The 69,852-nt window shown below is 55.6% G+C and overlaps 1 protein-coding gene across 2 annotated transcripts; it reads right to left on the reverse strand.

Annotated features, from left to right (window-relative positions):
* Positions 1-26,195: 26,195 nt before the first annotated feature.
* Positions 26,196-53,595, reverse strand: ENDOU (endonuclease, poly(U) specific). 2 transcript variants are annotated; one of them, XM_006134639.4, is made up of 11 exons: positions 53,442-53,595; positions 45,054-45,256; positions 37,024-37,071; positions 36,036-36,170; positions 35,534-35,578; positions 31,622-31,793; positions 30,978-31,177; positions 29,362-29,475; positions 28,367-28,473; positions 27,753-27,895; positions 26,196-27,104 (listed from the first exon to the last, which is right to left on the reverse strand). In XM_006134639.4, the coding sequence occupies exons 2-11, from the start codon at positions 45,109-45,111 to the stop codon at positions 26,990-26,992; spliced, it is 1,137 nt and encodes a 378-aa protein (XP_006134701.2). In that variant the 5' UTR covers positions 45,112-45,256; positions 53,442-53,595; the 3' UTR covers positions 26,196-26,989. The 2 variants fall into 2 exon arrangements, with proteins under 2 accessions (XP_006134701.2, XP_075758202.1); XM_075902087.1 differs by lacking the exon at positions 53,442-53,595 and having other exon boundaries at positions 45,054-45,491.
* Between the last annotated feature and the right edge of the window lie 16,257 nt (positions 53,596-69,852).

A 69,852-nucleotide genomic window follows, 5' to 3' on the forward strand; every position in this document is an offset into this window, starting at 1 on the left:
GCTGTGGGTGACCTCCACTGTCTGCTGTCTGTAGCACGGCCCAGCAGCGCAGGGGATGAGTCATTATGCAAGGGGGCTCCAAACCTGTCCAACCAGTTATCTCCCAGGGAGTGGAACAATGGGAAGAAGGCGGAGTGGAGCCCTGGCTGGGAGGCAGGGCTGGAAGAGAGTGGTAGTTTCAGTCTGGGAAGCAGGGGAGAAGGAGCTAGGGAGGGGGCTGGGATTGTAGGGCCCAGCCACCCCCCATCTCAAGGGGGAGCACTGAGGCCTCCTAGCCCCAGTTCCTGTAACCAGATTACATCTGTGCTGTGCTGTATCCTGGAGAAGCAATAAACTCCCTCTGTTCTACTGGCTGGTGGAGTCTGTTCGTGCCACTACGGGGGTGCAGGAGATGGGGAAACTTGTCACAATACCCGTTGTGAGATGTTCCGCCTTGGTGCTTGCGCCGACACCACTGTCAGGGAGCAGTTCCCTGCAGCCGGCGGCCCCTCGGCAGACATGCGGGGCCAGGGTGCGCGGTGCCAGAGGCGACAGTTCCCCCACTACCACTCAGACAGGGCCTGGGGAGCCTGGGGCCCCACAGGCAGCCGGTGAGTACCCAACCCCTCTTCCTTGGGCAGGTGCTCCCTGAAGAGCCAAGGGAGGCAGGGACAGGGATGGGTCAATACTCCCTCCAGCTGGGGCTGCTCTCGCTGGGGCTGCTTGGTGGAGAGGGATGCCCGCTCACTGACACGCCTGGAGCACAAGAGCAGGAGAAAAGGGAATGGGAAGCTCCACTTCCGTCACCTGGCTCCATGCTGGGGGGCCGCGGCACAGCAGGGCGCCCGCCGAAGCTGCCTGGGGCTGCATGGAGGCAAGAAGCGTGGGAGTAAGTTACGAGGGCTGGGGTGTGAATGTCGGTGCCTCCACCTTTGTTTTCCTAAAGTCCGCTAAGTACTGAAGGGAAATGGTCAGAGCCGCCGCCAGCAAGGGCAGGGCCACACTCAGCACCCACCAAGAGCTGTGTGCTGAGAGGAGGCCCAGGCCTGGCCCAGGCAGGAGGATCAGTGTCCCTGCTGGCCGGGGCGCTATGAGCACACTGGGAGACCTGCCTGCAGCCCACTACGTGGTGCAGGCAGTTCCTGGCTACACTGCAGCTTGGGCCTGGACCCAAAGGGTATGTCTACACTACAAAGTTAATTCAAATGAACAGCCGTTAGTTCGAATTAACTTTCATAGGCGCTACACATGCAAACCGCTAGTTCAAACTTAATTCAAACTAGCGGAGCGCTTAATTCGAACTAGGTAAACCTCATCCTACGAGGACTAACGCCTAGTTTAAATTAAGCAGTTTGAATTAAGGGCTGTGTAGCCACTTAATTCGAACTAGCTGGAGGCTAGTCCTTCCCAGCTTGCCCTGGTGGCCACTCTGGGCCAAACCAGGGAAACTCGTCTGCCCCCCTCCCGGCCCTGGAGCCCTTAAAGGTGCACGGTCTGGCTACAGTGCTTGTGCCAGGTGCAAGCCTACCAGCACCCAGCCAGCAGACCCTGCACCTGGCATGGCATGAGCCAGCCACCTGCTGCCCTCCTCCTCTTCCCAGGACCAGGCTGGCAGCTCCCAGGAGCGTGCCCGGGGCCGCAAGAAGCAGGCGCCCACCTGGTCTAGTGTGGAGATCATAGACCTCATCCAGGTTTGGGGGGAGGCCTCCAACGTCCACGACCTCCGCACTAGACACAGGAAAGTGGCCGTCTAGGGCAGCATAGCTGCCAGCCTGGCCACCAAAGGCCACATGCAAACCCAGGAGCAGGTTTGGATGAAAATCAAGGTGGTCCAATGAGACCCCCAACCCTCAGCCCTGAGCTTAGAACATAAGAACGGCCGTACTGGGTCAGACCAAAGGTCCATCTAGCCCAGTAGCCTGCCTGCTGACAGCAGACGGCACCAGCTACCCCAGAGGGGATGGACCGAAGACAATGACCAAGCCATTTGTCTCATGCTATCCATCTCCAGCCTTCCACAAACAGAGGCCAGGATCACCATTTCTACCCCCTGGCTAATAGCACTCCATGGACCCAACCTCCATGACTTTATCTAACTTCTCTTTAAACTCTGTTCTAGTTCTAGCCTTCACAGCCTCCTGTGGCAAAGAGTTCCACAGGTTGACTATATGCTTTGTGAAGAAGAACTTTCTGTTATTAGTTTGAAGCCTGCTACCCATTAACTTCATTTGGTGCCCTCTAATCCTTCTATTATGGGAACTAATGAAGAACTTTTCTTTATGCACCCTCTCCACCCCACTCATGCTTTTATAGACCTCTATCATATCCCCCCTCAGTCTCCTCTTTTCTAAGCTGAAAAGTCCCAGTCTCTTTAGCCTCTCTTCATATGGGACCTGTTCCAAACCCCTAATCATTTTAGTTGCCCTTTTCTGAACCCTTTCCAAGGCCAAAACATCTCTTTTGAGGTGAGGAGACCACATCTGTACACAGTACTGAAGATATGGCGTACCATAGTTTTATACTTCCCCTCCTTCTTCCTCCCCTGGCTTCCCCCTTCCCGCTCCCTCCTCCCAGGTTTCCACCTCCCCTCTCCCACCCTCTCTTCCCCTCCTTTTCCCAGTCTCCCCAGAGGTTAATCCCCCCCCCCCCAGTTTTGTTCAATAAAGAGAGTTTCTATTTTTGAACACACGTGTCCTTTATTTTTTACATCAGGAAGGGGGGGCTAGGGAGAGGTAAGTGGAAGGAGGTGAGGGAGGAATGGGGCACGAGCCCCCGATGGGGAGGACTGGGGTGACTTTGCGGGCTCCTCAGGGTGGAAGCTCTTCTGCAGGGCCTCCTGGATCCTGACAGCCCCCCGATTGACCCCCCCCCCCCCCCCCCGGATGGCAGCCTGCGGCAAGTGCAGCCGGGCTGATGGCCGAGTGCTGTGATGTGCTGAGTGAGGGCACTCAGGGCACTCCAAGCCAGGACTGCTTTGCTGTCCCTCATCGAGGTAGACAAGCAAGCGGGGAACCCTGAGAACTGTCTGTCCGGGGTGGGGGTCGGGTCCCTTTAAGCACAACCCTTGGCTAGCCTGAGGCAGCAGCTCCACACTCTAAGTCCTAATTCCAGTCAGCCTTAACTTCGGTTCAGGGTCCACTCAATGTGGACATGCTAGTTCGAATTAGCAAAATGCTAATTCAAACTAGTTTTTAGGTCTAGATGCACTAATTCGAATTAGCTTAGTTCGAATTAACTAATTCGAATTAAGTTAATTCGAATTAATGCTGTAGTGTAGACATATCCAAAGGGTTTCTCTGGATTAGAGCAGGCCCAGGCACCACAAGGGGGCGCAATCTTCTACCAAGGGAGTGGGATGGGATGGGATGGGATGGAAAAGCTGTTCCATACACAGGGATGGGTATGCCACTGCCCTGCCTATAGGGGCCACACCCCATCCCTGTGCAGTGCCCTGCGTATAGGGGCAATGCCTCATCCCTGCGCCCCTGCCCTGTAGGGGCAACACCCCTTCCCCGTGCTCATTGTCAGTTCCCTGCCCGATGCCAGAGCCCTGTCTGCATGAGGAACGTGCACCAGGGTCCCCCAGGCCATTAGAAAACCATCTAGTGAACCACAGCAAGCCCCTCGTGTCTCTGAATTGGGAGGCTGCTCGTGGAGCACCGTTGCCCTCTGTGCACCAGGGTTTCAGTGCATCTGCCCTCAGGCTTGGCACCAGTCGCAGAAGGTGCCAGGGCAGGGCAGGTTTGCCCAGCCTAGAGTAGAGCCCCTGGCTGATCTCAGGGGGATGCTGCTTTGCCCTTGGTCAGGCTGACTGCCCAGTGGGGTCCAGCGAGGGAACGGTTCCCTGCATGGGGGGTGACCCCCAAAGCTGAGACAAAGCCCTGCCTGCTGCTCCCTTGCGGCCCCTTCCTTTGCAAAGGCCCCGCCAGGGAGCCCAGGCCAGGCTGGGCCAACCTCACCCCGAGGCTCAGCTGCAGACTCATTAACAAACAAAACAAACCAAGCCAAGCAAGGAGCCGCTGGGAGGGAGGGGCCGGCATGTCCCTCGGAAATTCCCCGGTTCCGCTGCGCTCAGGTGGGGTCTGAGGCTTCGGCAGCTCCTCGGAGATCTCGCGCTCCCCCTGTCAGACGCAGATCAGGGGGCCTCGTACGGTCCCTTGGCTGGCAACAGATGGCTGGGAATCAGCTTGCTGACACCTGCCCCTCCTCTCGCCCCTCCCAGTGCCCTTGCACACGCCCTTCCCTTTATTCTGCACTCAGCGTGCTTTATTCCCCAGCACTTTCTGCCAAGCGGGCGCCTGGATCACTGCTCCCCTCGGGACGGCCGGAGCCTGGGAGCCAGGTGCAGAGGGAGGCGATGGCTGTGCAAAGCCGGGGCCTTGCTCTTCCCTAGGCCCAATGGCCTTTCCCAGGCCCGGCACAGACGAGCCAGGCAGTTAAAGGAGTTAGTCTCCTCAGTGCGACGCTGCTGACATCCAGAGCCAGTGGCACATCAGTGTAACATTGGAGGGTTGCTCTCGATTGACAGGAGGGTGAGAGCAGAGCCTGGCTCCCGGCCTTCTCCTGGGTGGCTGAGTTGCATTCACAGGCCGGTCAGCCGACACACAGAGCCACGCAGGGGCTGCCCTGAGATTCAGATAGCAAGGCCTCCGCAGTGAGCCTGCCTGCAGGGAACTTCGCCTCAGACCAGAGCTTTGCCCAAGAGTCAGGGTCTTTGTACGGCACAAGCTCAACCTACCTGTGCAGCAGGGAACCTGGATTCCCAGCAGCACCACCAAGAGCAGAAGCTGCCTCAGAGACATGGCTGTGGACTTGCTGGAACTGGAGCTCAGGAGTCCTAGTGTTCCCTTTCATTTTTTCCATCCAAGTGCAGAATAAATTTGTTCGTGCACCCAGGCATGGATGGATGTGCACCACCAGAGGAAACACATTCTGACAGCTGTGGGCGCTCTGCTATTCACCTGGGCGGCATTTGAATCTCCTGGGTGGCTGCCCAAGTGCTCAGCCTACAGGAACTCAGTTCGGGTATGTCTACACTACAAAGTTAATTCGAACTAACGGACGTTAGTTCGAATTAACTTTGATAGGCGCTACACAAGCGCTCCGCTAGTTCGAACTTAATTCGAACTAGCGGAGCGCTTAGTTTGAACTAGGAAAACCTCATTCTACGAGGACTAAGCCTAGTTCGAACTTACTAGTTCGAATTAAGGGGTGTGTAGCCCCTTAATTCGATCTAGTGGGAGGCTAGCCCTCCCCAGCTTTCCCTGGTGGCCACTCTGGGCACCACCAGGGAAACTCGTATGCCCCCCTCCCGGCCCCGGACCCCTTAAAGGGGCACGGGCTGGCTACTATGCCTGTGCCAGGTGCAAGCCTGACAGCACCCAGCCAGCAGACCCTGCACCTGGCATGGCTCGAGCCAGCCACCCGATGCCCCCCAGCTCTCCCCCTCTTCCCGGGACTAGGCTGGCAGCTCCTGGGAACTTGCCCGGGACCGCAAGAGGCGGGCACCCGCCTGGTCTAGTGCGGACATCGTGGACCTCATCCACGATCTCCACACTAGGCACAGGAAAGTGGCCATCTAGGGCAGGAGAGCTGCCAGCCTGGCCACCCAGGAGCAGGTGTGCATGAAAATCAAGGTGGTCCACTGAGACCCCCGACCCTGAGCCCTGAGCTTACAATGGCCGTCCTGGGTCAGACCAAAGGTCCATCTAGCCCAGTAGCCTGTCTGCCGACAGTGGCCAACCCTAGGGACTCTGGAGGGGACGGACCGAAGACAGTGACCAAGCCATTTGTCTCGTGCCATCCATCTCCAGCCTTCCACAAACTTTGGGCATGGGCACCACTCCTACCCCCTGGCTAATAGCACTCCATGGACCCAACCTCCATGACTTGATCTCACTTCCCTTTAAATTCTGTTCTAGTTCTAGCCTTCACAGCCTCCTGCAGCAAGGAGTTCCACAGGTTGACTCTTTGCTTTGTGAAGAACAGCTTTCTGTTACTAGTTTGTAGCCTGCTACCCATTCCTTTCCTTTGGTGTCCTCTAGTCCTTCTATTACGGGAACTAATGAAGAACTTTTCTGTATGCACCCTCTCCACCCCACTCATGCTTTTATAGACCTCTATCATATCCCCCCTCCATCTCCTCTTTTCTAAGCTGAAAAGTCCCAGTCTGTTTAGCCTCTCTTCATATGGGACCTGTTCCAAACCCCTCATCATTGTAGTTGTCCTTCCCTCTCCCACCCTCTCTCTTCCCCTCTCCCACCTCCTTTTCCCAGTCTCCCCCAGTTTTGTTCAATAAAGAGAGATTCTATTTTTGAACACAATTGTCCTTTATTTTGTACATCAGGAAGAGGGGCTAGGGAAGGGTAAGTGGAAGGAGGTGAGGGAAGAATGGGGTACGAGCCCCCGATGGGGAGGACTGGGCTGGCTCTGCGGGCTTCTGGGGGTGGAAGCTTTCCTGCAGCCCCCCAATTGCCCCCTCTCCCCAGATGGCAGCCTGCGGCAAGTGCAGCCGGGCTGATGGCCGAGTGGTGTGATGTGCCCACTGTGGGTACTCCGGGCAATCCAAGCCAGGACTGCTTTGCAAGTGGGGAACCCCTGAGAACTGTCTGTCCGGGGTGGGGGTCGGGTCCCTTTAAGCACAGCCCTCGGCTAGCCTGAGACAGCAGCTCCACGCTCTAAGTCCTCATCTGATGCCCTGCCGGCACTGCTTCCGGCCATCCTTAACCCCGGTTCAGGGTCCACTTGTGTGGACATGCTAGTTCGAATTAGCAAAACGCTAATTCGAACTAGTTTTTTAGTCTGGATGCGTTAGTTCGAATTAGCTTAGTTCGAATTAACTAATTCAAACTAAGGGTATGTCTACACTACAGCGCTAATTCGAACTAACTTAGTTCGAATTAGTTAATTTGAACTAAGCTAATTCGAACTAGCGCGTCCACACTGATTGGACGCAGGGGGGCATTTAAGGGCAGCTGAAACAGGTTCTGGCAGGGCATCAGGTCAGTAGTTGCTTTGTGTGGCTGCTGTCTGAGGCTATCTGAGGCTCGTGCTTAAAGGGACCCCCCTGGACAGCCGGTTCTCAGCTTTTCCTGCTTGCTTGCCAACCTCTCCGAGGGACAGCAAAGCGTTTGTCTCTGTGCCCGTCTGTGTCGGTGCTTCCCTTCGGGGGGGCCACCGCAGGTGGCAACATGGAGCCACGGCTCGCCCTGCACCTTCTGGTGCACTTTCTGGACTTGCTGCTGCAAGCCTGCCAGCAATGGATCGAGGCTGCCTGGCACCTCCTGGTGCACGTCAACCCCCTGACTCTCCGCCTGGCCGCCCTGGGGGCCGTGGAGGAGCCGCGGCGGCGCCCCGGCACCGGCGTGCCCCGCCACGTCTGGCGTCTGGACACCAGCACCGACTGGTGGGACCGCATCGTCCTGGAGCGCTGGGACGACCGACAGTGGACCCAGAACTTCAGGATGAGGAGGGACACGTTCCTGGAGCTGTGCGAGTGGCTCGCCCCTGCCCTGCGCAGAAGGGACACTCGCATGAGGCCCGCCATCCCCCTCCAGAAGCGGGTGGCCATCGCCCTCTGGAAGCTCTCCACGCCGGACAGCTACCGATCCGTCGGGAACCAGTTCAGCGTGGGGAGATCCACCGTCGGAGCGGTGCTCATGCAGGTACGGCACTCGTCGGCCACTGAGCCGGGGGGGGGGGGGGGTTCCGAGGAGGGGATGGGCTGCCCCAGGGACAAAGGGGGGGCGGGAGGAGGCGAAAGCGCCACGCACCGGAGGGGTCGGGCTGTCCCGGCCGTACTACATGCCGCCAGGGGGGTTGCTACCGGGAGTGGGGCGCGGGGCACTGCCAGGGCACGAACGCTCCCAGACACCCGGGCGCCCCACTGATTGGCGCTTTGCTGTGTCTCTCGCCGCAGGTTGTCAAGGCCATCAACCGGGTGCTGCTCTGCAGGGTGGTCCGTCTCGCCGACCCGGACGCCGTCATCCGGGGATTCGGCGCCCTCGGCTTCCCCAACTGCAGTGGGGCCATCGACTGGACGCACATCCCCGTCCGTGCCCCGGAACACCAGGCGTCCCGTTACGTGAACCGCAAGGGTACTTCTCCGTGATCCTGCAGGCCGTGTGTGACCACCGGGGCCAGTTCACGGACATTAATGTGGGCTGGTCCGGCAAAGCACACGACACCCGGGTGTACCGCAACTCCTCTGTGTGCCAGCGGCTGCAGGACGGGACCTTCTTCCCCGACTGCCACATCAGGGTTGGGGACGTGGACATGCCCGTGTGCCTGGTGGGGGATGCCGCCTACCCACTGCAGCCGTGGCTGATGAAGCCCTACACGGGGCACCTCAATCCCTCCCGCCAGGCCTTCAATGCCAGGCTGACCAGGGCCCGCATCGTGGTGGAGGGGCTTGGGCGACTGAAAGCCCGCTTTCGATGCCTCCTCACCCGTCTGGACCTGGCCAAGCACAACATCCCTCCCATGGTGGCGGCATGTTGTGTGCTGCACAATTTGTGTGTGCGAAAGGGGGAGTCTTTCCTGCCAGCCTGGATGGCTGAGGCTGACCGCATGGCTGGACACTATGGTCAGCCCCGCACCGCCGCCATCCGGGAAGCCCAGCGGGGGGCCGTCCGGATCCGGGAAGCCCTGCGGGAGAGCTTCCTGGTGGAGGGGGAGGACTGACCTCTCCCTGCATGCCCCACTGGGGCCTTCTTCCACCCTACCCCCTTCCCCTTTCCCCTCCCTACCTACTGTAAAATAAAGACACCTGTTTTTGAAACAAAAACGTCTGTTTATTTCACATAACTGGGGTGGGGGAAGGGAGGAATGAGGGTGGGAGAGGGGAGGGGGAAACCTGGGACGAGGGAGCTGGAAGGGGAGGGAAGGGAGGAAGGGAAAGGAAAGCTCAGGGGTGGAAGTCCGGCTGCCTCTCCCGTCTCGCCACACTGCGGGTCCGGGGGCGTCGGTGGGGAATGGTTGTGGGGGGGGGCAGGAGGGACGGGGGGTGTGGAGGAAGCAGGTTCCCCACTTATGCAAATGAAGCCCGGGAAATTCAAGTGCGGTATGCCTACATTACCCCGCTAGTTCGAACTAGCGGGGTAGTGTAGACATACCCTTAGGGTAGTTTGTTAGTTCGAGCTAGGTAGGCAAATGAGGGCAACCGGAGTTGCAAGTGAAGCCCAGGATTTAAATATCCCAGGCTTCATTTGCATGTTCCTGGGCGCCGCCATTTTTTAATCCCTTTTAGTACGAACTAACTGCCCGTGGCTAGACGCGGCAGTTAAACGTTAATTCGAACTAACTCCTTAAACGAGTAAAAGTTAATTCGAACTAAGGAGTTAGTTCAAATTAACGTTTAACTGCCGCGCGTAGCCATGGGCAGTTAGTTCAGACTAAGGGGGATTTAAAAATGGCGGCGCCCGGGAACATTCAAATGAAGCCGGGATATTTAAATCCCGGGCTTCATTTGTAACTCCGGTTGCCCTCATTTGCCTACCTAGCTCGAACTAACGAGCTAGTGTAGACATACCCTTAGAATGCTGGGCCATTTCATCTGGCCTCTTGTTTCCAGCTGCAACCAGAGGAAGGTGAAACAAAACTAACACCCACTTTCCCCCCAAACCACCTGAATATATTGGAGGCAAAATTCCTTCCTGATCCTTGCTGGCAGCTGGCTTCAACCCTGAAGCATGCAACTGGCGTATAGTCATTGTAGAGCAACAAGACTTCTGAGCATGGGGAGGGCACTGGAGCACTGCCTGTTCTCTCTATGGCCCAGGCGGGCAGGGAAGGAAGAGGGGATTCGTGGATTCGGAAGGGATTACCAGGCCATCTAGCCTGATGTTCCAGCACACACACGTTGTAGAATTTTCTCAGATGCTGAGTAAGGTAGAGCTGCCATATCCTCCAGGAAAGCCTTTCTCTTAAGTAAAATGTGTACATCCTTTGCTTCTCCACAGCGCCTGCCCTGCCGTGTCCCTCATCACTGTGAGGCACTTTGGGGAAAGAGAGGAGCAGGGCAGGGGTGCAGGAGCAGGAGGGTGACCTGCAGACCTGTGCAGCCAGGCTACCAGTGACTCACGATGAAATTGGCATCTTTCCTCTATGCTGGATACAGGGGAGAAAGTCACTTGAATTTCTTACAGGTACTGTCCTATCACAACCCAGCTCATGTCGGGGGCGGTGTGTGTGTGTGTGTGTGTGTGTGTGTGTGTGTGTGTGAGGAAGTTGTGGTACAACTGTACCTATAAGAAATGTAAGTGTGGGGTGGAGTTCAGGGTATCTCAGGGCAGAGGGTTGGGGTATGTGGGGGTGCAGGAGTCAGGTCTGGGAGTGTGGGGGGAGGCTCAGGGCAGGGAGTGTGGGAGTGCAGGAGTCAGGGCAGGTGGCTGGGTTGTGGAGGGGTGCAGGAGTCAAGGCAGGGGTGGGGACATGCAGGAGTCAGGACAGGAGGTTGTAGGGGGCTCAGGGCAGGGCATTGGGGCGGGAGGGGGCTCAGGGCAAGGGTTTGGGAGGTGTGGGGGAAGCTCCGGGACAGAAGCTTCCCCCACACTGCCCAGCTGCTGGAGCCTCCTCTTACCCTAACGTGTGGCCCCTCCACATGCCGCACACCAGCGTCTCCATCAGGTCACTCCTGTGCTCCGTCAGGAAGAGGCGCCGCCCTCCAGCCAACCCAGGCACGGGAAGAGGTCCTGGCCTCTAAGGTAGTTGCCTTGGTCTTCAGCTTGGGGAATGGCATCAGGCTCCCTCTGCTGCTTACAAGCCTGCAACACCTTTGCACTGTACTTCAGCCTCCCCAGGCTGAAGTTCTAGGCCAGGCGGGTCAGCAGCTCCGCCCATGGGGGCCATGAACACCACGCTGCAGAGCTCAGCCGGCGGCACTCTCTCCCAAGTCTCTCGGGGAGGCAGAGGGGACACGCAGTGGCTCAGCAGCTCCTCGATGGCCAGGCTCAGAGCCGCTGGGGAGGCAGCAGTGCCTGGTCCCACAAGGCCCTGGCAGGGACTCATCACTATGGAGATGGTGCTAGGCCACCTCAGCAGGACCCAGGACTGATGGAGCAGGTGCAAACAGGATGGGGTCCATCCAGCCCACGCTGGCTGACCCCCATCCTGCTGGGAGCCCTTGGCCAGAGCCTGTCTGGATGGGGACTGCAGCCTCCCCCAGCTGCCCAAGCACTGGAGCGGGTGCCGGGGTGTGCTGTGGCTCACAGCCCGAAGTGCTGGCAGCATCCAGAGTCCCACCCCAGCAGGCCAGCCTGTTACCAGAGCGCTGCACCGGGGCGCACCGGCTCACTGTCACCTTTGGCTGGATGCAACCTCGTTTTAAACAGGACTGTGACAAAGGGGAGCTGCAGCCTGGCGAGCTGCACCAAAGTTCTCAGTGCTTGTCCATGTGGGGGAGAAACGACTGGTGCAGCCTTAGCAGGAACGTTAACTTTATTCTGGAATAATTACTCCATGGATCATTTTTCTGGAGCAAAGTAACTGTCGTTCCAGAACAGTGCCCTCCCGGGGGAGGTACAGAGCCCTGGCTACAGGGGAATTATTCCGCTCCATCTCCCTGCCGAGACAAGCCCTCAGAGAGAAACCATCTGTTGCTTCAAGGAACTTTTTCTTTGAGCCTTTGGGACAGTTCAGACAACTGATACCTGCCACTTTCTTCCTCTTCATTTGTGAGTCTGCAGCCACAACTGCCTGCCAGGCTTTGTGTCTTCAACATGTGCTGGGGGTGGTGTGCCTCAGTTTCTCCTGCAGTAAAACAGAGGTACTGACACTGACCTCCTTTGAGAAGCACTTTGAGAGCCAGGGATGAAAAGATCCATTATGGGGGCCTGGGGTGGGGCGACAGCAGGAGATGCCACCCTCCTACTCTCCACGCGGGCGGTGGGTGCTGGAGTGGCCTGGCAGCTGCTCCACTCCATCCTGGGATAGAGAATAAGCCAGAGAACATCTTATTGCCTCTGTATCAATCCATGGGATGCCCACATCTTGAAAACGGCATACAGATTTGGTTGCCTCATCTAAAAAAAGATATACTGGCATTGGAAAGGCTCAGAAAAGGGCAACAAAAATGATTTGGGATTTCAAATGGGTTCCATATAAAAACAGATTGAAAAAACTGGGACTTTTCATCTTAGAAAAGAGGAAACTAAGGGGGGATATGATAGAGGTCTATAAAATCATGACTGGGGTGGAAAAAATGAATAAGGAAAAGTTATTTACTTGTTTCCATAACACAAAAACTAGGACTCACCAAGCAGAATTGATAGGTAGCAGGTTTACAACAAACAAAAGGAACAGTCAATCTGTGGAACTCCTCGCCAAAGGATGTTGTGAAGACCAGGACTTTAACAGGGTTCAAAAAAGAGCTAGATACATTCATGGAGGTTAGGTCCATCAATGGCCATTAGCCAGGATGGGAGGGATGGTGTCCTTAGCCCCTCTGTTTGTCAGATGCTGGAAATGGATGACAGGGGATGAGTCACTTGGGGTACGTCTACACTACAGCGCTAGTTCGAACTAACTTAGTTCGAATTAGTTAATTCGAACTAAGCTAGTTCGAACTAACGCATCTAGAACTAAAAACTAGTTCGAACTAGCGTTTTGCTAGTTCGAACTAGTAAGTCCACATTGAGTGGACTCTGAACAGGGCTTAATGATGGCCGGAAGCAGTGCCGGCAGGGCATAAAAGGAGGACTTAGAGCATGGAGATGCTGTCTCAGGCTAGCCGAGGGCTGCGCTTAAAGGGTCCCGACCCCCACCCCGGACACACAGTTCTAAGGGGTGCCCCGCTTGCAAAGAAGTTCTGGCTTGGAGTGCCCTGAGTGCCCACACTGGGCACATCACACCACTCGGCCATCAGCCCGGCTGCACTTGCCGCAGGCTGCCATCTGGGGAGAGGGAGTAATTGGGGGGCTGCAGGAGAGCTTCCACCCCCAGAAGCCCGCAGAGCCAGCCCAGTCCTCCCCATCGGGGGCTCGTACCCCATTCCTCCCTCACCTCCTTCCACTTGCCCTTCCCTAGCCCCCCTTCTTATTGATGTACAAAATAAAGATAACGTTTCTTCCAACATTGACTCTGTCTTTATTGAACAAAACTGGGGGAGACTGGGAAAAGGAGGTGGGAGAGGGGAAGAGAAAGGCTGGGAGAGGGGAGGGCAACTAACATGATCAGGGGTTGGGAACAGGTCCCAGATGAAGAGAGGCTACAGAGACTGGGACTGTTCAGCTTAGAAAAGAGGAGACGGAGGGGGGACAGGATAGAGGTCTCTAAAAGCAGGGGTTGGGTGGAGAGGGTGCATTCAGAAAAGTTCTTCCTGAGTTCCCCTAAAGAAGGACTAGAGGACACCAAAGGAAAGGAATGGGTAGCAGGCTTGAAACTAGTAAGAGAAAGTTGTTGTTCTTGACAAAGCAAATAGTTAACCTGTGGAACTCCTTGCTGCAGGAGGCTGTGAAGGCTAGAACTAGAACAGAGTTGAAAGGGAAGTGAGATAAAGTGATGGAGGTTGGGTCCATGGAGTCCTATTAGCCAGAGGGTAGGAGTGGTGTCCCTGCCCAAAGTTTGTGGAAGGCTGGAGAGGGATGGCACGAGACAAATGGCTTGGTCATTGTCTTCGGTCCATCCCCTCCAGGGTCCCTAGGGTTGGCCGCTGTTGGCAGACAGGCTACTGGGCTAGATGGACCTTTGGTCTGACCCAGTACGGCCATTGTAAGCTCAGGGCTCAGTGTCGGGGGTCTCAGTGGACCCCCTTGATTTTCATGCACACCTGGTCCTGGGTGGCCAGGCTGGCAGCTCTCCTGCCCTAGACGGCCACTTTCCTGTGCCTAGTGCGGAGATCGTGGACGAGGTCCACGATGTCCGCACTAGCCCAGGAAGGTGCCCGCCTCTTGCGGTCCAGGGCAAGCTCCCGGGAGCCGCCAGCCTGGTCCCGGCAAGAGGGGGTGGGCTGGGGGGCATCGGGTGGGTGGCTCTGTGCCGTGCCAGGTGCAGGGTCTGCTAGCTGGGTGCTGGCAGGCTTGCACCTGGCACGGGCACCGTAGCCAGCCCGTGCCCCTTTAAGGGGTCCGGGGCCGGGAGGGGGGCATAGAGTTTCCCTGGTGTTGGCCAGAGTGGCCACCAGGGAAACCTGGGGAGGGCTAGCCTCCCACTAGTTCGAACTAAAGGGCTACACAGCCCTTAGTTCGAACTGGCTAGTTCGAACTAGGCGTTAGTCCTCGTAAAATGAGGTTTACCTAGTTCGAACTAAGCGCTCCGCTAGTTCGATTCAAATTCGAACTAGCGGAGCGCTAGTGTAGCGCATAGGAAAGTTAGTTCGAACTAACGTCCGTTAGTTCGAACTAACTTTCTAGTGTAGACATACCCGTTATGATTCCCTGTTCTGCTCATTGCCTCTGGGCTCCACTGTTGGAGGACAGGACTCTGGGCTAGATGAACCTTTGGTCTGACCCAGAATGGCCATTCTTATGTTCTCCCTGCCCACCGAGTGCAGTTTCTCAGCAGTGGTGGGAAACACAGGACCCCACCCGAGGGTGCTCTAGTTCCACTACCCATGGAGAAGTGAGACACAGCAGGCCAGGAAGGCCGCATGACAGGGTGGAGTGGAGCAGACGCCTGGGCTGTTCTGGCTCCTGCCACCCACATGGTGAGTGGGGGGAGGTGAACCTGCTGCCTTGGCACTAGGTCCCAATAATTCCATGGGGCAGGGGAAGATGAAAGGCTGGGGTGGAGCAGGGGTAGGGTTTGGGGGAGGGGTGGAGCAGAGGAAAGGGGAGGGAGGAGCCTGAAGTGGGTAATTGTCAGAAGGGCCGACTGGTCATCTGGACTGACCTCCAGTGTCACGTCGGCTAGAGACCCGCCCCCGTCCCTAGAACCGAGTTCCCAGCAACAGTCAAGCCAGACTGAGCAATTCTCAGGGCTGCTCACCCCGTTTCACCACAGGAAAAGATCTAGCCATGGCCAGGCTCCTGCAACTGCACTGCCTGTGCCCACTCCGTGGCCAGCGCCTCCGTGGCATCCCGGTCCCTGGGCCAAGACGCAGCTTGGCTAGGAAGCTCCCGGGCAGCGATGCGAGAGCGGAGCTGTGACAGATGGCAGGGCTGCAGCAGTTTCTGGGGAGGGCGGGGCTGCAGCACCATCTGGCACAGTCACAGGTGACTCCCCCACACGATCCCCACACGCAGCAGTGGGGAGGAGGAAATGCCACAGCCTGATTTATAGATTGGCACGCACCCTTTGGGGACCCAGAGGTGGCAATTTGGGGGATCCACATCAACAGGGCCATGTGGAGGGGGACATGAGGCACAAGGTGAACCCTGCTGTCCTGTCCAGGACTGGTGGGCTTAGTAGAACAGCCCCGCTAGCAACTTGCACCCCTTTTACGAGACCCCGACTGTTATATCGGTACAAGTCTTGTGTGCAAGCAAGCCCTAAAGCATTCAGGGGCTGCCATTAGTCTAGAGGTCAGGGGAACTTCAGCTCCTAAATCACTGGAGCTTTTGAACATTTTATACTTATTTCCTCTGGTCCCCATCTGTAACTGCCTTGCCCTGCCTTTTGGGAGGCCAGGGGAGGCCAAGAGATAGATAGATAGATAGATAGATAGATAGATAGATAGATAGATAGATAGATAGATGTACAGTAGAATTTCGAGTTACGAACACCTGAGGGATGAGCACTTCTGGATCCAAGTGAGGTGTGTGGCTGCCTGGTAAGTCTGTAACTCATGTTCGTAACTCTGAGGTTCTCCTGCAGATTGTTTCCTGACATTCAGTGCCCTGTGTTGCCAGCCATTGGCTGCACACTGACATCAATACCCCAGCGTGGGGTAGAGCAGCTTCCTGGTTCTCTCTTGTAGCTCTGGATGATGCCCAGATGGCTCTCTCCATGTTTCCAGTTGCTAAATCTCACTGGTGATGCCAAACCTACATCCCTGGTGCCACCCTTCCATGTGCATGCTGTGACAGGTGTCACAAGGAAGGGGGAAGTGCCCGGGGGGCTCTCTCTTCTTTGAGTCAGGAGCCACCCAGGAAGACACTGGCGAGTCACCCAGGAAGACGCTGGAGTACCAGCAGAGAGGTCAATTCTAGTGGAAGCCAAGGGAGGCGTGTGGCTGCCTGGTAAGTCTGTAACTCATGTTCGTAATTCTCAGAAGGGCCGACTCTGGTCATCTGGACTGACCTCCAGTGTCCCATAGGCCAGAGACCCTCCCCCGTCCCTAGAACCGAGTTCCCAGCAACAGTCAAGCCAGACTGGGTTGAAGCTGTTCAGAAAACAGGTGTCAGTGGAACAGTGATTGATCAGCCAAACAACTCACCCCCCACGTGGCCATCCAGAAGCTGAACAATCCGCACAGCCCAGAGTTTTCAGTTGCAGAGGGGGAACAGAGACTCTGACGTGCCGTAAGGACCTGGCTGTTGCTGGTGATTTGATGTGGCAAGCAGCCAGACAGGAGAGGGATGTGGCTGCACATCCCCTTGAGTTAAGCAATGAGCATCTCCATGTTGCCAGATATGGGTTGGGGTGTGTGACGGCGCGTTGGGGGTCCCCCGTCTCCTGCACCCCGAAATGGCACAAACAGACTGCACCAGCCGGTGGAATAGAGGAAGTTTATTGCCTCTCCAGGATACAGCACAGCACAGATGGAATCTGGTCACAGAGCTGGGCTAGGATGCCTCAGGCCCCCTTGAGATGGGGGAGACTGGGCCCCTAAACTCCAGCCCCTTTCCCTAGGCTCTCCTCCATGCTCTCAGACAGCAACTAACTAACCCTCTTCCCGCCCTGCCCCCCAGCCAGGGCAGCATTCCACCTTCCTTTGTTCCTCTCCATGGGGGGTGTCTGGTTCAACAAGTTTGGCATTACCTTTGCATAGTGAGGTTTTCCCTGCTGGGTCTTGCTCCAGACAGCAGCGGTCACCACAGCCCAGCAAGTACCCCCATTACGTCACAGTTCTCCCCCCTCCAAGAGCGAACTGAGCAGGGTCACTCCGCTCGTGACCTAGGGAAGTTCGGGTCCTCTGCGTGGGAACCCGCCCTGGGGACATGGGTGCTCCCCTTGACTCGGGCCGGCCGTGGCGAGGCCCCACATGAGTTGGCTTCCCTCTGTCCACTCGCCACCCCACTCCAGGGCGATTGGCACAGGCCTGTCCTCGGGGGTCACACCCACCCTTCCACTGGCCTTGATCCCTGGCCAGGGTCTCTCGGGCCGGGGCCATGAGCCCAGTGAGCCTTCTCTGGACAGCCAGAGCGGCCTCCACCCCCGATACTCCATCCAGGGAGGTCTTCCCCTCCCATAGCTCTCTCAGCAAGCCCAGCAGGTCCTCTATCTGGGGTAGAGACTCCCGAGCCGCTTTCCTACTGTCTTGGGACTTCCCACCCCTCTGGCAGGAGTCACAGGACCGGCAGTACCGCTGCATGGCTGTAAAGATTCCCGGCCAATAGAAGTGCTGGAGCAGCCTCAGCCGGGTGCTCCAGATCCCCCGGTGGCCCCCAACGGGGACGTCGAGGGCCAAATACAGCAGCTTGAGGCGATACTTTCGGGGGACGATCAGCTGCCGCTGGACCCTCCATGCCCTCACCTTCCTGGGGGGAAGCCATTCCCGGAACAGGAGTCCACGCTCCCGCAGGAATCTCTCCTGGCCACCTCTCCCCCGGGGCTGAGCTGCACAGAGGCCAGCCTGGTCCCTCAGCCTCTGCAAGGAGGGGTCTGCCTGCACCTCAGCCTGGAATTCAGCTGCTGAGGCAGGGATCGGGACCTGTTCCCCACCTTTGCCTAGGTCCGGAGTCCCAGCCTGGCTGGACCCCGTGTCCACTGGGATGGGACCCTGAGGACGCTGCCAGAAGTCCTTCCCTGGACCCACGTTGTCAGCCCCCCGCTGGCTCTGGCTCCGGGTAGTGACTAGAGCCCGCTGGGATTCATGGGGCCACTCCTCTAGGTCATTCCCCATCAGCACCTCAGTGGGCAAGTGCGGGTGCACCCCCACTTCCTTGAGGCCTTCCTTCGCCCCCCATTTCAGATGCACCCTGGCTACAGGCACCTTAAACGGGGACCCTTCTATGCCCTTCAGGGTCAGCTGGGTGTGGGGTAGTATCTGGTCTGGGGCCACTATATCGGATCGGGCCAGCGTCACCTCCGCCCCCGTGTCCCAGAAGCTCATCACCTTCCTACCATCCACCTCCAGGGGTATGAGGCACTCGCTCCGCAGGGGCCGTCCTGGCCCCACCCGGTACACGGAGAAATCCGCCTTCTGAGAATCAGACCTCCCAGGGGAGGTGCACTGAGCATCCTTCCCCTCTCTCTGAGCTGAGGTTTGCCTGCCAGCCCCTGCCCTAGATGGGCTACGGCTTGCAGGCCTCCCAGGAGACGCTGTCTCCTCTCTCCGGTGGGTTCCAGCGCTCCTCCCCCTCTCTGAGCCTGACACACTCTCAGGGGGGGGTCTGGCTGCTTCCCCTGGGGACAAGATCCTGGCCCTGTGGCTGGTCATTCTCTTCCAGCTGGGCAATCAGCTGGGCCTTGGTTGCTTTCCGCACAGGCAAGCCCCTCTCTCTGCACAGCCCCACCAGCTCTGCCTTCAAGAGTCGGGCGTAGGCCATCTGCCCGCTGGGCCCCTCGGTGCAGACTCACCAGTCTAGTGCTGCAGCGCCCCACGATTCCCAGGAACCGCTTCGCTCTGTCTCCAGCACGCCTGGCTCCAGGGCTCTTGCTTCTACAGCGCCTTGTCGCTCGCCGTTGGAAGCTCCATCCACGGGGTGCAGTGCATCCCACTTCTGACACCAGTGTAACGGCGCGTTGGGGGTCCCCCGTCTCCTGCACCCCGAAATGGCACAAACAGACCGCACCAGCCGGTGGAATAGAGGAAGTTTATTGCCTCTCCAGGATACAGCACAGCACAGATGGAATCTGGTCACAGAGCTGGGCTAGGATGCCTCAGGCCCCCTTGAGATGGGGGAGACTGGGCCCCTAAACTCCAGCCCCTTTCCCTAGGCTCTCCTCCATGCTCTCAGACAGCAACTAACTAACCCTCTTCCCGCCCTGCCCCCCAGCCAGGGCAGCATTCCACCTTCCTTTGTTCCTCTCCATGGGGGGTGTCTGGTTCAACAAGTTTGGCATTACCTTTGCATAGTGAGGTTTTCCCTGCTGGGTCTTGCTCCAGACAGCAGAGGTCACCACAGCCCAGCAAGTACCCCCACTACGTCACAGGGTGACTCAGTGGGGGCACTCAACGGGTGTGTTTCTCCATTGACACACCCCGGGCTTAGCCCTGCAGGGAATGTGGGAAGGGGAGAGCACTCAACTATGGGTGGGGACCACGGGGGGCTCCCAGGGAGGATGAGCTACATTCACTTCCAAGGACACGTGAACACATCTGGGAAATAACAGCATCCCACTGGCCCTGTAGTCTCCAGGGCTGAGTCTCCCGCCCTGCCCGGGTGCCACGGCAATAGAGCCAAGGGAATTCTTCTGTAAATAGTAAATTCAGCGGGGGGAGGGGGAGCTGGTGCACCACTCACAAAAGAGCTGAAGAGAGCTCTGCTCCTCCGGCGGCTCCAGGACTTCCTGGGGTGTGGGAGAGCAGCTGCAGTTCCTCGCTCTGCCAGTGGGGAACAGGGGCTGGAAGAGGAGGACCCTGCATTGCACAGGAGGGTCTTAACCGCCTCGCTGAAGGAGCTCTGTGCAGGGCTAGTGAGCAGAGCAGCGCGCTAAGCTGGGCTCCCTCACAGGCTGGGGGAGTGCCCCAGCTCGGCAGCTCGGAGCCGTTCTCGGGCACGTTGCTCCAGGGGTTTGAGTGACTGAATTAGACAGGGGGCTAGCAGAGCTGAGAAAGATCTACCATCAAATGCCCCAGCGCCTCAAGCCTGGAGAGCCACATTCAGGTGGCTGTGCCACGTCAGGCAGAGGAGGGAACAGAACCCGCTTCTGAGTGCACTAACTATGGGGTGACACTGAAGCAGCAGCAGCTCCTGAATCTAGCCACAAACAGCACGTCTGCCTTGAACAAGCCTCTAGTGGCCTTTTTGACTTTCCAGAGATTTTTCAAATTTGGTTCAAACCAGCCCCTCCCCCCAAATATCCACTGTGCTCTGCGGAGGGGGCCCGGCCCTGGGACCTGTGTGGGCAGCAGTTTGTTGCCTTCCCCCAAGAAAACAGCCCAAGGCAGCAGCCGCCCTGGCTCCCCACAGTGGATGGGGAGCTCCCTGGGTCCCTTGCAGGGAGCAGTTTGGGGGTGTGGGGTAAACAGCTGAGCTGTGCTACAGAACTGCTCCTGTCCCTCCCCAGCCTGGCCCCTGGGAGGTGCTGCCTTTGGGACCCAGACTCCAGAGACAGGCGACGCAGCCAGTTCCCTGTAGAGAGGGACACACGGGCTCAGTGTACCCCGAGAGGAGGCCTGGGGGGAGACGTGCCCCCGCCAGGGGTAATGGAGGCAAGAGGAGGGGACCATCCCTCCCCCAGAGTGAGCAAAGTCCAACAGAAACCCCTCTGCTATGGCAATGGCCAATGTTTGCTGGTGGACAAGGCAGGAGCCAGCTTCACTCCCGGCTACTCCGGCAGCTGCTGTGCTGCCCTGTGCATCAGCCAGGCCTCAGCCACCCCTGACCAAAGGGAGCAGCCACACCTGTGGGCCAAGAGGGAGCTGTGCGAGCTCAGCCCCTGATGCAGGAAAAGGGACCAGTGCGGGAGGGCCCATTTCAAACACCCCAAAGAGAAACAATCTGCTGGGCTCTCAGGAGCTTGCTCCCATAGATGGAATGGGTCTGTTAAGAAGCTGGTGTAGGGATGAGGGATATGGGGGGGGGGAGGGCTGACATGTGGGCAGGGCTATGTGCAGCTCAATACCCCGCCCTTCTATCTCCAGGAATACAGCCCAGTCCTCTCACATCCTCCCTGAACCCCCTAGCCCAGGGGTGGGCAATAATTTTTTGCCAGGGGAGCAATTTCTGAAGCCCTAGGACCATTATGATCATCTAGTCTGACCCCCTGCATAATGCAGGCCACAGAATCTCACCCACCCACTCCTGGAATAATCCTCTGACCTATATCTCAGGGTATGTCTACACTACAGCACTAGTTCGAACTAACTTAGTTCGAATTAGTTAATTCGAACTAAGGGTACGTCTACACTACAGCGCTAGTTCGAACTAACTTAGTTCGAATTAGTTAATTCGAACTAAGCTAATTCGAACTAATGCGTCTAGAACTAAAAACTAGTTCGAATTAGCATTTTGCTAATTCGAACTAGCAAGTCCACATTGAGTGGACTCTGAACAGGGCTTAAGGATGGCCGGAAGCAGTGCCGGCAGGGCATAAGAGGAGGACTTAGAGCGTGGAGATGCTGTCTCACGCTAGCCGAGGGCTGCGCTTAAAGGGTCCCGACCCCCACCCCGGACACACAGTTCTAAGGGGTGCCCCGCTTGCAAAGCAGTCCTGGCTTGGAGTGCCCGGAGTACCCACACTGGGCACATCACACCACTCGGCCATCAGCCCGGCTGCACTTGCCGCAGGCTGCCATCTGGGGAGAGGGGGCAATTGGGGGGCTGCAGGAGAGCTTCCACCCCCAGAAGCCCGCAGAGCCAGCCCAGTCCTCCCCATCAGGGGCTCGTACCCCATTCCTCCCTCACCTCCTTCCACTTACCCTTCCCTAGCCCCCCTTCTTATTGATGTACAAAATAAAGATAACGTTTCTTCCAACATTGACTCTGTCTTTATTGAACAAAACTGGGGGAGACTGGGAAAAGGAGGTGGGAGAGGGGAAGAGAGAGGGTGGGAGAGGGGAGGGCAACTAACATGATCAGGGGGTGGGAACAGGTCCCAGATGAAGAAAGGCTACAGAGACTGGGACTGTTCAGCTTAGAAAAGAGGAGACGGAGGGGGGACAGGATAGAGGTCTCTAAAAGCAGGGGTTGGGTGGAGAGGGTGCATTCAGAAAAGTTCTTCCTGAGTTCCCCTAAAGAAGGACTAGAGGACACCAAAGGAAAGGAATGGGTATCAGGCTTGAAACTAGTAAGAGAAAGTTGTTGTTCTTCCCAAAGCAAATAGTTAACCTGCGGAACTCCTTGCTGCAGGAGGCTGTGAAGGCTACAACTTAGAACAGAGTTGAAAGGGAAGTGAGATCAAGTCATGGAGGTTGGGTCCATGGAGTGGTCTTAGCCAGGGGGTAGGAGTGGTGTCCCTGCCCAAAGTTTGTGGAAGGCTGGAGAGGGATGGCACGAGACAAATGGCTTGGTCACTGTCTTCAGTCCATCCCCTCCAGGGTCCCTAGGGTTGGCCGCTGTCGGGAGACAGGCTACTGGGCTAGATGGACCTTTGGTCTGACCCAGGACGGCCATTGTAAGCTCAGGGTTCAGGGTCGGGGGTCTCAGTGGACCCCCTTGATTTTCATGCACACCTGCTCCTGGGTGGCCAGGCTGGCAGCTCTCCTGCCCTAGACGGCCACTTTCCTGTGCCTAGTGCGGAGATCGTGGACGAGGTCCACGATGTCCGCACTAGCCTAGGAAGGTGCCCGCCTCTTGCGGTCCAGGGCAAGCTCCTGGGAGCCGCCAGCCTGGTCCCGGGAAGAGGGGGTGGGCTGGGGGACATCGGGTGGGTGGCTCTGTGCCGTGCCAGATGCAGGGTCTGCTGGCTGGGTGCTGGCAGGCTTGCACCTGGCACGGGCACCGTAGCCAGCCCGTGCCCCTTTAAGGGGTCCGGGGCCGGGAGGGGGGCATAGAGTTTCCCTGGTGTTGGCCAGAGTGGCCACCAGGGAAACCTGGGGAGGGCTAGCCTCCCACTAGTTCGAATTAAGGGGCTACACACCCCTTAATTCGAACTAGTAAGTTCGAACTAGGCTTAGTCCTCGTAAAATGAGGTTTTCCTAGTTCGAACTAAGCGCTCCGCTAGTTCGATTCAAATTCGAACTAGCGGAGCGCTAGTGTAGCAGCTATGAATGTTAGTTCGAACTAACGTCCGTTAGTTCGAACTAACATTGTAGTGTAGACATACCCCCTTTCCCTTTATTCCTGCCTTTCTGGCACAGCACATGCCCTTCACTACCTGTGCTCCAATCATGACTACTAGTCCTGTATGCTGCCACCTTCCCTATAATATCTGGTTTCACTTTGAGACTTCATCAAGTCTACCCCCCTGTGCTGAGGCAGGACCAAATAAACCTAGACACCATGGACAGGTGTCTGCCTAACCTGTTCTTACAAACCTCCGCTGACCTCCTTGGAAGTGTATTGCCTTGAGGGTTAGAAAGCTTTTCCTACCATCTATCAAAGCCTCCTTTGTGGCAGATTAAGCCCCCTCTTTCTTGTCCTATCTTCAGCAGATGTGGAAAACAATTCATCACTGTCTTCTTTACAATGGCCTTCACACATCTGAAGACTGCCATGACGTCCCTCCTCTCAGTCTTCTTCTCTCAAGACTAGGCTTGCCCAAGTGCTTCAACCTTTCCTCACAGACCAGCTTTCTAAATCTTCCTTCTTTGCTGTTGCTCTCCTCTGGACTCCCTGCTCTTTGTCCACATCTTGTCTCAAGAGAACATGCCAACTTAAGAACATAAAAACGGCCACTCTGGGGGTATGTCTACACTACCCCGCTAGTTCGAACTAGCGGGGTACTGTATGCATACCGCAATTGCAAATGAAGCCCGGGATTTGAATTTCCCGGGCTTCATTTGCATAAGTGGGGCGCCGCCATTTTTAAATCCCCGCTGGTTCGAACCCCGTGCAGCGCGGCTACACGCGGCACGAACTACCGTTACTCCTCGTGTAATTAGCTTTGTAGTGTAGACATACCCTGAGAATGAAAGAACAGGGCTGTCCTGGGGTGGGGGGAGGGATGCAGGGCCTGAGGCAATCCCCTCCAGTGCCCCAGATGCAAGGGCTGTGGAACTGCCCCCCCCTTGCTGCAGGCCCTACCCCTCCCTGCCCCCTCTCCACTCCTCCCCCAAGCTCTGCCTCTGCTCTGCCCCCGCCCCCTCACCCACCTCTTTGCTGGGTGCTCGGCTTCCCACCGCTGCTGAGAAACCACACACAGTGGGCCAGGAGAGGGCAGCGGGGCAGAGAGGAGCAAGCTGCCCGGCCACTCCTGCTCCTGCCACCCGTGTGGTGAGTGGGGACAAAGGGGGGAAGCAAACGCTGCTGCCACCCCATGCCAGGCCCCTGTAATTCGCTGGACCCTCCGCTCCACCGAACAGCTGGGGAAGCCCCAAAAGTGCAGGGCCTGGGGCACCAGCTCCAATTCTGTGAAAGCAAGTAGGTGGCTGGAATCCTTGAGTCTAGATCAGTGGTTGCCAACCTTAGCCCCACTGCTCCACCACCCAGGACCCACCTGAGGTAAGCAGGGCCCAGCTGGTGCCCACATCCCGAAACCCAGGCATATGAACACCGTCCTGTACCACAAGCCCTTGCCCCAGCCCGGAGCACCCTGGCATCCAAATGCCCTCCCAGAGCACCTAGAACCCCTTTTGACACCCCGACTGCCTGCCCCAAGCTCAGCTCAGAGCCCGTCACACTCCAAATCCCTTATTCTAAGACGAGAGCCTGCACCCCAACCCTCTGCCCCTGCCCTGTGAAAGTGGGGGAGGGTGGGGGAGGGAGGGAGGATGGAGGGAGAGGGGCAGGGCCTCAGAGAAGGGTGGGAAGGAGGCAGGGCCAGGGTATGTGGGTCTGCGATAGATCTTGGATTGCACTTCCATTCAAAACGTGATCTCGTGCTTGAAAAGGTTAGCTCTGCTGTGAGCTCCTCCATACATGCCAGTCGTGAGGTCAATATCTAGGATGTTCTAATCAGAACCTATTGCTTGGATCTATGGGGGCTCTAATAAACTGCAGTGTGAGAGCAGACCACGCCTCCTGGCATCCATCAGATGGAATTGCTGTGATTTGTTCTTGACAGGGGCTGAAGTGAGAGTTAAGGAACCCCCTCTGGGGGCTCTGCAAGCCCGGGTACCAGTGTTCTGGTGCTAGCAGGGCCTCAGGCGCCCTGTCTGACCTGAGGCAAGTCACTCAATGGCCCAGACTTTCTCTTCCGTCAGTAGAAGGCATTGCTGGGGGCGGGCCGGGAATCAGTTACAGCCTGTCCCGCTTTGCAGAGCTAAAGAGGGGAAGGCGCAGGGAGCAGAGCCAGCCCTGGTGTCTGTGCTGCAGGGATCTCCAGGGATCTCTGCTGCCCATTGGCTGCCCTTGGTGATGCCTGGCTCACAGGGAGGGGCTGCAACGTGTTACCGAATGTGTCCGTGCACAGCAGGACTCCTAAATGAGCAGGGTTTGGGGCAGTGAGTCAGTGCAGCTGGAGGCCTGAGGGCAGTGGGTTTGCAGTCAGTAGCTGGGTTCTCAGGCTGGCGGGGGTGGGCCTGGCCAGTGGCTCCCAGCGTGCAGCTCTTCCCCAAAGCGCCTGGCCCAAGGGGCCTTGGTTGGGCTGGGGGGCTGAGGCCGGGCCTTTGTGCATTGTGGCCCCTGTGGGACTGGTGATCCGCTCTAAGCCCCGACCCAGCTCAGCAGCGCCCCTGCCTCCCCTACTCCCTTCGCCTCCCCGGCATGAGCCTTCTGGCAGAGCCGCGTGTGCAGGGAGCACCACCGTGTGGCCACACAGCAGGCTGCACTCGGGCAGTGCTGGCTCCCAGACAGCAGCTACAGCAGGACTGTGGCTGTCCTGCCCCCACCCCTCCCCCCACTTGGTTCCCCAGGCGGCTCCTAATGGCGGAGTCCGTGTTCGGGCTGGCAGCAAGGCAAGGCCCTGGGATGGACCCACTTCCCCTATCCAGGCCAAGGGCTAGCGCCCGCTGTCAGAGAGCCCAGAGGCTAGAGAGAGGAATTTGCTGCCATCTACGCCAGGGGAGGGGCGCCTCGGGGTTTAGAGCAGAACTTGGCGGGGCTGGGGTCCCAAGGCAGCAACGTTACCCTAGTGGGGCCAGCAGGTCAGGGGAGTTTTCCTAGCAACTTCCCTGGGAGCAGTCAGATCAGTGCCAAGCTCCCCTTGAGCATCCCAGCCCATCAAGGAGTGGTGGCTGGACCCAGGTGACTGTAGAACTTTGCAGCCTTGGACTGAATTTTCCTGGCAAGCTCCATGGGCCAAACCCAGCCCCCAAGCCAAGGGAGAAGGAAACGCCTTCTCCACCCCAAAGCAGGCCCCAGCTTGTGTAGCCCATGGAAATTAGCTGAAGAAATTACCATCCCGGCGTCCCAGGGGCAGGGGGAGGAGACTGTGCAGCCACAGTCACCGTGTCAAAAAGGGGGCAAGGCCAACGCCTTCCAAGCATCTTTTATTGCCCTCGTCTGCATTAATTCCCATCTGTCACAGACACTCAGCACCGCTTAGCGCTCCTCCGCTGGGCTCACTCACTCGGGAAGGGAACCGGGAGAGGCTCTTCAGGACTATAGACAGTTCACATTCCTCCCTCCCTCCCTCCCTCTCTTCCTTCCTTCCTTCCTCCCTCCCTCCCCTCCTCCTTTCCTTCCTTCCTTCCTTCCTTTCTTCCTTCCTCCCTCCCTCTCTTCCTTCCTTCCTCCCTCCCTCCCCATCTCCTTCCCTCCCTTTCTTCCTTTCTTCCTCTCTTCCTTCCTCCCTCCATCTCTTCCTTCCTTCCTTCCTCCCTCCCTCTCTTCCTTCCTTCCTTCCTTCCTCCCTCCCTCCCTCTCTTCCTTCCTTCCTTCCTTCCTTCCTTCCTTCCTTCCTCCCTCCCCATCTCCTTCCCTCCCTTTCTTCCTTTCTTCCTCTCTTCCTTCCTCCCTCCATCTCTTCCTCCCTCCCTCCCTCCCCCTCTTCCTTCCTTCCTTCTGCAGGTGTCTCAGGGGGCTGCGGTCTCTCACTCCTGCCCCAGCCTCCTTCAGCTCCATGCACCCCTAGTGCACATGCAGCTCAATGATTTAACCCTGCCAAACAGGGCCCAGGCCAGGCAGGGGCAGAAGAGAGGGGGCAGCGCCTTGCAGCATGTGGCCTCTCTCTGAGCCCCTGTCCTGGTGCAGCTGCATGCTCCCAGGATGTCACCCCCCTCACCCCCACCCCCACCCCCCCACAGCTGGGCTCCCGAGCAGCATCAGGATGATGTCACGTAGGCTGTCGCTATGTACTTCCTGTCGTTGCCATAGGTGGATTTGGTCCAGGTGTAGGTCTGGATGCCCAGCTGATGGCCCCCCAGGCTCAGCCGGCACCTGAGGAGGAAAGTCCATTTCAGCATTGCCTGGGTCTGACTCCATGCCCTCCGGTCACCGAGCGGCTTGGTGCTCAGGGACTTCATCCGTCCATGCCAGGCAGTGCTGGAGGAGCTGCCCCCACCCCAGCACTGTCCAGAACACATTGGATTTACATCTCCCCGCATCACCTGGGCCAAGCCAAGGCCCTCTAACCGCCCCTTGGCCCATACTCTATCCTGAACCAGGCTCCCCCTCCGCCTCCCAATACAACCCCACGCTCACACCACCCTGGGGCCTGGGCGGGCCTGAAGAGGCCTGCAGACCCCGCAGTGGGCCACATCGACGTGGGGAGAGGGGCTGTGTTTGGTCACAGGGTGGCTCAGGGCTGGACTGCCAGCCGGGAGATGAGAGCCACACGTCACCTGGAACAGGCCCATGTGCCGGCGGCACTGAATTCAGGGCTGAGCAGAGCCTGGGTGGATATCCTCACCCCCGGGCAGCGGGAGCGGGTGCTGCCAGCTACATGGTCTTGCCCTCAGCGGGCAGGCGGAGCAACACGGCCGGTTCGCGGGACTCTTGTAGCCGGGTCGGTCCAATACAAGAGGTGACCTCGCCCCGCGTGTCTGACTGGGACACGACAGACGTTAGGGCAGGCACAGAACTTACATCTTCCCTGGCCGAGCAATGAAGCACAGTGTGTAGAGGCCAAACTCGAACTCAGGGCTGCAGCCAATGAAGGCAGAGCCCACCTCCTTCACATAGCCATCCCAGCTGAACTGCATCCCCAGCACGTCGGGGTACGAGGTCCACTGAGGAGGGAGAGAGCAAGGGGTCAGCGCAGTGACCTATCCGGGATCACACACAGAGCAAGGGGGCGGGGGGCTGTGACTCATCCAGGGATCCGGGGTCACACTCAGAGTCTGTGTGGGGGGGAGGGAGGACTGTGACCCAGCCAGGGATCCGGGGTCACATTCAGAGTGAGTGGGGGGGGCTGTGACCCACAGCTTCCCCTTGGCTGCCCTTCCACCCCAGATCCCATCTCCCTCTTGCTCAGCCCTTGCCCTCCCAGCAGGAGAATGCACCCAAGGGAGCATCCCAATGTGACCCTCAGGCTGGGATCCAAGGGGCCATTGCTGATACTGGCAGGGACCCTCCAGGGAACCCAGCTGCCCTGCCATCCCAAAGGGCTTCACTGCTTTGACGGGCCTCTCCGTCCCCGTGTGGGCTGCTGGTCAGACTGCCCAGTGCCCGGTTTGCGCTGGCCCGGCGGCAGTACTGACCGGCCCGTCGTAGTTATGGCCGTAGTAGTCAACCAGCCCCTGCTTCTCCAGAAGGTAGAAACGAATCCAGTTGTGGAATCCGGACACTTTTCCTTTTTTGACTTCCCCTAAAGAGGAGGGGAACAGTCGCTGGGCACTGCACCCCAGGGAGGGGCCGAGCGCCCCTGGCCCTGCCCGCACTGTGCCCGCACCGCGCGCTGGGCACACGCATCCCCCGAGGGGAGAGGCTTCCTCTGCCTTCGGCCACCCCCTGGGTGCAGTCTGCTCAACAGCGGTGGCTTAGCCATGCCCAGGGGCCCAGCCAATTGGGGGACCCCCAAAATGGCAACCCGTGTGCCCCAACATGCTCTGCCTGCTCAGCACACCAGCTGGGGAGCAGGGTTGGGGTGCAGGCAGGTGGCTGGGGAAATATAGGGGCCGGGATGGAGAATGGCTCAGGGCCCATAACACAGGAGGGTCCATCCCTCCTGCTCAGCACATGCGTGGCCCTGCCCATCACCCCAGCCAGCCTCTGCTACATGGGCAGTGGGTATCACAGGCCAGGGGAGGCTGAGCCTCCTCAGACAGCCCGTTGTGGGCCCCCCCCCCCCCCACTTCCCGTTCCCTTCCCGCTCTTTCCCCATGGTCTGGGCTGGCGCTGACGCTGGGGCTGGGCAGGCCGGCCTGTAGTCTGGACTCTGGGTGGCTGGGGCTGGTGTTTGAGCTGCCCAAGGCTGGAGGTGCTGGGGGGCTGTGCTGCCTGCCAGCCCAGCACTCGGGGGCTGTATGCACTGAGGGAGGGGGTGTTGGGCCCACACCACCTGCCTGGTGCTCTGGGCTCTATGGGGCTGGCACTGCACCACCCAGGCCCAGTACTCCAAGGCTGGAAGCACTCAGGAGACCAGGGACTGGAGGGCAGGCAGCTACAGTGGGGGTGCTCTGGACTTGGGGAAAAGGGGCGGGGCCTTGGGCAGAAAGGGAGGAGCCAGGGGCTATGAACCCAGCCCATACTGTACCTGAGAAGACGTGCTCAAAGCCGCTGGAATCCCCCTCACTGTTGCCTCTGGAATAAAGGCCAAACCACATCTTGTCCAGGTCACTGACAAACTCCTCCTGGGTGCTGTAGCGCTCTGGAGATAGAACAGCGTGGAGAGAGCCCCGAACGAGTGAGAGGAGGGAAGCCAAACCTCTGAGGAGCACCTGTGGGGCCACATGGACCACTGACAGGCCTGCTCACCCGTGGCTCTGGAGTGAAATACCTGAGGTTTTACGGCATGAGCTGAAAGCCACGAGGCTCTGAGCCAAGGCTGTAGCCGACTCATCAATTGCTAGGCAGTCTAGGCGCTACTGGAGTGGGATGCAGCAGCACACCCGGCAGGCACATGCCCTGGACAGGGCCCCTTCCAATCCCAAAGAGCCAGAGATGAGGCTGCCTCCCTCCAGAGAAGGCATCCCGGGGGTTACAGTGGGCCCTGGGCCTGCCAGGCAGGACTTTGGGTGCTCAGACAGTGCCCATGCCCCTCCTGCTGTGTTAATCTGGGACGCAGCATGAAGGTGCAGAGACCCATCCGGGTGCACAGCTGCTCTGGTTTCTAATTCACAGTGCTAGAGAGCTGCTGTGTGGCCTGCCCTGGAAGCATGTGCCCCGGAACAGCGGGAGCAGCGCACCCCAGGCAGCGGGACTGACCCCTCTAGGAGGGGTGCCCCGTTCTGGGACCATTCAGACCCTGGCTTCACTGGGAGTAGAGGCAGGAGCTGCCTGCCGTGGGGGAGTGTCCTCTCTTGGCCCCTGGCACTTGGAGGAACAGGAGACACCTGCTGCTGGCAGCCCCTGGGGTCGGCCCCCGCTGTGCTGGTCACACTCTCAAAGCGGGTTGGACCCAGACCGGGTCAGGATTCGCATGTAACACGTTTCTCAGTGGCCTAGAGGGCGTCTTGTTTATTTTAGCTTAGTAGCACACGTTGATCCGGCTGTTTTCACTTGCACCCGCTTCAGTCTGCTTTTCTTCTTACTAAAAAACACCTTCATCTGTTACCAGGCCCAGTGTAAAAAACTGTGACCACTGGGCATCTCTCTCTCACTGATAAAGGGAACCCACTTTACGAGCTGTCTCATAAGCTTGTACCTGGGATAAGATGGACTTGCTCCCAGGGTGGGGGACTCAAACCCCCAACCCTGTACTCCAAAAGCTAATGCCCTAGCCCCACTCTAGAGCCCACCCCGCATGGCTACTTTCAGAGGGTGCCTTATCCTGCTATCCTAATGTGATAGCCAGCGCTATCCTTTGGGGTTTGTGCTCCTGGGTGCTGAACCCTTAAAGTTGAGCCCTCCTAGAGAAGAGTCTGTTACTTTCCTGGGAGGCCAGGGCTTCTGGCCCAGCAAGGTAGGGTGGTGGGGAGCCCAGAGGGCAGGAAGGAGGACATCAGTGGCTTGATCAGCTCCCCAGGGGACAAGCCCAGGGGACTTCTGTGATCCAACCCATCACACCCATGTTCTCGGGGTAACACAGCTACAGTCTGAGCAACATGCTCAACAGGAAGGTGGGTGACCCAGCCAGCTCTTGCTCAACAGGTGCTGGCATGTGGGTGCCAGCTGCCCAGTGCTATTGTGGCACAGCACAGGGCCACTTACTTTTCTTGTGCAGGAAACTGTAAAGCGTTTTCATGAGCTCGGTTTTCATGACCTCCCTCAAGAAGTTCTCCTGCTCCTTCCGCTCCTCGGCACTGACAGCCTCCCCCCGGCCCGTCATCCTCTGGTAATTGTCCAGCAGCCTGATGAAGCTGGCGTAGGTGGGTTTGGAGAAGAGCTTCTCGTTGACGTATGTGTAGAGTCTGCGATGGAGAGATCATTGGCTGGAACGACCACTACAGCTGCTGCGGGAAACCAGGGACCAGGGACTCCCGGGGCCCAGCGCAAGCACATCCTGAGGGTCAGGTCTCGGGCCCAGGGAGCAAAATCACTGGGCACTTTTGAACATATAGGCCTAAGATCTTTGAAATGCCCCCCACACACACACACACATCCCAGTCAGCCCCTCCCCGGCGATCCCAGCTGGGGCCCACTGCCCCAGCCATCAGAAGGCTTCTCCCTGCTCCCTCCCACCCCCAGGAACTCGCATTCGCTGACACTGTACACGGCCCTTCAGCCCATCACCCCCCAAGCAGGCCCCCAGCTTGGAGCCCCACAAGGCACCGGGCCACACTCCACCCCCCTTGGAGCTGGGGGGCTCAGAGCAGGCCCCCCCCCAGGCAATGGTGAGTGCCCACCACACTCACGGCTCAGGAGCATGATCCTCCTTGGCACGGGTCTCGGCGGAGGAGGAGAGGTGCTGCGGGTTGATGGAGATGTCGGACTTCCGGGCTCTGTTGACGTCTGCCTTGTACAGCTGCTCGGAGATGCTCAGGAGCTCCTCATTGGTGATGGAGTCGTGGCTGCTGGAGAATTCCTCTGCAGGGTTCAGGCCAGTGCACAAGCAGAGGAGGGTGTGAAGAGCGAGGCCTGGGAGCTTACCCTTCCGGGGGGGGGGGGGGGAGCTGCGTGCCCTACTGTCCGCAATTCCAAAGACTCATGTGCCCCACATCGGAGCTGCAGGGGCTGGGGCAGGGCTATTGAAAGCCACCGCAATGCTAGGGAGAGGAAGAGCTGAGGCTTCTAAGCAGGGGAACACCAAAGCCCCAGCATGACCTCGCTGCTGGGGTGAAAGTCGGGAAATCCAGAGCTGAGCATCCCCCAAGGGGGCCAGGTTTGCAACTGAGAGGAATTCCCTGCAGACAAGACTTCCCAACCCTGGCAACCAGTGAGTCGGTAGGGAAGGGCCCCAGTTATCTAGGGTGGGAGCAAGCCCTACACAAGCCCCTCCCCCTGTCATCTTGGCACCGGCAAGAACAATGCTACTAGCTGCAGCACTTTCACCAGCAGACCCCCAGTATCTGTTGCTTGCATCAAGCTCTGGCTCCTGGAGTCATGTGATGATGGGGAGGTGACAGCTGATAGTCCCAGCCCATGCTGCTACCTTTGGCCCCAGCGGTCATGCTGCTATTTTTGAGCATCCACTCAGCAGTGTCGCTGCATCTGTGTCTGCCTGGGCTGCAAGGCGGAGACAGACCCGACAGGTCTAAAAGGACCACTGTGATCAGCCAGTGTGACCTGTACACAACACAGGCCAGAGCCCTTCCCTGAATCAGTTCCCTTCTGGACCAGAGCAGATCTTGCAGCTCAGGGTTTTCCAGCCGTTTCATTGCGGTCCCCTGAAAGATTCCCAGTGGAGGTGGGGAGGACCCCTTTGAAAATCTTAGGCCTAGTCCCAGGGTCCACAGACCAGGGGTGAAAACCACCGTATCAGTGAGAGTATCCAGTCTTGATTGGAAAACGGCCAGTCTTGGGGTATCCACCACTTCCCTTGGTAAATTATTACAAAGTTGAATTGCCCTCACTTTTAGACATGAACCTTATTTATCTGCATTTGTCTAACTTCAGCATCCAGCCTGGGATCGTATCAGCCCTTTGTCCGTTACACTGACACGCCCGTTATTAAAGATCTGTGCCTGGGTAGTTACGTGTGGACTTGAATCAACTCACCCCTTGACCTCTCTCTGTTAAGCTAAAGTGACTGAGACCTTGGCTGCATCTAGACTAGCAGCTGCTTTTGCGGAAAAACTTGCCAGCTGTCTACACTGGCCGCTTGATTTTGCGCAAAAGCGCTGACGTTCTACTGTCCGAAATCAGTGCTTCTTGCGCAAATGCTTTGACGTTCCCATTCGGGCAAAAGCCCTTTTCCGGAAATGATTTTGTGCAAGAGGGCCAGTGTAGACAGCTAAAAACTGTTTTGCGCAAAAAAGCCCTGATGGCGAAAATGGCAATCGGGGCTTTCTTGTGCAAAACCGCATCTAGATTGGCACGGACGCTTTTCCGCAAAAACTGCTTTTGCGGAAAAGCGTCCGTGCCAATCTAGATGGTTTTCCGCAAATGCTTTTAACGGAAAAACTTTTCCATTAAAAGCATTTGTGGAAAATCATGCCAGTCTAGACGTAGCCCTTGAGTCTCCCACTCCAAGGCAGCTTTTCCAATCCCTTGGTCATTCTCTGAACCCTCCACTTTATTAACATCCCTGTTGAATTGTGGGCACCAGAACTGGGCACAGGATTCCAGCAGCAGCCATGGCAGCGCCACACGGGTACAACGACCTCGCTGCTCCTAGGCGAGGTTCCCATTCGGTCATCCCAGGAGCATGTTAGCCCCAGTCTCACATGGGGAGCTCATGTTCAGCTGATTATCCACCAGGACTCCCACATCTTTCTGAGTCCCTGCTTCCTAGGCCTGCATCCCCTTCCCGTGAGCATGGCTGCATTCTTTGCTCCAGGATAGGGAGATAGCAACTGATCTTCCTCCTGTGCTGCACAGCACCGTCTGCCTGCACTGTGCACAGAAGGGGGTCAGTGCTTCAAATGCCACTCGCACTCCTCTGTGCAGGCAGGGAGAGGGTCTGTTCTCATTCAGATAGCCAGGGAGGGGTCCCGGACGCATCAGCTCCGCTCTGCTGGAGGAATAAAGAGCACCTGTCACACTGGCAGGATGGGCTCTGGGTGGGAAGCAGGACTCCGAAAGGACTAGAGATGTAACTAGTTAACTGGTTAACCAGTGGTCTGGCTGGGCTGGAACGGCGCCCGCGCTGCAGGTGGGGGCTGTTCCAGTTTGGCTGGGCCCCTCGCTCGCAGGATCTCGGCTGAGCAGTTAAACAGAACAATTAACCAGTTCACTGATTAAATGGGATTTTACAGCCCTGAGAGGGTCTTGGGGCTGATGATGGAAACCAGCTGAACATGAGGTTCCAGCGTTGCTGTTTCTGGGCGTGTGAGCACAGGGCTCGGCCATATCACAGGGAATAGCGAGTCTGAGCAGGGAGTGCGTACAGCATTGGCGAGGCCGACTCTGGATGCTGGGCCCGCCTTTCCGAAAGAAGCTGAATGACAAAGCGGAAAGGGGTCAGAGAAAAGCCCCAGGAATGACTCTCATTGTGGAACCCCAGACCAAAGGAATTCCGTCTGTTTAGCTTATCCAAGAGCAAGTGATGCGGCGTTTGGGCCAAGTCTGTAGCACCCAGTGGGGAGGAGGTTTCTGGCAGCAGATGCTTTCTGAATGGGAGACAACGGCAGAATGAAATCCAGTGGCCACAGCTGAAGTGGAAGAGTTCCACATTGGACCAGCTCGCCCAGGAGCTGGAGGGCGTCTCTGTCTCTATGGGTTTGGGTGTAAATTAGAGGCATGTAAATTAGATTACCCGACACAGTTAATGAAGTGGGGATTTAAATATCCCCCGCTTCATTAAAATAAAAATGGCTGCCGCTCTGTGCTGGTTCAGCTGATTGTCGGCGCAGCACGGCAGTCAAGACGCAGATCGGTTGACAGGGAATGTCTTTGTTGACGGCTCCCTTATGCCTCATGAAACGTGGTTTACAGGAGTGGTCGACAAAAGCGTTCCCTGTTGATTGATCCGCATCTGGACTGCCGTGCTGTGCCGATGATCAGCTGAGCCGGCACACTACAGCGGCCATTTTTATTTTAATGAAGCGGGAGATATTTAAATCCCCGCTTCATTGACTATGTCGGGTTGTCTAATTTACATGCCTGTGTCGGCAGAGGCATGTAGTCTAGACATACCCTTGGAGTCCTTAAATCTCCTTCAGAAGGATGTGCCCTAGCCCAATCACAGACTATCACTACACCGCTGATTGCTGGGCCCATGCAAGGACCCTGGAGAATTCTCTGGCTCGTATTTTTCGTGACCTTGGACTGGCGTCACCATGAGCTTAAAATTCCATTACTCTCTGATGCCATAGGCCTGTGGGGACCCAGAGGTTTTATGACACTGTCTGGCTCTTCTAGCCCCTTGCATCTGCACCTTATTACACCTCATACCTACAAGTTCTGACCTGCACTGACCTCTGCGGCACACGGCCCTACCACTGTGCTGCCACCGGCTGCTAACTACACTTCACTGCCTTACTTACAATAAGATGCTGACTCGTGAGAGTCACAGCTTTGGAAACCCATAGACTTTGTCCTGGTAAGAAATGCAGAAGAGCAACAGCACAGGTGCAGAGCCTGGGATGCAGGGAACCGGAGGCAGGGACTGGCTGGAATAAGGCCTCAGGTCACACATGTTGCTAGCGCCAAGAGAGGCTACTCACCGCTGGAGTGGGCAGGCCTGGAAGCAGTGTCCTTCAGTCTCCCATCTACATTCAGTGAAAAGAAAACAGAAACCGAAAGATCCCTTTGTAGCCAGTCCCAGACACAGGCGTCCCGGGTTGTGGGGACTCTGGGGGACTTACACTGAAGGTGTTATTAAGAGAAACTGAGCATTGCAGTCCCAGCCTGTTGTCTACTCACTAAAGTGTTGTCTATTCATTAAAAGACAGCATCACACATGGGCTCGCACGCACACAAACACACACACACAATTTTCACACTCAAGGGCACGTCCAAGGACCCACCCCCGCAGACACGAGTGCCCACAGCCAGTGCCTTGCTTTGCCGGGTGGGTCTGCGCACTCTGTTTGGGACCAATAACCATGAGAATTCCCCCAACCAAGAGCCACCCCCCAATGGATACTGACAGATGGAGTGGGAGAACGACAGCCGGGCAGAGAAGCAGGCCAGAGCCCAGCCTCGTGGGCCCCCGAGGTTGCTCACCCTTGCTGCAGTGCACGTGGTAGTCTTCACAGCAGTTGCGATGTTTTTCACACTTGGTATTACAATGACACTCATCCTCCCTGTTGTATCGCTCGTGACAGCGCCCCTTGCAGGAGTCGGCATCAGTGTACAAGCCTGGGGCAAAGGGAAATTAAAGCTTTGGCTGAAAAGGCGGGGTGGGCTAGTCCCGTGGGAATCCCACTGCTGCTCCAATCAAGATGGGCCCGGATCCACACTGCGGCAGCTGCCCAGGCCACACACTCCAGAGGCCAGTGCAGAGCGATGGAGGTTCCTTTCAGCGACCAGTGACCGGAGCCACCGCGCCATGTGCACAGACGCCGCAGCGCGAGCCCTCGGAGAGGCTGTCCTGGCCCAGGCCGGCAGCAGGGTGTCGATTGCACTCAGGAAGCCACGGGGCAGAGGTGAGTAGCGATGGTCTCGACCTGCCACATTTGGCTCCCAGCCTGGCGTTGGCTGGCCTTGAGAGGTGATTGCATTGGACAGGGAGGTTCTGCTGGTGGCAGAGGCTGCAGCTCACCCTGGGCAGAGCACGCAGCGAGTCCCCCTGTGCTGAGACCTGCCCACCAGGCTGTGCTGAGCGATGAGACAGGCTCAGGGGTTGCTGGGTGGTGCCATGGCCAGTGCTGGAGCTCAGGGTGGACGGTCCCTCTGGTCCCGCCAGACCTTGCGCTAGGAGGCTCGGTGAAGGAGGAAGTCAGCATGAGGCCTGGGCGGCTGGTAAGCCCCATATGACCCTGTTTCATAGCTCCTGTCATTCCAAAGCCAGGAGGGACCATTGTGACTGTCCGACTGAGCCCCATGCTGGCCAGAGAATCCCTGGCCCCCACCCTCCGGCTTGTGAGCGCAGACTTGTCCCGGGGTAAATTTCACCCTGGGACGGGCCACCAAGGGAGTTAACAGCACGTTGTGTTAATTCCCAGTGTTGAGATTCCCGGACTGCGGCCCCAGGGCATCAATAGTAACTCACCGGCAGAGTCGGGAGGTCCCGTCTCCGTTTCCTCCGTATCCTCAGCAGCTGCAAGAGAGGGAAAGAAAAGACCATTGGGTATGTCTACACTACAGCGCTAGTTCGAACTAACTTAGTTCGAATTAGTTAATTCGAACTAAGCTAGTTCGAACTAACGCATCTAGAACTAAAAACTAGTTCGAACTAGCGTTTTGCTAGTTCGAACTAGTAAGTCCACATTGAGTGGACTCTGAACAGGGCTTAAGGATGGCCGGAAGCAGTGCCGGCAGGGCATAAAAGGAGGACTTAGAGCATGGAGATGCTGTCTCAGGCTAGCCGAGGGCTGCGCTTAAAGGGTCCCGACCCCCACCCCGGACACACAGTTCTAAGGGGTGCCCCGCTTGCAAAGAAGTTCTGGCTTGGAGTGCCCTGAGTGCCCACACTGGGCACATCACACCACTCGGCCATCAGCCCGGCTGCACTTGCCGCAGGCTGCCATCTGGGGAGAGGGAGTAATTGGGGGGGCTGCAGGAGAGCTTCCACCCCCAGAAGCCCGCAGAGCCAGCCCAGTCCTCCCCATTGGGGGCTCGTACCCCATTCCTCCCTCACCTCCTTCCACTTACCCTTCCCTAGCCCCCCTTCTTATTGATGTACAAAATAAAGATAACGTTTCTTCCAACATTGACTCTGTCTTTATTGAACAAAACTGGGGGAGACTGGGAAAAGGAGGTGGGAGAGGGGAAGAGAGAGGGTGGGAGAGGGGAGGGCAACTAACATGATCAGGGGGTGGGAACAAGTCCCAGATGAAGAAAGGCTACAGAGACTGGGACTGTTCAGCTTAGAAAAGAGGAGACGGAGGGGGGACAGGATAGAGGTCTCTAAAAGCAGGGGTTGGGTGGAGAGGGTGCATTCAGAAAAGTTCTTCCTGAGTTCCCATAAAGAAGGACTAGAGGACACCAAAGGAAAGGAATGGGTATCAGGCTTGAAACTAGTAAGAGAAAGTTGTTGTTCTTCCCAAAGCAAATAGTTAACCTGTGGAACTCCTTGCTGCAGGAGGCTGTGAAGGCTACAACTTAGAACAGAGTTGAAAGGGAAGTGAGATCAAGTCATGGAGGTTGGGTCCATGGAGTCCTATTAGCCAGAGGGTGGTGTCCCTGCCCAAAGTTTGTGGAAGGCTGGAGAGGGATGGCACGAGACAAATGGCTTGGTCACTGTCTTCGGTCCATCCCCTCCAGGGTCCCTAGGGTTGGCCGCTGTCAGCAGACAGGCTACTGGGCTAGATGGACCTTTGGTGTGACCCAGGACGGCCATTGTAAGCTCAGGGCTCAGGCTCGGGGGTCTCAATGGACCCCCTTGATTTTCATGCACACCTGCTCCTGGGTGGCCAGGCTGGCAGCTCTCCTGCCCTAGACGGCCACTTTCCTGTGCCTAGTGCGGAGATCGTGGACGAGGTCCACGATGTCTGCACTAGCCCAGGAAGGTGCCCGCCTCTTGCAGTCCAGGGCAAGCTCCCGGGAGCCGCCAGCCTGGTCCCGGCAAGAGGGGGTGGGCTGGGGGACATCGGGTGGGTGGCTCTGTGCCGTGCCAGGTGCAGGGTCTGCTAGCTGGGTGCTGGCAGGCTTGCACCTGGCACGGGCACCGTAGCCAGCCCGTGCCCCTTTAAGGGGTCCGGGGCCGGGAGGGGGGCATAGAGTTTCCCTGGTGTTGGCCAGAGTGGCCACCAGGGAAACCTGGGGAGGGCTAGCCTCCCACTAGTTCGAACTAAAGGGCTACACAGCCCTTAGTTCGAACTAGCTAGTTCGAACTAGGCGTTAGTCCTCGTAAAATGAGGTTTACCTAGTTCGAACTAAGCGCTCCGCTAGTTCGAATTAAGTTCGAACTAGCGGAGCGCTAGTGTAGCGCCTAGGAAAGTTAGTTCGAACTAACGGACGTTAGTTCGAACTAACTTTCTAGTGTAGACATACCCCATGAGAGGCTCTAGTGGGCTGAGTGGGGCTGCACTCGCTGATCTGGGCGTGGCCCAGGCGTGGCAGTACCAGGCAGTGGGACCTTCCCCCCTGCTCCAAGCAGGAGCACATCACTGTTGGTTTGTACCAACTACATGTTACTCTTTGCTTGGTGGCCTCTTGCTTAGTGTATGGGAGCCTGGTCCCAAGACTCCGCCCATTCCTTGCTCACTCGGGGTGAGTAAATGTCCCTTTAACATGTACCTCTAGGCCCGCTGCAGGTGACCATTTGGGATTAGCCAGAGCCAGTCATATGCATATATTTATATAGACACACACAAGATTTACACATATTTGGGGTGAAATGCCTGCATAGAGGTTGTGTCTCAGCCTAATGCTGGCCCCGCTGCACACAGAGGGCACGTCTAAACTACATTCCTTTTGTGAAAGAGGAATGTAAATGAAGCAAATCGAAAATGCAAATGAAGTGCAGATTTAAATATCCTGCGCTTCATTAGCATATTTTTGTCCAAGCGCTTTTTCGCAAAAGGGTTTTTCGAAAGTGAAAGCCCCATCTAGACTGGGTTCTTTTGGAAAAAAACCCCCGACTAGACTGCGCTTTCACTTTTGGAAACCCCTTTTTTGAAAAAGCACTCAGGGTATGTCTACACTAGCCACCTTAGTTCGAACTAGGGTGGCTAATGCAGTCATTCAAACTTGCATATGAAGCCCGGGATTTAAATATCCCAGGCTTTATTTGCATGTTCCCGGGCACCACCATTTTTAAATGCCCGGTAGTTCAGACTCCCTGCCCGTGGCTACACTCAGCACGAGCTAGGTAGTTCGAACTAAAGCCCCTAATTTGGACTACCGTTACTCCTCATATTTAAATCCGCGCTTCATTTGCACTTTCAATTTGCTTCATTTATATTCCTCTTTCAAAAGAGGAATGTATTCTAGACACAGCCAAAGAGTCTCTAATCACTAAGGCCTGGTCTGCACGTCAGACGTGTGTCTATGGAAGTCACTTTTGGTTGACTAATAATTGATGCGTCTACACTACCAGGTCCCTTCTGCTGATCTAAATCACCTGAAATGTCAGCTCCCTACTCCACTTGTGTGAGAGGCAAAGCGCTTAGTTCAGTGTCGACGGGTCGACAGAGAGACAGTGAGGCCGCAGGGTTGTGTAAGTCAATCGAATTTGCCTGCAGGAGGTTTCCCACAACACTCCTCTGTAAGCAGCCAGGCACACGGGGAGCAGCCCCTCCCCTGTTAAAGCCTCAGGAACTTTGGAATTTCCCACAGTCCTGGCATAGGGCAGGACCTTGGGAATCTCTCCAGGGCAAATGCTAATTGCCTCCGCTTTCAAGTGCATCTCATAAACTCTGGCACAGCAGGTGAGTCTCCATGGCTGACCTGTGTCAGGGGAACTAAAAGCCGCTATGGGTGGCTTTGTTGGTTTGTTTTAGAGGTGCAGTCACCAGTGCAGCTAACGGACACTGACCTGCACTCCATGCAGCCCAGTGAGGGAGGAGTGAGCATGCCTGCAGGGGCAAAGAGGCCATAGGCCACTCGGCTACTCCTGATCCTGGCCCATGCCGGACACTGCCTGGTCAGTTCAAAGCAGTGGTGGGCCACCTGCGGCCCACTGGGGCTCCACCTGTGGCCCACAGGCCCCCTGGCTGCCCTCCTCCCCCACACGCCTCTCGCACATGGGGGAACCAGAGCCCCACTTTCCTGCTCCTCCCCACCCTTCCCAGCACTTTCCGAGGAGCCAAGAATCATCTGATTGGTGCTCCGTCCCCGCTCCTCCCCCTCCCTCCCAGAGCTGGAATGCTGCAAATCAGCTGTTTGTGGTGTTCCAGCTCTGGGAGGGAGGGGAAGGTGTGGAGACAGAGATCCAGGTGATTCACGGCTCCTCCGAAAGTGCTGGAGGGAGGGGGAAGAGCAGGTAAGTGCATGGCTCTGGTGCCCCAGTGCACTCCAGGCACAGAGGGGAGGGGGACAGGCAGGAAAGCCACAGGCTGCAAATGGAGCCCTGGTGGGCCATAGACTGCTGTGGCCCACTGAGGTGAAGGAAGGCCCAGGAGAGGGATCATGTGAGGATTACCTGTTGGGTTCCCTCCCTTTGGGGCACCTGGCACTGGCCACTGTTGGAAACAGGACACTGGGCTAGATGGACCTTTGGTCTGACCCATTCTAGCCGTTCTTATGTCCTTATGTGACCCACCCACCATTCCTAGTTGCCCATCCCATGGGAGTGTTGTTTGCCTGCAGTGTGACCAGCTCACGCCCCTCACAAGAATCTCTCCACTGCTCCTCTATCAAACTCATGCTCCTTGCCCATACCTGGCAGGCCATCCTGGCTAGCAAACCAGTCCCACCATGAGTCTAGATTCCAAGACCCCACGATCATCTAGTGTGACTTCCTGGATAACCCAGGCCAGAGGACGTTCCCCCAGAATAATCCTCACGGAACTATTTCGAGGATCAACATCCAAGCTTCACTAAACATTTCAGCGATGGCAAAACCACCCTGGCCTGTAAATCGTTCCAATGATTCATTATTCCCACTGTGGAACGGTTACGCCGTATTTCCAGGAAAGTGACCACTGGGTCATGGGGCTCAGTTTTATTTATTCTTCTTATTTACCACTTGTGGACTAGTAGCACTAGTAGCCCCAGTCATGGCCCAGGGCTGCTCAAACGTCGAATAACAGGAAAGTCCCTGCCCCAGAGGGATTACAGGCTAGTCCTGGCATGTGGATTATAGCTTGTAACCTCCATTGAAAGACTCAGACTAGCAGACGTGTACAGAGAATTGACCCCTGTGAATCGATCCATGTGCATCCATCCCTAACACCCTCTTCCACTGTCCCTGCTTCTTGTGATACCCCCCTGAGCCGTCTGGGGCAGGGCTCTCACCCAGGCCTTTTCTAACCCAGGACTGGAAGGGGGGTTCGTTGTCTGGTGGCCCCGTTATACCCCCAGCTCAATCAAGCTCCATTTAACAAGCACCTTCTGAAGAGCCAGTCAAGACAAGGGCTGTCAGACTTTGGCTGGAGCTTAACTAGTTGAGCTGAAGCTAGCGGGTAGCAGGGTTTTAGCACCAATGTGCTGCTCAGAGGGCAGAAGCAGACCACACTAGCTAGCAATGCGCCTTTCAGTAGTGGCTCACAGAGTCCATGTGCATGGACAGCACCTGGCACCCTGGGCCCCGGTCTAGGCACTACTGCCACAGGCAGCACATGCAATCAGTACTGGGGGGGGGGGGGGGGGTTGACTTAGCTCTCTCAGGGAGAGCCTCCTTTGATGGAGGCAACTTACCCCATATAAGATCTGGGACAGTAAATGTCCAGTCAGCAGCCAGCTGGGTTTCAGCTCCAGAAAACGCTTCATAACGCTCACTGCATGCGCTGAGCCTGAGTCTCCCCGGCCAATCAGGCAGCAGAAGCATTTGCATTTACATTACTAGCAGTGAGCTCAGGCTCTTCAATTCTGGCCAGACAACCCTGCTCTAGCGGCAGCATCACTCCGACTCCGCACTCCCCCAGCACAGGGCTACGGACTGCCCGTGGCGCTGGAGAAGGGGGAATTGGGCTCCCTACTGGTCTGGGCAGCCAGGTCTGCGGCTTCACAGAGTCTTCCCTGCATGGATTTCCTGTTGTTTGCACCCACTCCGTTCCAGAAATATCCCCGGACACCTCCTGGATTCCAGGTTCTTTAGAAGGTTCCTCCCTGTTATTTTAGACTAGTCACTTATCAACAAGAATAACTTCTGCCCTTGCAATAGTCAGAACAGTTACAGGGACAGCCAGGTAATCCTCATGCGGCAAAGGCGAATCTCATTGCTCAGGAAAGGGAAAGGGTCCTTCTGTGTTGCCGCATTGCACAAGTGCCCTCTTTCCTGGGAGTTCAGGAGTGGGTGGGTTTGCCTCCTGCCGAAGGGCCCCTGCACTGGCAGAGGCAGGACCAGGCCTAGATGGGCCCGTGGGCTGTCCCTGTCTGGTGAATGCCACCTCCTGGACCTGGGAACATGGATGGGTTGGAAATTTTCCATCGCCGTGGATTTGACAAAGGAAGCTGTTTGCAGAAAGCGCCTGGAAATTCTGGTTTCTTGCCACAGAACCAAAAACTCCAAAAGAGAAAAATTTGGTGTTTGAGTTTTCAGTTTTTCATTGAAAAGCTGAATTTTTCCAGGCTCTGATGGTGCCTGATGTGCTGGATCATGAGCCGTGCCCTGAAAATCTCCCTGCAGGGGTGGATGAGAGTGCTGCGGGGTCCAGGGGCCTTGGGAAGCGTGTGGCCCGGGGCAGCTGCCCCGCTCACCCTGCCCTAAATCCACCGCTGTCTCCCTGGGCCCCTGCAGTTCTGCTGCCAGCTCCAGGGCAGATGAAGCAACAACCACCAAAGCCTGCCCAGGCCTAGGGAGATCGCCCAAAGACCCTGCAATTCAGCCACTGTGGGAGCAAAGTTGTCACAACACTGCCGAGGGGGGCAGCAGAGCAGGGGGCTGGGACTCTGCAAAGGGGCTGATTTCAGCCAGACCGAAAAAGGGGACGGCTGCGGGTTGGGAAGGTCAGGTCCTTCGTATCAGGGGACGTAGCTAAAACCCCTCCCAGGCCTGGTCACAGAGCGTGCCTGCTCCCAGCGCCATCAGCTGCTGCACGGATGTGATCACTCACGGATGTGCTGCATCAGAACAGGGCAATTTCCTTTTCCATAGCACATGAGCCTCACTCTGTTCTCTGTCTCCATGGCTGCGAAACCCAGGCAGAGCCGCAGCCTGCAGGCGGGGCGGGGCGGGGGGGGGGGGGGGGGGGGGGGAGGGGGAGCGCACAGTGCATGGTTCCTAACCCTGGGTGTTTGGGTCTGGTGATTTCGTCATGTTGCCTTTATTGCTTAAAGAGAAAAAGTCACGAGGGAATTTTTTATTAGCCACTGACGTCACCAGAGTAGCATCAGCGCGAGTCACACCCTGCTCCCTCAGTGCTGCCTAGCCACGTGCGGGGCGCAGTGGGGAGATTTGTGAAAGAAGGTGTCTGAGGATCAAATCATGGGCCTCCACCCAGCCCTGGGAGAGAATCAGAGAATCCTAGACCTCAGGAGTCATGGAGTTCAACTCCTTGCCCAAAACCGGACCAACCCTGACTCAGTCATCCCAGCCAGGGCTGTGTCAAGCCAGGACTTAAAAACCTCTAGGGATGAAGATTCCACCCCCTCCCTAGGGACCCATTCCAGTGCTTCCCACCCTCCCAGGGAAATAGTTTTTCCTAATATCCAACCTAGACCTCCCCCACTGCAACTTGAGACCATTGCTCCTTGTTCTGCCATCTGCCGCCATTGAGAACAGCCTCTCTCCATCCTCTTTGGAACCTCCCTTCTGGAAGTTGAAGGCTGCTACCAAATCCCCCCTCACTCTTCTCTTCTGCAGACTAAATAAGCTCAAATCCCGCAGCCTCGCCTCGTAGGTCATGTGCTCCGGACCCCGTATCATTTTGGTTGCCCTTCCCTGGACTTTCTCCAGTGTCCCATCTGCTGAGTCCTATCTGCCGAGCAGCCCTGGAAAGTATCTCACAAACTAGCTATGAATGAAAAACAAATCAGAGCCCCTCACAACCTGTCTTGGACAGAAAGCAAAGGGCTAAGTTTGAAAGGCTGGGGAGTAAAATATTCACAGGTGTGTATCTGCGCGGGGTATAACCCAAGGGGAGGCTGAGCCCAGGGGACTGGAACAATTTGTTTGTGGGGGGAAGCTGAGAGCCAGGGGGTGTGGCAGGCCCCTAGATCCAGCACTTCTGGCTGTGTCATTACAACACTGCACATACTAGAACAGCCACCAGTTTCTACTTTATCGGATTCTCTTGTCCACAAGGAGCTGGAGACTTCCTAGAGGTGCTTGGGGTGACCAGGCCTCTGATACAGGATCCTGTTACCTTCCCATAGGACTCTCTTACCTTCCCCTTCCCCGCTTGTTATCTAGTCACCCCCAAGCTGCTCAGTGTCCCAATGGGAAGAAGCATCAGACCCCTCCATAGCCAAAGCCCTGTTGGGAAGAGCCGCTGGCCGTCATAGCATCATGTGAAGCAAAGCATCTCTACTCACTGTCAGAGGCCACACTGCAGGCAATTCCTGCGGTGAGGAGCAGGATCCAAGTCTTCATTGTCACGGAGAAGCAGCAGATGAAGCTCCCAAGATGTCAGTGAGAAGGAGACTCCCAGATTCCCAAGTGCGGATCTGCGGGGCCCTGCTCTCTCTGTGGGCGGTGGGAGGCAGTGCCAGAGGGCACTGAGGAGGCTTGCTGGTCCCTTGTGGGAGGAGAGAGTGAGAGAGCCGGGGACACCTGGTGAGCCGTGCAGAGGAGTGCCAAAGAAAATCCACTTTTTAAAAGATTTGGCTGCTGTAGGTAGGCGGCAGGCTGGAAATTCCAGCTGAGTCTCTAGCTCTGCCCCACTTGCTGCAACACGTTTGTGGCCCCAGGACACTGGGTGCTCTGGTACTAGAAATCAGCCAATGGGTGAGACATCCTGGAGTGCCCACTCACTGGGGCGTGTGCTGCTGGCACTCACTGGCCTGGGCCTGGCCCTGCCATCCTGCAGCAGACGGGCTGCAGTGTGAGCTGGCCAGGGGCTAAAGGGGAAACACGCAAATCAAACCACTGCTGCACTCACTGGGCTAGTCACCAGTTCCCCATCCGGCTCCTCGGCCTGGCTGTTGGCACATCCTGTGCAATGATCAACGCCCCCTGTGGTCTCCCAGGGCCCCATGGAGAGCCCCATTCCAGCCCCTCCCTTAGAGGTGTCACAGGGCACTGCCAGAGCTCCCCTGCGCCTTGGGGCCCTCAGTCATGTTACTGCAGAGACGCCGGGAGACGCCCAGCTGGTCCTGCTGGTTTCCAGTCCCAGAACTCATTGTATAAGTTGGCAGGGAACCGCCAAGGACCCAGCTCATGGGGGCTGCCAAATGGGATCAAACCAGGGTGCCTCTAGCCCAGTGGCCTGTGGTGCAGACTCTCAGCCTAGTGGCTTCAGAGGAAGGTGCTAGGAGCCCGGCGGGGGCAGCCACGGGACAGCCTGCCCTAGGCAAGTTCCCAGCTCCTGACCCCTGACAGTGACAAGTTGGTCCATGCCCCAGGGGAGGGGGAGTTCCGAGCCCTCCCCAGCTTATTTCGGTCATGTCCAGATGATTGGTGCTAGACTGGTGCCTCCAGCTTTGGGACAGTCCTTTGAGGATCATCCAAGGGGTCTTCCTCTTCCTTCAGCCTCCCCGTCTCCTGCCCTCCTGCCTCATTCTATGAGCTCGGCTCAGTGAGTCCAGCTGAGGCAGATTCCTGGTGGAGACACGTCCACTCTTCAGGGATTAGGTCACCTCAGCCAGCATTTGCAGTGACACTCAGTGAGGGCAAAATGGTTGAGACCATTACTTATCTGGAACTCAGCAGAAGTCTTATCATAGAGCTGGAAGAGACCTCAGGGGGTCATCAAGTCCAGCCCCCTGCCCAAGGCAGGACTAATCCAAACTAAATCAACTCAGCTTGGGCTTTGTCAAGCTGAGACTTAAACACCTCTAGGGATGGAGATTCCACCACCTCCCTAGGGAACCCATCCCAGTGCTTCTCCATCCACCTAGGGAAATATTTTTCCTAATTTCCATGTGTTGTATTGAGGGGGAGGAGGGAGTAAAAAGCTGATCATGATACCTTACAAGGGAAAATTGCCTTGGTAACTTTCAGATTCCTGTGGAATTGTGAATTCATACTAAGTGTCTGTGCAGTATTTAACCGCTAGCTTCAGTAAGGCTGAAATCAATTTTTGCTATGAAACTTATCGCTCCTTCACCAGGATTGTAATAGGCACTTGTGGATGCCAAGGTAGTTTTCTTTCACTTGACCTCTCATTTGGCATATCTGTACAAAGCCAGTGGCTGTTCAAAAATCTCCTAAGTAATGATTTCTGCTTTCCTTTTTAAAGTTTCTAGTCCCCATGGCTGTGGAATCTCCATCCCTTCTTATCACTGTCCTATACCCTTGGTGAAAGGTGTTAAGTAGCATGTTAAGTAATAGATTTCATCTCTTGTTAAACTGTTTATGTGGAGAAAGCAAAATGAAGGAGATGCTGATCCTGTTTGTCTTGTTGTGAAAGAGGATTGGGCCAAAAGAAAGTCCTTAGGTTAGCAGAGAAATGGAGATTAAAGCAGAGCCAAGCTGTAGCGAACTCCATCCTGCAAGCTTTGTCTCTCTGGCTGACCTCCTTGGTCAGATCCCAGGGGACAGCCCGGACTAACTTTTGGAAACATCCAACTAGGACAAGGCCCCATAAGTTTATACTGCAGCTGCCTGGGGCTCTACCAGTGTGACCCCACTACAAATGATAAACTAGAAACTGACTTTAAACAGGAGTGAAACTGACACTTCAAAGTCACTTTCACAGTAGTGCCAAACCCAAATGGTCAAATATCATGAGTTAGGCTCACCAAAAATCATGAGATTGGCTTAAAAATCATGAGTTCATGTACACATAACAGATCTGGTGGGTTTTAATTTGCCTTCCACTTTTTGAGCTTTTAGGGTGCACTGGGGTCACGTTTTGACACTTTCTCCACAGCCATGAGAGCTAGAAACTTTAAGAAGGAAGGCGGAAACCATCACATGCCCACTGGACTCCAGGAGCTGGGGCTTCAAGGAAAACAGTAATTATCACAAGATGCAGGACAAAATGATGAGCATTGCAACAATGCTTTTCGCCCTCTTTGAAGTGAAATGGGAAATCTATGGCAGCAGGAAGCCAGCGCTAAAGCCCCTGCATGGCTGGTTCTGCCTGATGGGGGTAGGATGCAGCTGTTGGGTTGGGGGGGGGAGACTTCGCCTGACGGAGGGAGGAAGCAGCTCAGGGGAGGGAGGGCTTTGCCTGGTGGCGGGAGGAAGCAGCTCTGTGTGCTGCTATTTCCCCTCCCTGCCACCTACCTGGAGAAACTACAGCATATGGAAGCTCTGTCCCTGTGCTTGCCTGCAGGCTCCACCCCATTGCTCCCATTGCCTGGGAATCACGGCCAATGGGAGCAGCAGGGGCAGAGTGCCAGGGAGCAAGACCTGGGTTCTACTCCCCCCTCTCCCAGACCAGACTGCCAGTGGGGTCACCGGCCAGGACCTTAGGGACAGAACTTGAAAGGTTCTAGGCACCCAAAGACGCAGATCAGCCTTTAGTGGGGTTAACAAGGCACCAAAACCTTCTGGCTGCTTTTGAAAATGCCACTAGGTGCCCACATGCCTTTGCAAATCTGCCCTTAGTCTGTGTGTGCCCCCTGTGCATTGCGATAATGGCCCTGCTCAGCCTCCCTGGGGCTGGGAGGAGACTGGCATAGTGAGGCGCTCAGGTACCATGGTGACGGGGCCACAGAAGTACCACAGGGGAAGTGGGAACTTCTCTGCACCACTGCCAGCCCTTCCCTGGGGTTTGGCCCCTTCTTTTCTCTCACCCCCTCACGTCTCCCTCTTTTCTGAATGTAGCAATGACGGTGCGTCTTCTGAGTCCCCAGCGTTCTGCACACACGCACATGCACGCACTTCCTGTTTCACAGGCTCTTCTAAAGACGTCCAGTTCCTTCATTGAATTACCAGCCCTTGTGTATCAGAGTCACCCTTCCTCCATTTATAACCAAACCCCTGACTCCCGGCCCCAGGAGCACAAGCTGGGAGCAGCACCGGAGAACGCGCATTCCCCACTCAGTTCAGAGTTCTGCTTGGGGCTATGACCTATGTTGAAATGCCATGGTGGGGGGGGAGGGGGGCTGGAAGCCTCGCTCTCGCCCCCTCTAAGTGAGTGCCCCTGCAGCTGTGGCCTAAAACCTCAGCAGGAGCGGTCCCCTGGTTTGCCAGCACCACAGCAATGTTAACTCTGCATCTAGCTGTTAGCTACTGACAATGAGTGTCACTGCCACTAGTGGATGACTTGACCCTGCACCCCCACGTCACCAGGAGCGGAGGAGTGATCGACAGAGCTGGAAGAGGTTAAATGGTCTCTTCCGGCCGTGGAATCTATGGATCTATAACTCTGGGGGAGCCAAGAAAAGACATTTCTCGGGTTACTGGGTTAAGAAGAACACTAGAGGGCAGCCTAGTGTTTAATTATCCTGGTGACACATGTTAACCCTTCCCTAGTGCTAGCTAACTGCTAACAGGGGGAGGAACGCTCAGTGTGCCCAGTGCAGACATGGCCTTAGCTTCTCTGCAATGTTCTTGGACTCCTCCCTGTTCCCTTTGCCCCAGACAACCATCCGTCCCTCTGTTCTCCCAGAGGCTTCCTGCCCCACATCCTCCGGAATCTCTGTTCATTTGTGTTGTTTTTTGCTCTGCAAGTTCCAGTTCCCTGCTCCCAGCCTCTGGGGCAGTTTTTGCTCCTGTGTCTTCTGCTGGGGTGGCATTTCCATTTCCAGAAGGATCCCTGTCTGGCTTGAATCACCCCTGGATGTGGCATTAGCCAGACTGGGTTACCCCTTGTCCTCCTGCTTCCCTCTTTGCCCAGGGCTCCTGGCCCCCCAGGCCACAGTTATTGGTCCCTGCAGGAGCATCCCAGCGAAACCCCCGAGGTCTCTTCACTTTGGACTTCTGGCCTTTCTGGTGAACCATCTCCTGCATCAGAAATTCCCTTAATGCCCCTGCCAGTTAGGGGCTATGGGGAAGGGGTGGGGAGAATGGGGGGGGGAGCGGTGGGAAAAGGGGGATGGGCCAGAGGCGAGTGTGGGAGGGGTGAGGAGGAGAGGAGCACTCAGGGGCAGAAGAGGAGGGAGGGGGCAGTGCTCCCCACTCTTACGTTTCATCCCTCATGTTCTGCGGCCCCTTCTCCCACCGTTGGGAGCAGCCATTGTGCCCTCTCGTGCTCATGGCTGGGAACTGCCTGTCCCCCACCCAAGAGGGAGGAGATGGGCTCTGCTCAGCCAGGCCCAGGGAGTGACAGGGCCAAAGCAGGGGTGGGATCGGGCGCTGGTCAAGGCCTGAGTCTGCTCTAAGCCTGGGACCTGGGGGGGGGGGGGATTGGGGCCCACAAGCCATTGGCTGAGAATCTAGGAATGGTGGATTGGAAACCATGGCCCATTTGCTGGGAGTTTAAAGGAGACGGGTTGGGCTAGTGGATCTTTTGTGCTATAGTATACTGTGCTGCTGGAACATCGGCACAAACTGCCCCTTTATTCCTGCTGCTGTCTCCCCTGTGACCCTAAGGTGTCCCCCATTCACTCTGTGGTCCCCCCTTGTCCCAGCTATCACGCCACCCTGTCCCTTAGCCTCAAGCCAGTTAAGTGGGCAGCTGGAAATTCTTTGTTCTAGAGGGGGGCTTAGGCTGCGAGGGCAACGGACAGGCCTGGCTCTGGCTCTGCACGCTGTTCCAGCGCTGGGCTCATTCTGCACTGGCCTGGCACAGCAGCAGGCTGGGGGGATGCCGGGCACATGCATTACAAGCCATGAGCTCCGCAGTCAGTGCTGTGCAAGGTGCACTCCCCGCGGGCAGGGCCGGGTCACACGCTCTGCAGCCCGTGGGCTGTCTGTGTCCAATTGGGATCCTTTGCTGGAGCGGGTATTTCTGATTGGTGGACAGCTGTCTGATGGCAGGTTCTCTGAGAACCCCCAGACTCAATCCACGAGTCACTAGATAGAACATCAGCTGGCACCAGCTCTCTGCTGCTGCTGGGTCGGCCCAGGAAAGGGGTAAAAGCCTCCACATCCCAGCACCAGCCGCTAGCCCTCCAGTCTCCACTCTACTGCTCTAAAGCCCCTCCAATGGGCCACTCTGAGTAAACCAGTGCAGCTGGCCCAGGGCAGCAGCATTTGGTTCCAGGCCAGCCGCACCAGGAACCTCTGAGGGCGGGGGGCTCCCATTTTCCCACCACCCAGGAGCCCAGCCCCTTTCTCCCCCCAAATAGTCAGGACCATGGGCTGAGCTGAGGCTGGGAGCAAGGGGCAAGGCTGTGTCACCAAACTGCTCTCCCCACAAGCCGCATCCCTCTTCTGTTAGCGTGCACTCCCTTTGCTGCTTCTTAGGGGATCTCTCCGCCCACCTGTCACTCTCCATGGGCCCTGGCCGGCAGCTAGGCATTGTGGGTGCCCATTTGCGCCCTGCCACCCTCCCTGCCCTGGGTCTGAGCACTGCGATGTGGGCCCATGGAGCAAAGAAGGGGCATGGCAGCTGCAGAGTTGCTTGGGGGGAGCGGAGCACATTCCCGTCCCAGCACCGAGCCATGGCAGGGAGTCGGGCCAAGCCAGGCACCTGGGAGCTGGGCCCTGCCACCCAGACAGCGGAGCTGGGAGAGGATCAGACTCCACGGTGACATAGCACTCGCTGGGCCTCGGCTTGCCCAATGAGCAGAGCTGGCACAGCTGCCTAGGCAGAATAATTGCAAAGTGACTCAACTGGTCTCCAGGACATTTGGGGAGCAAACTCATCTGCTGAACATGGGGGGCTCTGGCTATCAACAGAATCAGGAGGGTGAAACACATGTTCTAAGCAGGCCTGTGACTTTCCCCCAGGGGCCCGTAATGATAAACTGCTGTGATTGACCTAAGCTGGCCCAGGCTGGCAGCAGAGGCCGAGGAACCTGACTGTGATGCCCGTGTGCTCTTCTCCCCGCGCTGCCAGGCCTTTGTACCCTCTGGAGGGGGTGTTCTGCTTGTGCCCCGTCGCATGCGTCATCAGAGCTTGGGGCCTGATCCGGATCTCAGTTATGCCGGAGTCAGGCAAACGTAAAACCCACATGAGGAAAGACCCAGGCCCTCCGTGCGAAGGTGCCAGACCCACTAGCTGTTGCTTGGGGCCCTCAGTCCCATGGCACAGGCATAGCTGCTGTGGCCCACACTCCCAACACCTGCCTTCCACTGGACGGTTTCCTTCCCCTCCTGGCCCCGGAGCGTTGCCACGTCCCCGTCACTCATCTCAAAAGATCCAGAGCAGTTTCATCTGTGGGGTGAAAATGGGGCTGAATCCCCCCAGTCCCATGTGTCCTCCACTGAGGGGGGGCCTGGAAAGGGCCTCCAATGGCTGCAGAGCACCACTGCCCTGGGGGTCTGTGAGCTGTGGGCATTAGGCAGGGACATGGGTCCCTGAGAGCCTCCTCCGCTCCCGTAGCAGCCATAGAAATAGTCAGGGACAGCAGCAGAGGCCAGTGCCTGGCTGTCAGAGGTGACTGGTGGGGTCCCGCTCCTCACTTCTCCTCAGTGAGACATTCCAAGCCCAGGGATTGAGGAGAGGCGGCAGCTAGCCAGCGCCCAGCTCTGGGGAGGGGGCAGTGGGGGGGGGTCAGCCAGCTGGGACCTCGAGGGCAGCAGTGAGGGGTAGCCAGCTAGGGCCCAGCTCACTGCGGGGGTGTAGCCAGACAGAACCCCCTCCCCTCCCCCTCCTCCCTCTGACATCCTTGGGAGAGAGAATCCTTGAGAGTGAAACTTGAATCCTTCAAAGGCTCCAGGGCCTCCAATATCTGAGATATAGGTGAGAGGATTATTCTAAGAGGGGTGGGTGAGATTCTGTGGCCTGCATTGTGCAGGGGGTCAGACTAGATGATCATAATGGTCCCTTCTGACCTTAAAGTCTATGAGTCTATGAATAACAACAGCCCTGGATGCTAGACAGGAACCAGATAACAACGGCAATTGGGTCAGCAAGTGACCTTTGGCTGGTACCAGTATTGATACGCCTACACACACCGTCCCAAAAGAGGAATCTGCCACCCCATCAGAAAAAGGATGATTGAGGCTTTTTTGCGCAAAAGCGCATCTAGATTAGCACGGATGCTTTGCCACAAAAAGTGCTTTTTCAGAAAAGCGTCCGTGCCAATCTAGACGCTCTTTTCCGCAAATGCTTTTAACGGAAAACTTTTCCGTTAAAAGCATTTGCAGAAAATCATGCCAGTCTAGACGTAGCCTGGGAGTTTTGGGCTTTTGGAGAAAGCATGTGCCCGGCTTTGCTGTGATCGCCCGGCCGATGTACAACCTATTAAAGAAAAGTGCCACTTGGGAATGGACCCCAGCACGTGAGGAAGCTTTGAGGCAGCTAATAAGCGAGTTACACACATATCAAGCTCTTGGTCCAATTCATCCCGATGCCCCGTTCCACCTATACCTCACCATAGGAGCTACAGGAATGTCCTATGCCCTATGGCAGGAAAGTGAAGCTGCACCCCAGTGCCCCATACAATTCAGCTCTAAGTCGTGGCAAGGGTCGCAGGGAAATTACATTCCATATGAGAAGGTGCTCCTGGCAGCCTACACGGCTTTAATGGAGACCGAGGAGTTAACCCAGACCTGGGATGTAACTATTCACACTCCTCTTCCAATTATTAAACCTATATTGGAAGGGAAAGAGCTACTGCCTGGTGTAGCACAGAAAATGACCATTCAAACGTGGGCGCTTTACATACACCACAAGATAGGTGGTGCAGACACCGCACAAAACCCCACCATGATTAAAGAATCTCTGTGGAAGGTGGGAATGCCCGACGAATATCACCTACCTCCACAACCATCTCCTATCCGAGACGCTGCGCCATTTGATCCGTCTCGCCCTGACGGAGTTTGGTTTACAGACGACAGTGCTAAACTGATAAAGGGAAAGTGGAAAGGAAGGGCTGCAGCAGTCCCAGCTGATAACTCCACCGCGCCTCTGACTACTGACATAGAGGGATCCGCCCAGCTCATGGAATTAGCGACAATTAAGGTGGCCTGTGAGGTAGGTGCTAGCACTGTTTACACAGACTCCTATGCTGTATGGGCAGGAGCCACCCAGTGGATAACTAATTGGAAAAATAACCACTGGATGATTGGAGGAAAACCAGTCTGGGGATTAGAATACTGGGAGTGGATCTATCACCATGCAACCCAGTTAACCCTAAGCATAGGTCACGTGTCAGCCCACCAACAGAACAACGCTCTGGCTGCCCAATTAAATAACTTAGCCTATGCGATAGCCCAGATTTCTGCCACCCAGGTGGATTGGCAATGCTTATACACATGGCTACACGAGACTCTGGGGCATACAGGCAGTGAGGAACTGGTGAGGCAGACACATATCAGAGGGTGGCCTATCACCCATCAGCAAGCTAGGGACTTAGTACAAGCCTGTGCTCTTTGTGCTGAGACCCGAAAGCACGTTAACGAGGGACAGAGGTTTGCGAGAATACGAGAGGGAAAAACACCATGGGCAACCTGGCAAATTGATTACATTGGCCCATTACCCTCCACCAGACTGAGGTGTACTATGTTTTGACTGGAGTGGAGGTTGTCTCGGGAATCGGCTTTGCCTACCCGACCCGATTGGCAATGGGGTTGTCAACCATCACGGGACTAAACCGCTTAACAGCACTCGTCCCAACACCCCAAGAAATACAACTCAGATAATGGCTCACACTTTAAGAATAAGCTAGTTCAGGAGTGGGCCCTCCAGAACGGAGTTCAGTGGACCTTTCACCTCCCGTACCGACCCCAGTCCAATGGCATAATTGACAGATGGAATGGGTTGCTAAAGCACCACTTAAAGCCCACGGGAGACAGACTAGATGTCATAGTTCAGCGGCTGAACAACCAGCAAACCCCTCCGGGTAGCCCTATCAGTAGAGGATTCTTTCCCACAGGGAGAAACTCTCCAGCCCAAAACACACCACTGACGGACTCCACATATGCTCTGGGGACACCATTGGAATTAAACACCCCAGCCTTGGAACACAGACACACGTTCTCCAAACTTATAAAGGAAAAGGGGTGTGGACCACCTTAAGTCCTGGAAGGATGCCAATAACTATAACTGAGGCTTGGATTGTATCCAAGACCGGCTGACTTTGTGCTTTCTTTCAGAATCGAAAGTGGTAACCTGGAATACTACTGTTCATACCCGCACAAAACTTGGTTGTGTGGCAGACCTCGACTCGAGCCACAGCATGATGTTGGATTCGTTGTAACTTTCCTTGTGGCCACAGCAGCCTCCACCGTTCCCAAACACCCTCTCCAGAATGCCATCCGAACCATTGTCTCAGCTGCTGACGCCATGGACTGTTGGATGTGTACACTGCTGAACTCTTCCACAGGACTAGCGATTGAATTTGTTCCTCTAAACTTGAACAGCTGGTGGAACAAGAGCGACATCTTCAGGTGGGGACCAGCCTGGTTCGATGACAGCGACCCCGACCACCAGGATCTTCAGAGGGTATGTCTACACTACAGCGCTAATTCGAACTAACTTAGTTTGAATTAGTTAATTCGAACTAAGCTAATTCGAACTAATGCATCCAGACTAAAAAACTAGTTCGAATTAGCGTTTTTGCTAATTCTAACTAGCATGTCCACATTAAGTGGACCCTGAACCAGGGTTAAGGATGGCCGGAAGCAGTGCCAGCAGGGCATCAGATGAGGACTTAGAGCATGGAGATGCTGTCTCAGGCTAGCCGAGGGCTGTGCTTAAAGGGACCCGATCCCCACCCCGGACAGACAGTTCTCAGGGGTGCCCCGCTTGAAAACCAGTCCTGTCTTGGAGTGCCCGGAGTACCCACACTGGGCACATCACAGCACTCGGCCATCAGACCGGCTGCACTTGCTGCAGGCTGCCATCTGGGGAGAGGGAGCAATTGGGGGGCTGCAGGAGAGGTTCCACGCCCAGAAGCCCGCAGAGCCAGCCCAGTCCTCCCCATCGGGGGCTCATACCCCATTCCTCCCTCACCTCCTTCCACTTACCCTTCCCTAGCCCCCCTTCCTGATATACAAAATAAAGAAAACGTGTGGTCAAAAATAGAATCTCTCTTTATTGAACAAAACTTGGGGAGACTGGGCAAAGGAGGTGGGAGAGGGGAAGAGAGAGACTGGGAGAGGGGAGGGCAACTAAAATGTTCAGAGGTTTGGAAGAGGTCCCATATTAAGAGAGGCTAAAGAGACTGGGACTTCTCAGCTTAGAAAAGAGGAGACGGAGGGGGGATAGGATAGAGGTCTATAAAAGCATGAGTGGGGTGGAGAGGGTGCATACAGAAAAGTTCTTCATTAGTTCCCATACTAGAAGGACTAGAGGACACCAAAGGAAAGGAATGGGTAGCAGGCTTCAAACTAGTAACAGAAAGTTGTTCTTCACAAAGCAAAGAGTCAACCTGTGGAACTCCTTGCTGCAGGAGGCTGTGAAGGCTAGAACTTAGAACAGAGTTTAAAGAGAAGTGAGATCAAGTCATGGAGGTTTGGTCCATGGAGTGGTATTAGCCAGGGGGTAGGAGTGGTGTCCCAGCCCAAAGTTTGTGGAAGGCTGGAGAGGGATGGCATGGGACAAATGGCTTGGTCACTGTCTTCGGTCCATCCCCTCCAGGGTCCCTAGGGTTGGCCGCTGTCGGCAGACAGGCTACTGGGCTAGATGGACCTTTGGTCTGACCCAGGACGGCCATTGTAAGCTCAGGGCTCAGGGTCGGGGGTCTCAGTGGACCCCCTTGATTATCTTGCACACCTGCTCCTGGGTGGCCAGGCTGGCAGCTCTCCTGCCCTAGACGGCCACTTTCCTGTGCCTAGTGCGGAGATCGTGGAATGAGGAGTAACGGTAGTTCGGACTAGGAAGCCTAGTCCGAACTACCTAGTTCGTGCCGCGTGTAGCCGCGTGGCACAGGGTTCGAACGAGCAGGGATTTAAAAATGGCGGTGCCCAGTTTATACAAATGAAGCCCGGGAAATTCAAATCCCGGGCTTCATTTGCAAGTGCGGTATGCCTACATTACCCCGCTAGTTCGAACTAGCAGGGTAGTGTAGACATACCCTAATAGATTAGTAAGACATGATTTCCCTTTACAGAAACCATGTTGACTTTTGTCCAACAAATTATGTTCTTCTACATGCCTCACAATTTTATTCTTTACTATTATTTCAACTAATTTGCCCGGTACTGAAGTTAGACTTACCGGTCTGTAATTGTCAGGATCACCTCTAGAGCCTTTTTAAAATATTGGTGTCACGTTGGCTACCTTCCAATCATTAGGATTTAAAGGATAGGTTACAAACCACAGATAATAGTTCAGCAATTTCCCATTTAAGTTCTTTTAGAACCCTTGGATGAATGCCATCCGGTCCCGGAGATTTGTTGACATTACATTTTTCTATTTGTTCCAAAACCTCCTCTAATGACACTTCAATCCGGGACAGTTCCTCAGATTTATCACCCACAAAGGATGGTGCAGATTTGGGAATCTCCCTAATGTCCTCAGCTGTGAAGACTGAAGCAAATAAATCATTTAGTTTCTCCACAATGGCTTTATCATCCTTGATTGCTCCTTTTATATCTCAATTGTCTAGGAAACCCACAGGTTTTTTTAGCAGGCTTCCTGCTTCTATTGTACTTAAAAAACATTTTGTTATTTGTTTTTGGCTAGCTGTTCCTCAAAATCTTTTTTTGCTTTTCTTATTACATTTTTTACACTTGATTTGACAGTGTTTATGTTCCTTTCTATTTATCCCACTAGGATTGGACTTCCAATTCTTAAAAGATACCTTTTTGTCCCTCTCTGCTTCTTTTACATGGTGGTTAAGCCACGGTGACTCTTTTTTAGGTCTCTTGCTATGTTTTTTAATTTGGGGTATACATTTAAGTTGGGCCTCTATTATGGTGTCTTTAAAAAGTTTCCATGCAGCTTTCAGGGATTTGGCTCTAGTCACTGTGCCTTTTAATTTCTGTTTAACTAACCTCCTCATTTTTGTATAATTCCCCTTTTTGAAATTAAATGCCAGAGTTCTGGACTGCTGAGGTGTTCTTCCCACCACAGGAATGTTAAATGTTATTATCGTATGGTCACTATTCCCAAGCGGTCCTGTAATGGTTATCTCCTGGACCTGATCCTGAGCTCCACTCAGGACTAAATTGAGAATTGCCTCTCCCCTTGTGGGTTCCTGTACCAGCGGCTCCAAGAAGCAGTCATTTAAGCAATTGAGAAATTTTATCTCCGCTTCTCTTCCTGAGGTGACATGTATCCAGTCAATATGGGGATAATTAAAATCCCCCATTATTATAGAGTTCTTTATTTTGGTAGCCTCTTTAATCTCCCTCAACATCTCAGTGTCAGTATCGCTGTCCTGGTCATGTGGTCGGTAATATATCCCTACTGCTAAATTCTTATTATTGGAGCATTCAATTACTATCCATAGTGATTCTATTGAACATGATGATTCATTTAATATTTTTATTTCATTTGATTCTACATTCTCTTTCACATAGGCTGTGTCTAGACTACATGCCTCTGTCGGCAGAGCCATGTAGATTAGACACATAGGCAAAGGCAAATGAAGCTGCAATTTAAATGATCACGGCTTCATTTACATTTACATGGCTGCCGCGCTGAGCCGACAAACAGCTGATCAGCTGTTTGTCGGCTCGCCCGCTAGTCTGGACGTTCCCCCTGTCAACATCAAAGCCCTTTGTCGGCAGCCCCGGTAAACCTCATTCCACTAGGAATAATGGGGCTGCCAACAAAGGGCTTTGATGTCGACAGGGGGAACATCCAGACTAGCGCGCGAGCAGACAAACAACTGATCAGCTGTTTGTCGGCTCAGCGCGGCAGCCTTGTAAATGTAAATGAAGCCGTGATCATTTAAATCGCGGCTTCATTTGCCTTTGCCTATGTGTCTAATCTACATGCCTCTGCCGACAGAGGCATGTAGTCTAGACACAGCCATACAGTGCCACTCTGCCACTCACCAGGCCTGCTCTATCCTTCCGATATATTTTATATCCCGGTATGATTGTGTCCCACAAATTTTCCTCATTCCACCAGGTTTCAGTGATGCCTATTATGTCAATCTCCTCCTTCAATATGAGGTGAACTATCTAGTTCACCCGTCTTATTAGTCAGACTCCTAGCATTTGTATAGAAGAACTTTAAAAATTTGCCACTGCTTATTTGTCTGCCCTTCCCTGATGCATTGGATTCCTTTATATGCAGTTGTTTGTCTGCTCTGGTCCACGGTTTGTCCTCTTCCCTCCTCTCTTTCCGACTACAGCTTAGAGAATCTCTATCAATGGATTCTCCTCTAAGAGAAGTCTCCATCCGATTTATGTGTATCTCCACACAAATCAGCTTTCCCCCATCTCTTAGATTAAAAACTGCTCTATGGCCTTTTTAATGTTTAGTGCCAGCAGTCTAGTTCCACCCTGGTTTAGGTGGAGCCCATCCTTCCGGTATAGGCTCCCCCTCTTCCAAAAGTGTCCCCGGTTCCTAATAAATCTAAACCCCTCTTCCCTACACCATCATCTCATACACACATTGAGACTCTGAAGTTCTGCCTGACTACCTGGCCCTGCACATGGAACTGGAAGCCTTTCCGAGAATGCCACCATAGAGGTCCTGGATTCCAGTCTCTTTCCTAGCAACCTAAATTTGGCCTCCAGGACATCTCTCCTACCCTTCCTACATCATTGGTACCTACATGTACCACGACCACCGGCTCCTCCCCAGCACTACACATAAGTCTATCTAGATGCCTTGAGAGATCCACAACCTTCACACCAGGCAAGCAAGTGACCATACAGTTCTCCCGGTCATCACAAACCCAACTATCTATGTTTCTAACGATCGAATCACCCACTACGAACACCTGCTTCATCCTAACAACTGGCATTCCCTCCCCCTCAGAGGTATCCTCAGTGCGAGAAGATACTGCAACATCCTCTGGAAGGAGGGTTCCAACTACGGGATGGTTTCCCTCTGTTCCCATTGAATGCTCTGCTCCCTTGAGACTTTCATCCTCTTTAAGAGCACTGGGGCTCTCAGACTGGAGGTGGGACAGTGCTACAGTGTCCCGGAAAGTCTCATCAGTATAGCTCTCTACCTCCCTTAGCTCCTCCAGTTCAGCCACCCTGGCCTCCAAAGCCCGAACTTGGTCTCTGAGGGTCAGGAGCTCCTTGCAGCGGGTGCACACATAAACCACTCGCCCACTGGGCAGGTAATCGCACATGTTACACTCGATGCAATAAACAGGATAGCCCCCCCTCTGCTGCTGGGCTTCTGTCTCCATTTTTCTTATGAATAAGTTTATGTATAAATTGGGCTTCTTATTAAATGTCTGGAATATAAATTATTATAAAAGTTATGTTTAAAGAAGGTCAGAAGTCACTAGCACCCTCTAACCTCCCGCTCTAAACTCCCTCTCCAAACCCGCTGTTAGCTGCTCCTGTTTGCCCAGGAGATGGAGAATGCTATGGCTCCAGGCAGGATCACCCCACCAGAGCCCAGGGCATGGGTCGTAGGCAGGGTTCCCAGCACCTTCCCAGGCTAAAGCTTAGGCAGGAACCACGGCCCAGGCCAGGATGCAGGGGGCTGGGAGTGGGGGTGGAGCCCGTCGTGGGGATTTTGCCCAACAGCCAAGGTCCCTCTCCTGGCCAGTTGGATGCCCCTACCTCGTAGTCCTGAGCAGCCTCCTCACTGGGGATCACCATGTGGGAGTGGTGCTCTGAGACTTGTCGCACACCAGGCAAATGGCCTCCCCATCATCCGCACAGAAGAGCGCAGCTCCGGGCCATGCTGCTCACGCAGCTTCCCCTGGGGCTCCTGGGCTGGCTGCCGTGCTGGCGGCCTGACGCCTTCCACGATGTGCACCAGCTGCCCATTGGGGCTGGACGCAGCCTGCAGGAACCCTGCAGCCTCCTCACTGGGGATCACCATGTGGGAGTGGTGCTCTGAGACTTGTCGCACACCAGGCAAATGGCCTCCCCATCATCCGCACAGAAGAGCGCAGCTCCGGGCCATGCTGCTCACGCAGCTTCCCCTGGGGCTCCTGGGCTGGCTGCCGTGCTGGCGGCCTGACGCCTTCCACGATGTGCACCAGCTGCCCATTGGGGCTGGACGCAGCCTGCAGGAACCCTGCCCTGCACGGTGGCAGAACACCCCGGCCGCGGAACCGCCCACCTGTCACAGTCAGGGATGGCCACAGGATCCCTCAGATATTCCAGGTAGATGGAGCAGGACCCTTCATCTTAGAGTTTCTCCATCAGGTTGTTTCCTGAGGCCATGGCTGCTGCACTCGAGTATTTCCATGTGCAGGGCTGCCAGCAACAGGAGCTCCTCCTTCCCGGCTTTCTCTAGCAGGGTGCAGCAGGATGGGCTGGAACAAGGAGGGACGGACACCGGACACGGTGACGAGAGGCCACTGAGCACAGTGGATTTGGTTTTGATTGCAATTTCCCCTGTGGAAGCCCTGAGCGGGTTTTATTGCTGGGAATTTCTGCTCCAGACTCACGAGCACATTGGAAGGGAAACAGCTGTCGCAATGCCCAGAGTTTGGGCTTCCATGTTTTTTCAGCCCAAGTCAAAAGAGCAGGTCACCCTCTGGAGAGCTATAAACCAGATTAATGGGCTCCTGCCCCACTTTGCCCCCTGGCACCCTAGCAGCTCCGGTCCAGTCGGCAGTGCTCCAGCCCTGTCCTGGGACAGTGCACCCTAGGCAGGAGCAGGGAGCCACGGGGCTCCATGCATTGCTCCCACCCTGATCACTGGCTCTGCACTCCCATTGGTCAGTTCCCAGCCAATGGGAGCTGGGAGGTGGTGCTTGTAGGTGAGAGCAGCATGCATGGCATGCCACAGTGTTGCTGCGCCCCCCCCCCCCCCCCCCCCCACCTAGGAGCCAGACATGCTGGCTGCTTCTGGGGCACAGCACCCCAGGACACACAGGCACCAGGTGGCCTGGTTTAGTGCCACTGCCCAGGAGCTGCCCAGGTAAGCCTGAGTCCCAACTCCCCCCCAGCCCAGCCCTGAGCAGCCCACCAAACCCAGAGCCCCCTCTTGCACACCAAACCCCTCATTCCTGGTCCCACCCAAAGCACACCCCCCCAGCTTGCAGCCTGTATGCCCTCCTGCACCTCAACTACCTGCACCAGCCCGGCGCTCCTCCCACACCCTGGACCACCATTTAGGGCCAAACCCCCATTCAGAGCCTTCACCCTGACACAGGGAAAATGAGGGTGAGGAAGCACAAGCCACTCAGGGAGAGGGACTATAGTGAGTGTAGGGGTGGGGCCTCAGGGAAGGGGAGGGATAGTGAGTGATGGGTGGGGCCTCGGGAAAGGGGCGGGATAGTGAGCGAGGGGTGGGGCCTTGGAGAAGGGGCGGGATAGTGAGCGAGGGGTGGGGCCTCGGGGAAGGGGTGTTCAGGTTTGTGCCAATAGGAAGCTGATGACCCTAGCTGAGGCTGAAAAGGGGGAAATTCTGAGACCAGTGATTAGGGGGCAGTGAGGCAATTGTGAGGCTGGAAGGGCAACTGAGGCTGGGGAGGAGCAAGGATTTAGAACTAGCTCGGAGCCGGAAGGGAGCAGTTCTGACAGGTCAGCGGGAATAAGGGGAGGGAGACCAGGCTGAGTGGGAATCGTAGGAGGGCCAGGTTTTATGGGCAGGAGGAGTGGGAGGAGCAGGAAGCTGCTGGGGTGATCCTGTGTGATCTCTCCATGGGGAAGCGTCAAAGGAGCCTGAGTCTCACACACTCTTTTGGGTCTCCCAGGAGCTCACTGAGGAGCTGCTAATGACTCTGCCCGTCCCCACCCTCACCGACTCCACGACCACTGTGAGCAGCAGCCGCAGGTACCGAGACGTGCCAGGCTGGCTCCTCATGCCCAAGGCTGGGCGCTGCCCATCCCAAGGGTGGCTCTTCTGGCGGAGTGGCAGGAACGTTCACTCCTGGCTGGGCTGCTATTTTTGCTCCCAGCACATGACATTGGCCTTGAGGAGAGGGCCACTCCCAGGGCAGATACAGGAGGACCCGTGACAGGTGTTATTCCAGCGCCACCATTGACTGGCTCTGGGGCCTTGGCATGCCCCAGCTCAGTGCCTCAATTTCCATTTTCACCAGGCTGGGCCTCTTTCCCTGCAATCTGACACCCGTGTTGGTGCCTGTCCTGCTCCCACGCTGCATTGTCTCATGCTGGCTCCTCTCTCTTGCCAGCACAGTGCAACATGCCCCCAATGCATAGGTGGATGTCTTCAGCATGGGCGCAGAGAAGACATGACCATGGTCCAAGTAGATCAGCCGGGAGCAGGAATGGCCTCTGGTCCCTTGCACTCCAGTGCTACAGACTGAAGGGGGCAGAGATGGAACAGGCTGCAGGGCTGAATCCTTCCCCGCAGGAATGGTTACATCACCCCTTCATGGGGAATTCCTTCCTTCCGCAGGCTGTGTTCTGCCACGCACCCCAGCTTCCGGCTGTAGCAACTTGTCTCTTCCATACTTTGCTGCCTACAACAAAGCGCCTAATATCAGGGACCATGGTCTATAAGATGAAGTTGTAACTGCCACTGGGCGGATTTGAACCTGGGACCTCAGCGCAGGAACTTCTACAGCTTGAGCTAAAAGCAAGCTGGCTCTCAGCTTAGGCTGTAGAGCACCCTTGTTTGTGGCTCTTGCTGTAGGTGGCCTAAGTGCCACAGCACAGGACAGTGCTCCACTCCCACTAGGGCTGTGTCTACCCTGGCGCGTTCTTGCACAAAAACATGCTGCCTGTCTATGCTGGCTGCGCGTTCTTGCGCAAGCAAACAGACATTGTGCTGTAGAAAATCAGGGCTTCTTGCGTGAGGACTCTGGCGCTCCCTCTCGGGAAGAAGCCCTCTTGCGCAAGAGCTCTTCCAGAAGAGGCCAGTGTAGACAGGCAACATGAATTTCTTGCGCAAGAAGCTGCCAGTATAGACATGGCCCTATAGGTGTGTGGGTTACAAAGTTGCATGGCGGCTGGAGAGATCCCCTTGGGGCAAAGCCACATGAAGCAGATGCCTGTCCCAGTTACTAGAGAAACCTCTAAGAGGAAGGGAATAGACCTTTGGTCTATCAGCTGCAAAAGGCCCGTGGCCTTCGCAACATTGCCAGGAAGTCTCTGCTGAGGATTCCCTGTTGCTTCTGAGAGCTGCACTTTGCCCTGGGCCCCGCTCTAGGAAGAGCCTCTAGGACTTTTGATCTCCCAGTGTCTGCAACTGCGCCATTAGCACCAGGATGTGGAGTCTGGCTCTGGACAATCATCAAAAGACTCGTGTTCAGCTCTTCAGAAATCTCATTGCAGTGGGGCAGAGAAGATCGTTTCTCCAAAGCGCAGTGCTGGCCCCCAATGGCCTTGCTCCAGAGCTGCCAGGCCAGGCATGGGGAGAGCAAGAGCTTGGCATCCTCTAGCTTTTGTTCTAGCTTTTTACCTGACAGTCCCAACTCTTGCCCTTGTTGAACCCAGATCCCTGTCACAGCCTTAACTCCAGCTTTGCTGCTTCTCCGTCCCACCCCCAGAAACTGAAATACCTGCAGGGCAACCCCAGCGCAAAACAGCTCTTGACTTTCAGTGTCAAAGCAAAGGGGTAAAGCCCGAATAAAAATAGCAGCTGGGCTGACCCGAAGGGGAGGCCTCAGAATTCCTTCACTGGCAATGACAGACACTGCTGAAAAGCGTCTTTTCCATGATTAGTAAGTGGACAGTAGCCTTTGAACGTCTCAGAGCAGCCCCTTGGAGACCCCTTCCCCACAGAGATGATGCACCCTTAGTCTGCTCCATGCCGCAGGGCCACCTTTCCCTGTTCAGTCAGCTCTGAGGTGCAGCACCTCTTTGTTTTTACATGACTCCGCGGATTGACTAATTGGAAAAGGGGGTGCGGCACTCACCCCCCTCTGTGCTGGGCCCCGAGAGGGAGGGTTTGTGGCAAGATCAGAAGTAAAGGAGGAGCCTGTTCTTGCCAAATGTTTGGCCAGCGAGGTTCAGCGGTTGATGTCTCCTGCGGTGGGATAGGCGTTACTCTGGAATAGGCTCGGCGGTGTAGCTGCAGGCTGTGCCTAGTATGTGGAGAGAGGGGTGAGCAGCCTGCACCTCGAACACTATAGTGCGAGATCTGATGTTGAGCGTAAATGCCACATCAACTGCCCTGACTGGCTGGGATGTCTCAGGGTGGAGGGTGAAATCAGGAAGGGCTGGGGGTGTGGCTCTCTGGAGCCAGAACTGTGCAATGAGGCCCTGAGGGCTGTAAAATCCACACAGGCTCAGCCTGGAAGCTGCAATTCTCTGCAATACAGGCTTTCCGGGGCAGCCCCCCAGTGCATGAGGGGGGCTGGTCTGTGCCTGCTGTTCCTACCTGACATTCTGCTCCCGGGGCACCTGCTGGAGTTGAGTGTTACAGGGCTAGAGGGGAGGGGGAGCAGGTGCAGAACTGGGGGTTGCAGCTTTGTTCTGCCTGTTCCCTGCAGGGCCGTGGTGCTGTGAGATCTGCTGGAGCAGAACTGTCTTTCCTGGGGCACTTGCACCTGTCTGTGGGTGCAGGGTACAATCTAGACTAGGGAGCAGCTGCACCACCCTTGCCCTGCAGCCCAGGCTGCCTTACATTGCCTTGCTGAAAGAGTTCCTGCCTAGACAGCCTTCCTGCAAACAGGCCACCCCCAGAATGCCTATCACTGCAGCCTGACAGCACCACCAGCTCCAAAACAGCCCCAGGCTCAGTTTTTTGCTCTACAAATGTGTGGACTAGGCACCACGATATGGGGAGGAGGTAGAAAGCCTTCAGTGGAGAGAGAACAGGTTAAGAGCTACTTAGAAAAGTTAGACACACACACATCCATGGGGCCGGAACTCATGCATCCAAGGGGGACTGAGGGAGTTGACTGATGTTATTGCAGAGCCTTTGGCCATTATCTTTGAAAACTTGTGGAGACTGGCGGAGGTCCTGGATGATTGGAAAAAGGCAAATGCAGTGCCCATCTTTTAAAAAGGGGGGAAAGGACAATCCAGGGAACTACAGACCGGTCAGCCTTACCTCAGTCCCTGGAAAATCATGGAAGGGATCCCTAAGGAATCCATTTTGAACCACTTGGAAGAGAGGAAAGTGATCAAGAATAGTCAGCATGGCTTCACCAAGGGCAAGTCGTGCCTGACCAACCTGATTAGCTCCTGTGATGAGGTAACTGGCTCTGTGGACATGGGGAAGTCAGTGGATGTGCTATACTTTGACTTTAGCGAAACTTTTGATACGGTCTCCCACAATATTCCCAGCCAGTTAAAGAAGTATGGATTGGATAGATGGACTGTAAGGTGGATAGAAAACTGGCTAGATTGTCGGCAGTGATCAATGGCTCGATGTCTGGTTGGCAGTTGGTATTAAGCAGAGTGCTCCAAGGATTGAATCTGGGATTGTTTTTGTTCAATATCTTTATTAATGACCTGAATGAGGGGATGAATTGCACCCTCATTGTGGATGACACTAAGCTAGGGGGAGAGGTAGATAGGTTGGAGGGCAGGGATAGGGTCCAGAGTGACCTAGACAAATCGGAGGATTGGGCCAAAAGAAATCTGATGAGGTTCAACAAGGACAAGTGCAGAGTCCCGCACTTGGGACTGAAAAATCCCAAGCATTGTTACAGGCTGGGGACCAACTGGCTAAGGAGCAGTTCAGCAGAAAAGGACCTGGGGGTTACAGTGGATGAGAAGCTGGATATGAGTCAACAGTGTGCCCTGGTAGCCAAGAAAGCTAACAGCATATTAGGGTGCACTTGGAGGAGGATTTCCAGCAGATCCAGGGAAGTGATTATTCCTCTTTATTCAGTACTGGGTGAGATCACACCTGGGCTACGTCTACACTGGCCCCTTTTCCGGAAGGGGCATGGTAATTTTTGAGATCGTAATAGGGAAATCCGCGGGGGATTTAAATATCCCCCGCGGCATTTAAATAAAAATGTCCGCCACTTTTTTCCGGCTTTTAGAAAAGCCGGAAAAGATCGTCTACACTGGCCCCGATCCTCCGGAAAAAGCGCCCTTTTCCGGAGGATCTTATTCAAAGTAGGAATAAGATCCTCCGGAAAAGGGCGCTTTTTCCGGAGGATCGGGGCCAGTGTAGACGCTCTTTTCCGGCTTTTCTAAAAGCCGGAAAAAAGCGGCGGACATTTTTATTTAAATGCCGCGGGGGATATTTAAATCCCCCGCGGATTTCCCTATTACGGCTTCTGAAATTAACATGCCCCATCCGGAAAAGGGGCCAGTGTAGACGAGCCCCTGGAGTATTGTGCCCAGTTCTGGGCCTCTCACTACAAAAAATAAGTGGATGCAATGGAGAGGGTCTAGCAGAGGGCAACCAAAATTATTAGGGTGATGGAGCACATGACTCACAAAGAAAGGCTGAGGGATTTGGGCTTATTTAGTCTACAGAAGAGAAGAGTGAGGGGGGATTTGGTAGCAGCCTGTAGCTTCCTGAAGGGGGTTCCAAAGAGGATGGACAGAGGCTGTTCTCAGTAGTGGCTGATGGCAGAACAAGGAGCAATGGTCTCAAGTTACAGTGAGGCAGGTCTAGATTGGATATTAGGAAAACTATTTCCCTGGGGGGTGGGGAAGCACTGGGATGGGTTCCCTAGGGAGGGGGTGGAATCTCCATCCCTAGAGGTTTTTAAGTCCCGGCTTGACAAAGCCCTGGCGGGGATGATTTAGTTGGGGTTGGTCCTGCTTTGGGCAGGGGGCTGGACTCATTGACACCTGAGGTCTCGTCCAGCCCTGGGATTCTATGATTCTATGAGCTCAGCCGTTTCTTGGACAATGCAAGTCTGTTAGTTCATTAATAGAAATAAGTACCGAACGTTCTTATGAAGTTTCCCAAAAACTTCATGTCAAACACAGCAAGATGATATAAAACATGATCATTGACCACAATGAGATCTTAAGGGAGTACAAGTACATAGAAGTCAGAAACAGATACAAGAAAAACAAAGATCAAATGTTACTGGTGCTTAACTGAAACTGTTAAATTCAAAGCAAAGTTTTCTCATCACGTGCTTTCAGCAGTCTTACTGACCAAACTTCTTAGCTCAGGACCCTTTCTCCCAGAATCCAATGGCTTCTGCCTTTGGTGCTTCAGGTGACATGGAAGCGAGGAGAAAGCCTTAGGATATTTGGCCCTCCTTTTTTATAGTTGAGGGACCTTCCTGAAAAACATTTCCAGCTGAGTGAGAGAAAAAATGTCCATGCCGCACTTTCCTCACTTGTATGAGATTCCTTTGTTTTCCCTCCTTCTTGAGTCTATTCCCTGCTTACGTGAAAATTAAGCAGAACATGCATTGCTTTGTTCCAGACAGACCTGTAGGCCAACCTCTGTCTGGAACATGTGTTAATAACACCATGCAGTGGAGTCTTACCGCTTCCTGTGCAACGTTGCCAGGTGTTTCATCAGGAATCTTCCTGAAATCAGCAAGTTGAATTTGCAGATGATACCTCACAGGACCACTTGCACAAAGATGATCAGAGTAGTCTGCAGGGGTTCACTGTGTCACACCGCCCAAGAGCAACAATGCGGTTGGCACAGTCTCTTTTATGCTGCTCTTTTCAGGGCCTGAGAATTCCCACACCTGGAAAAGCCTCTCCCCGGGGCAGACCTCACAGTGAGATCTAGGCCCTGAGATGAGCAGGTTCCTGATCTTCATTACCTTACCTAGTGTGATGTAGTGTTGGTACCTTGCTGGTTGCTATGCTGGGGCTGTGGGTGACCCCCACTGGCTGCTGTCTGTAACATGGCCCAGCAGGACAGGGGATGAGTCACTAGGCAAGGGTCTCTCAACCTGTCCGACCAGCTACCCCCAGGGAGAGAAACAAAGGGAGGTGGAATGCCGCCCCTGGCTGGGGGCAGGGCTGGAAGACAGGCTTAGTTTCTGTCTGGGAGCATGGAGGAGACAGCCTAGGGAAAGGGGCTGGAATTTAGGGGCCCAGTCTCCCCCATCTCAAGGGGGGCTGAGGCATCCTAGGCCTGCCCTGGAACCAGATGACATCTGTGCTGTGCTGTATCCTGGAGAAGCAATCAACTCCCTCCATTCTACTGGCTGGTGGAGTCTGTTTGTGCCACTACGGGGGTGCAGGAGACGGGAAAACCCCAACGCGCCATCACACCTGGGCTGTGGGAAGAGTGCTGGTTCTTGGCCAGACCGAGCAACCCTTCCCCTCACATGCTAACACAGGCTGTGAGCTCTCCAGCTGAAGTTCCCATCCCTGGCACTCAGCCAGCTGCCCTAAAGCACGTGCCCTGAGGTTTTGCTTCCACATGCGCTGACAGGACTGTTCCAGCTTCCTCTGAACTCCAGGAGCAGGGTGCCTGCCACGAGACCTCTGAGGATTCGGGCCGTGCTGGTTGTGATGGGTGCTGTACAGCTTACGCTGCCTGCCCCATTGCGGGGAGAGTAGCCCTGGTTGGCACTGGCACCTGTAAGTCTGAACAATGCTCCAAAAGTCCAATTCAGGCCAGTGACTCAGGACGTGCTTGTGGAGGCCCTGCCAGAGTTGATCCCTGTGGAGCGTGGGGCTGTGCTCTGGAGGTGTGGAGCCTGTAACTGGGAATGGGTCTCCTGGAGTCTGCTGGTGGAGCTGCCCCTCCCAGCACCCACAGAGCTCTCTCTGTGGACATCTTGGCCCTGGATCGTCACGAGAACGCTGCCGTGGAAGGGGAGAAGGGTCTGACTTCTCTGTGCCTCAGCACATGCTTGGGCAGCCACTGGGAACATGGGAATGGCTCTGAGCCAAGGTCCATATCCTCGTTCTCTGAGAGGCGCATGGAAGAGGCAGGTGTGAGGACCCTGCGGTAGCAAATAGGGAATGCACCATCCTCCCCATCACATTGTCTTGTTCTGGCCTTTAAGGGTGTGTCTGCAGCATCTGTACTGCAACCGGAGCTCAAGATAAGCTACACAATTTGGGCTACACAATTTACGTAGCTTATTTCAAGTTAATTTCAAAATAGATTATTTCATATTTTGGCGCTGTCTACGCAGCACTGATTTCAAAATAAAGCACTGTTCCAAAACGGCCCTTCCTCCTCGTGGAACAAGGGTTACAGGGACGTCGGAATAGCGAGCTGGTTATATTTCGAAATAACGGGCGTGCTCAGAAGATGTGGAATAGCTATCTTGGGATACTCCGGAAGCCCGAATAGCGCCGCAGTGTAGATGTAGC

The sequence above is a fragment of the Pelodiscus sinensis genome, chromosome 19 (genome assembly GCF_049634645.1).
Source record: "Pelodiscus sinensis isolate JC-2024 chromosome 19, ASM4963464v1, whole genome shotgun sequence".
NCBI classification, from domain to species: Eukaryota; Metazoa; Chordata; order Testudines; family Trionychidae; genus Pelodiscus; species Pelodiscus sinensis.

What these genes read in the sequence shown, in the direction of transcription:
- ENDOU (XM_006134639.4), bottom strand. Translation starts at nt 45,111, where the DNA reads ATGAAGACTTGGATCCTGCTCCTCACCGCAGGAATTGCCTGCAGTGTG. An exon ending in CCACGTGCACTGCAGCAAGG is followed by an intron (nt 35,579 to 36,035) that starts GTGAGCAACCTC and finishes CACTGAATGTAG; the next exon opens with ATGGGAGACTGAAGGACACT. An exon ending in CAGGCCTGCCCACTCCAGCG is followed by an intron (nt 31,794 to 35,533) that starts GTGAGTAGCCTC and finishes TGAACCCTGCAG; the next exon opens with AGGAATTCTCCAGCAGCCAC.